Source organism: Xiphophorus couchianus, chromosome 16 (assembly GCF_001444195.1).
Source record: "Xiphophorus couchianus chromosome 16, X_couchianus-1.0, whole genome shotgun sequence".
Taxonomy (NCBI): Eukaryota; Metazoa; Chordata; class Actinopteri; order Cyprinodontiformes; family Poeciliidae; genus Xiphophorus; species Xiphophorus couchianus.
In genome coordinates this window covers 10,283,797-10,343,021 of record NC_040243.1, presented here as the reverse complement: position 1 = coordinate 10,343,021, position 59,225 = coordinate 10,283,797, and the positions used below count along the sequence as shown (strand labels likewise).

Below are 59,225 nucleotides of genomic sequence, written 5' to 3'. Positions count from 1 at the left end.
GACCCTTTAGATTACAGTGATGGTCTTGAGACCTTCCAACCTCAATTGGGGCTAATCAGCAAAACAGAAACCATCAAAATAACAGAGCAACAGGCAAAAAAGGTGTTCAGTAAAAATAAGAGGAGCATAATTGCTGTGAAGAAAATATCAGACAAAACTTTTTCTCTCACTGTCTGAAGTTAAATCAGACCAAATTTCTCCTGTTTTAGGTCAGTTGGAATTACCAAAATTATTTCTATTTGCTAAATGTCACAATGATGAGAGAAAGTGTATGTGAGATATATAAATTGATGTCTTCAAAATCAGAAAATTACATGCACAATCATTAGTATCACTTGAAACACTAAGGGAAAGCTAAAGTGATGATGCGATCATCATCTTTTGAAACTTTTGACAAGTTAACTGAAGCATGCCTGTCGATGTATTAAAAGGCCACACCTAACACTTCTTCATTGTTTTTACTACATTTTGTATACAAAACAGTAACGTGTTTCTCTAACAATAACCAGAAAACCTATTACCTATGTTAAAACTTTCATTTCAGAGACTTTCACTTCAGAGACAATTGGCTATCATTGATTCTAGAAAATAAATGATAGGCAAGAAAATGATGGCGCAGATGCAAAACCACAGTTATTTGATTCTGGAGTAGGAGGTTGGATATTTTCCCCTTCATGACAAAATACAACAATCTTGCAGCTCTGTTCTTTCTAAAAATATTTACTGAATTCTGCTAGATTTATTCTGTTGAGCTCTACTCCACAGCCATGAAAACAAATTAATATCATCTTGTTACTTAGAAGTCTATAACATGAAACACAATGTAATATTGTCACCTTTCTAATTTTGTTATGATGTAGGCAAAAAAAAGTCATTTTCGCGAAGAAATTACCATTATTTTAAGAAGGTGACAATATACAAATACAGCTGTGGATTAAAGAAAGAGCTAATTAAAACTGTACAGCAAAATTGGTACTGCATCTTGCATCACATGACAGCCAAATATAATTTTAAAGAAGCTGTAAGCACTAAACAAAAAGACTTTACTAGCCACACTATCATCCGATGTGAGAGTCCTGTGACAAGCTGGATGTCAAAAGTTCAAGACCAGCCACAGTTTGTCAACTGCTGTGGTAAAACCATCTTTAGCTGAATTATCACACACACACGCACAAAGTAATCCTTTATCACATGCTCAAACTGGAAAAAAGTGACAGTGTATGATGTGGTTATTTCTGTTAATCAGTAACCTTCAAAACTGCTGGAAAACAGTACAAACTTTGTGTCATTTCATGGACAGGAAAGAGTCACTCGAGGCCACAGGCTGAGTCCTGCAGATATGCATTCAGATACGGAGGATGTATGAATGGGAGATGACTCAAATCACATGAATCTTGTTGGTGGTACAGTTCCTGCTGACTGGTTTTATCTGACCGCATCGCATCTGATAAGATCAGTTGCAATTCGAAAAACAAATTTTCAATGTTTTTTTAGATGTGACATCAAATATCTGACTCAGTCTAGCACAATGTCTGCTCAAAGAAAGGTTTTTGATCATTTTCTTGAAATCCGAATGAATATCTGGAACTTCTAGTCCCACGTAACGATAATATTTTCACCAACCAACATTTTCATCATGGAGAAAAAGAGAACTTGAGCACAAACACTTCTTTTCAACATAGTTTTATAGATATCCCATGAGCTCAACTTGACCAGAAGGGCATTTCTGTAAATATTTGATAGAAAATGCAGGAAGTAATTTTAACCTTTCTTTTGAATGGTTCTTGTCCTTTCTGGTAAACCTTGCAGAAAAATCCTAATGTGACAGATGTTTAGAACTATTTTGTTTTACAAATTCAACCCACACAGTACACAGTCTTTTAGTCCTGAAAAGTTGTTTTCTGATGACTGAAGGGCAACAATATTTTGATAAGCCTTGATTTCAGCTAAGTCGTTCCAATGAAGGATTTAAAGGAAAGATGAAAACGTAGATCCATCCTGACTTGTATCAATGGTTCAGGTAGGGGGTGCTAGTATAATGGTGTGGGGAATATTTTTTGGGGTGATTTTTTTTTGCTCCTTTGTTCAAACTGAGCATTGTTTGAATGCCCAGGTATTGTCACTGACTATATCCGTTCCTTTACAATACATATTGTACCACTTTTCTGATGCTCGCTCAGCAGAACAATGCATTTTGTCACAAGTCTTAAGACATCACAAACCGTATATTAAAAATGATAATTTAGAGTGGCTGGTATTCAGCAGTGAGGAGGGAGGAGGTGGAAGAGCTGGCAGTGGTTTATAGGGTTTAAAACATCATTTTACAAAAGCTCCACTTATAAAGTACAACTTCAGGCATCAAAGCCTGAAGTTGATCTGTAAAAAAAAAAAAAAAAAAAGAAACATTTTCTACTTTGTGTGCATATTATTGCTGTTCATGCAGAGCATAGTAAAAACTATTTCACTACAAAGGCACACAATATTTTCTCCTTCACAGCAAGGCAGAAGCTAATGGTAGAGAAGTAGAAATTACCCATATATTAGGTTAGATTTTTTATATAATAAGACAAGCAGAATAAATAAATTATAATAAATAAATACCCTACATTTAAACATTTATACCCTAAGCTAATTTGGTAACATGTTGCATGAAAGCATTTCTCCGGTCCATCTGGTGCTGAGGGTGTTATGTTGTTTTTTACACTATCTTATGTCCAAAATAATCTAGATTTTGTTCACACTGAGAAAGTTATTTTCATACCACATTATCAGACTTACCCTTTCTACATGGTGCAACATCAGTGAACAAGCCACATTAGTTCTGTATGTGCAAATATATGGCAGCAAAGTGAATGTGCAATAATCTTTTAAAGATATTAACCTCAATAGGATTCAGTGTTTTAAGGTGAACCACAAAACATGGACAATGAGGCCTGTACTGTTGCTTAAAGAGGACTTCTAAGAAGACAATAATTGCTGTAGTGATATCCAAACCTCTGACACATACACAACTGCACCCCACCCATCCACAGACCAAATCTTTCTCCAAGCTCTCCTCAAAAAGTTGGCAACCCTGATGATGCTATCAGGTTAATATAGGCCAAAATCTCTGAGGAATGTTTCCGACACTTTGTTGAATCCATGTTATGAAGAATTAAGACAGTTCTGGAGGCAAATGGGGATAAAAGGGGCAGTCTTCTTCCTGTTGTGTACTTTCTCCTGCTAGGTGATCCAAGACCTGGTAATTTGAAACGGAACGTGGGGAACATCTCCTTTTAATTATCACAAACCTCTGACTGTGTCGGATAATTGATTCCAAATGGTTGGCTCAGGAAGCAGCGGCTGAAGCGTTAAAAGGAGGAGGCCACAGACGAAGAGAAGGAGGCCGAGCCGAGAGATACGACTCCTTCTTAGGCTCTGACCTTCAGCTGCCCCCACGCTTGTGAGTTTTACCACAGATTGAGACCAGATTGACTTTGTTAGCAAAAAAGATGTGTGGGTGACAGAGTCCAGCACACAGCCTATAGTGCGGCTATCTGATAGCTCTCTATGCTGTTTTAGTCTCCAATAGCTGACGAAACTGGTCAGAATCAAAACCTTGGTTATAGAAAACACTGAAAAGAGCTAGAAACACAATCATGTCTGTACTGTCCACCTCTCTGTACACTCGGGACTTCAAGAAGACAGAGAGATCTTACATTCTGACAGCTCAGCGCCAAAGCAAAAACAACAGAAACTAATCATTATGGCTCCAAACGCACCACATAATACATTCGCATGCATTGACTATGAGACCACCCCTGAGAGCTGACCTGGCCGTGCCCCCCCTCCCTCCATCGCTCAGTGCTGGCGTGCGTCCAGAACAAACTGAGCCTCTCCTTAGGGAACAGTGGAGACCCAAGGCTGTGCTGCTTCACAGGCGCCGAGGAGGAGGCGGGCTGCCAGTGGTCAGCCGGCGATGGTGCTTCTGGGAAGGGTGTCACACTAACCCCCCATCCTCTTACACCCGCCCGGGTCGGGCGAGGAGGTCGAGTAAGAATGACACTCCTACGACCAAGCAGTTGGAGGCACTGTCATGGATGAGCTCATTCTGGCTAGCATCCAGAAGAGAGGCGAGCCGGACCCCTGACGTGTGGGCTGTCTTCATGAGGTCACTCTTAAGCATCTAGAGAGAGGAACAGCAGCAGTAGGACAGCCTCTGCAGGCAAGCTCATAAACACAGTCATGAGGGTTCACTCAAGGCCGGAATGATGACAGGAAGAGGAGGTACATTGAGCCTGTCACTGGAGCAAAGCTAAATGTGCTCACTAGCAGATGTTGAATGATATTGCTGCCATGACGCTTGACAGAAAGGGGAAATAAATTTTCCTAGGCTAAATTTAATCTCTTCACATCCGTATCCGGGCTACTGTGAAAGGGCAACTTCAAATCTTATCTACCATTAGAAGCCCGATGACTCCAAATGATACTAAATGAGCAGCCTTGAGCTACTTATAGGGAAACTAAAAGTGCAAAGGACCCAGAAAGTATTATTTTAGTTCCTACAGCACAAAAATAAACACATATCCTGAAATAATCCCAGTTACAGTGTCCTGAATTACCAGCTTTACATATCATACCAAGTTTCATCCAGTCAGACTGAATGGAGAACATGAACAGAAATGTTGGTCTTGCCCCAGACTCTAATTTTAATTTAGGTCAGGACTTTGACTGGACCAATCTAACCTTTTCTGGAAGAGACATGTTAACAAAAATACAATTCACAATGTCCATTCAGAGTAATTTGTAATTGTTGGTTTTCAGATGTTCATTCTTTCATCCCTCCTAAATACTACATCGATTCGGGACAATGTTGCTATAGTTACATATGCGTTTTTCACTCAGACCAATGGGGTGCCTATGCCTACATGGTGTATTATATAAAATTTATGATGACGATAAATAATGTGTTTTGATTCTGAGAATGTTTTACATTTGAATTTCTAAACCACCCAGTATACTTCTTGGTGCATCTGTATTTACATTAGTGTTCCTGCTGAATAAGAGCATCCCCCATAGCATGATGCTGCCACAACCGTGTTTTAATAGTGTGTTCAGGGTGATGTGCTGTGTTAGTTTTGCATGTAGGCCCCAAAGTTTACATTTTGTTCCATCTGACCACATCACCTTCCTCTACATGTTGGTTTTGTCTTCTAGATGGCCTGTGGGAAATGTTAAGCATTTATGTATTTCATCTGACAATAGTTTGCAAGCCTCCACCCCATCCCAGAGTTATCATGGGATTTCTGACTGCTTCTTATTAATGCTGTCCTTGTCCACCCTGTCAGTGTAAATCTACTATACTATTTTTTCATTTAATTTTAAAGGTTGGATTGAGTTTATTGGTAATTTTGATTATGTTCGCTCAATATGAAATCTATAAAGGCTTTACGAACATCTGTATTTATACTGAGTTTACATTGGACACTTGTAGACTCTAAACATTGACTTCTAGATTATATGTGGGAAATCAACGTAAAAGAGATTGAATACACATCAACTTTACAGGCTTTTATTTGTAAGATAGTTGATTATTTACAATCATTCATCGTACTCAGTTGGTCTACCACAAAGTCCCAATAAAATACAGTCAGGCTTGTGGTCGCATCATGACGAAATGCAATGAAGTCCAAAAGGCAGAAATACATTTCCAAGGCACTATTTTATCAAAAGACACACAGCACAGATCTGGAGTCTGTGCATAAAAATACTGTAAATCATTGTGGAATTTGGGAGGTGCTAGCACTGATAAAAGCTGTCAGACTCCCCCAGAATAACCACAATAAGGACAGGCGGCTAATTGGATACTGCAAGCTCTCTAACAGGGCAATCAGTCTTCAGAAAACATGGAAAGAAAAATGTTTAACAGGATGATCCAATATTCTACTGAGGAGACGGAATAACAGAAAGTTTATTCTTACAAAAATAAATAGAAACGTCACGGTTGAACAATCCCTTCTGCCAAACAATTAGTACGGAGTTACAAATCACCCTACTTTATTCAATTCGGACAATTATTTAGGAGCATGTGCTAGTTGAGATAAAAACACTCCCCTCATTAACCTGTGGTCTATAAAAGCATATGGGCTCAGCAATTAACCCACATTCCCAAAACCTATGCAGCTGCCCTGCAGTCCAAAATGACTATAATCCCATACAACATGGTAATTTCCCCAGCAGTGAGCACATGCCTGGTGGAAAACGCTGGAAACAAATAAAGACTGTGGTTTCCTGCAGGGAGACCGCATCAGCTGTCATATTTATAATTACAGCTTCTCTACTATTTCTATCAGTCATGTAATTATTGTATATTTGCTATTTTTATCTGTCATATAATTATCATCTTCAGTCATTTCTAGTTAAACTTTTCTTTAGGTTTTCATGAGGCTGGAGATCGTTGGCATATAAGAATGTTGTGTTTTTTTATTCAGTTCATTTGGGCACTTCACTGGAAAATGATCGTTATACAGGACTTTAGAGAATACAAAAGGGAGCATCGGCTGAGCTACTACTGCCAAAAACTATGTTCTCCTTCTATAGATTATACACTTGGCCCTGTCTTTTAGTGTTTCACCCTGCTTCTCTCATAGACATAGCTGTGGCTGAGCTTTCACTGCATCTAGCTGTATCTGATCCCTTATGGCGCCACACCATACTCTTTTATCCTATAGACTGAACTGGCTCAGAGATTATCTGTGTAGCTCCGTTCTTCTCCTAATGAAGCCATGAAAGTATATAATGCTGCCACTTTTTACTTTTCTTCAAAATAGAAAGTACTCCAAGTTTGGTGCTTCTGTTCTTTGTTCTTTATTTATGTGCCATCTTCTCAAACCCCCAAGGATGGACATGACAGATGACTATCACGACCTGTTTCTGGAACTTTTGGGGGTTTCTTCCTGTGAATGAGGAGTTTCCGTTTCATGCAGGTATGAGAAACTGTGTGTGATTGTCCATTGTCACGAAATGCTCATCCAGGAGAATGAATGTTGCAAGTCAGTGACTCGATGCAATCTGCTGGGTTTGCTTACATAATAAACATTTTTTCGCCAATTTGAATAATAAACTGAACTCAACTGCATTGTTTAATAACCAAGAGCCACTGAAAAGGATGACTGTCCATGTCTTGGAATCTGTCCATATGATTGGATTTAATTGACTGGTTTTAAGGGCCTAAATAGATAAGCTGAAACAAAGTACTTTAATGTTAACATTTTTTTTCTTTCTTAGAAGTTATACTGAATCAACTGAAAAACTTCTCAGAAAATGCTCACGGTTCAGCTGGCATGCTCGAAGGAGCCTCGAATTCAAAAGCCAGTCTGTATGTAACTGCTGCTCCACAGTACGTTCACTCCATAAATTTAGGGCAATTAAGACCTTGAGCTCCACTAATGAAGCTGGCAAGCAAGCAGGAGGAAGGCTGTGGCTCTTATACCAGATGCCGAGGCCATACACAGGAAGTCTCAGTAAGGTTTAACACCTGGGAACAATACACTTAATGGTGAATTTTACAAAGGATGTACTGAAATAATATAGGAAAAAAACTTGAAACATATAATAAAGACCTGTATTCTGTTTTAATTGCTTTGCAATGAGTGTGATGATTGTTTTTTCATGCTTTATGAAAGGGACTGGGTTGATTTTATGGTATATAATTGGAAAATTGAAAGAAAACTCCATTGAATACACAAAAGGTTATCCAGAGGGCAATGGATGGTAGCATCCATTACTACCAGTCAATACTTGCCACATGGACTGTGAAAAAAGAAAGGGATTTTGGTAATCAGTACTTTCAGGCGATCATAGGGGAAATCACAAACATTTAGCTTTTTAAGGCAAAAACAATACAATTATCTTCAAACAGCAGAGTCTGATTTTATTTATGGTAAAATAACATGTAAGCACTCACAGCTTGCCCTACCCCCACCCCACCGTCAGGACAAGGAACATGACGCACAAAATGAAGATGAACTATAATCAAAATCATTTGCTCCACGAGTTCAGTAATCTGCTGTTTGGTAAAGAAAAGCTGTGATGATCCCAGAGACGTAATATGGTCTCATCTTATAATGCGACCACGCCTTTTAGCAGACTGGATATGCTCACCTAAAACAACACTTATGCAAATAAATGCAAACATCACGGCTGTATTTTAGATAACTTTGGCTTTAAGTCAGCTCCATTATTAACCCGGAAAAACTGCAATAATTAAACACTTAACCCCAAAGTTGAAGGAGGTCTCTCCTAACATCACACCAAAACCCAGTCAATGAGGGAGCGGCCCCCTCCCCGCTCCACTCCTCTAAAAAAGGCTACCATTGTGTGAGAGGAATCGCCATGGATACTGCCAGCGAACTGTAAGCCTTTCGGAATTATTAGCATTCCTCTGAACCCCGAGCACTGTAGCAAAGCCGCTCGCTTTCCCGTCAATCTGCCTTTAAGAGAAACACACCATTTCTTTCATCGGCAACTGCAGGAATTTTACATGTGGCTGGGAATTAATTAAAGTCGAATTATGGGGCTGTGGCAATATTGGGCTGACACAGACGGAGTTGAACAACGCCCGATGAGGCGGGTGAAGGGGAAATGTGGCCTTGTTCATGGGCAGGATGATGAAGCTTGGCCACATAGCAGCAGCTACAAGGCAACAAAGTGATGGAACAATGGAATGGAAATATAGTGACATGCAAACGCGTTCTTAACCTTGAATCTTGTGAATATGTTACAGATTATACAACCACAACATTGTTTTGTTGGTACTTTATGTGATGGGCCAAAATGAAGTGGCACACAATTAGGCACTGAAAGGGAAAGGTGTGGTGCGGATGTCTTCAACCCCCTTGACCCTGATGCCTCTAAACAAAATTATCTCAAACCAATTTCCACCACCTGCATACCATTTAAAGGGGCACTGTTGTATATTTTCAGACACACAATGCCATTTTATAGAACAATCATCTATGTTACGTCCAGTTGTTATCAAACATGACTAAAAGAAATTTGATTTAGGAATTTAACGCCTTGAAATTGGGCCTCTGTCTCTTTAAGAAGATTCTGTCTTCAGCACCATTAAGCTGGTCATAGATGATGGAAAACCTTTTACAGGCAGCAAAATACTGCAGACCTGGGTAGATGTCAACTTCCAGCAAGATAATAACCATATTCACAAAGACAGACCAACAATAGCAAGACTGGATCAAAGCCTAATAGAATGACCCAGTCAAAGTCCAGACCTAGTATTGCAATTCACTGTAGTAAGGTAAAAGTGATTAAACTTAGGTAAATTTTATAAGACATATAAAGTACTATATCACCTTACTTAAATTCATACAAATATAAACAGCTACATAATAAAGTCAAGTTTTGTAAACTGATCTCAAGCATCACATAAACACTCTAAGTATTAAAAAAAATCAACATTTATACTTTCATAAAGCCAATGTTTAGAAGTAATTTCCAATAATTATGTGGTAAAGCCCTCACTCATGTGCAGCATGCTAACATATGATATAAACATAACTGAAACAAACCCCGGCGTCCATGGGAAAGGATTAAACTGAGTTATGTGAACCATGCCGTAAAGTGTAATGCAATATACTGATTACTAGCTTAAGAAGCTTCTGCTGTGTATGACGAGCCAGCGAAACCACCTAACTCTAAAATAATGCAACAATTGCATCTTTGTTGAAGACTGTGTGGCACAATGTGGCCACTATCAGCCACTAATTAGACAAGTCCGTACCAATGGTGACACAACAGCCTCTGTTCTGCAGGCGAGCATGAAGACTCCACTATCAGGCCTCAGACTCCTCAACCGCTGGTACCTTTGCCAGCGCAGAAAAAGTAGGTCTGCCTTCCCTAAGGGGAAGCAGGGGCCTCAGTGACATTCCACGCTGTGTGCCAAAACATTTAAATGGTAACCATTTCCCTGGAGTGTTTGCAAAGTACAGTTTAAATTTCACATCCCTGTGTTGTTCCAGGTACAGCTTACATGTAAACAGCTCGTCCGAGTCCTAAATAGAACGTCGAACAATAGTATTATTGACAGAAAATAACAAAAAAAAAAACACTTGCTACAGGTAAGTTTAAGGTCATTTATTGTTTTACAGCTGCAGACACAGAGAAAAAGGTTGCTGTCGGCAATACGCCTCTAGCGATAACAACAAAACAGATCATTTTTCTTTCATTTTTTGCATTCATGTTAAATTATTTGAACAGGCTGCAATTTTTGCTATGCATTTCTCTGGCAGGCGGACAAATGTCCTGATACAGATTCAGAAGAAAACACAAACTGCTCAGTCCTTTTTTTTTGTTTTTTAAAGAGCTCCTGCTGAATTCAACACCAGTAATCATGAAACCTGGGCAGGGTCCTGCAAATGAAAAGAGAGTTGTCAGGGTCATCTTAAAACAAACACAAAACCTAAGTCCGCTCAAAATATTCAGAAGCAGATAAAGGTAATGATGTTAAATCGTTACCTTGGTTATTGGTCGTGGCCTGGGCACTCCTAGCCAATCACAAAGCTGATTCCTGCGCTCTCGCACTGTGGCAAGGTCGCTCTCCCTTAAATGGATAATAAAACCGTTGATATTTTAAATAGATTCAATTTAAAGTAAATTCTCTGGTAAAAAAGATGGTTTTACAACTAATTTGACAACTTGATTATAAAATAATACGAACCACTGAGTGTCGCTTAGTAAGTTTAAGACATCCTCGAGCACATCTGGATCAGCAACGTCATTGTAGGTGAGAAGCATCTCATACATCTCGCCGGATGTAGTCTTCCTTATCTGGAGTTAACAATTAACATCAATAAACAAAAAACAATAAAAATATACACACAAATAACAAAAATAATAATGTGAATAGTGGTTTAGAGTAATTGCATCAAAACAGAGACTATAAATGTCTAAAACATATTTTATTTCATTTCAACCAATTTCGCTATAATATTTGACTCCTAAAGAAAAAGTTCTCAGTCTCAATATATTTCTATTTTTTATTGAACTGAAAATGGACAGAATACATTATTAGAAGAATAAACAAGTTAAATGTAAATGTATCCAACGTTCTAATTTACAAGTTTTCATCTGTGGACCACAATCATCTACATAAAATTGGATTCATTTAGTAAAAATAAATTCGCCAGTCATTTAAAGTGTGCTGATATTAAGAGTATATGAATTAGGGATGATAACCCTTCTCTACAGTGAAAGTAGTCCTCTTTTAGGGGTAAGTGTGCAGTCCTGCTCTGTGAACTTACTATTGGGAATGCATGGCAGAGCAGCATCAGCAGCTGGGACAAAACTTTCTTCCTCACATCTCCCTCAAACTGGATCAGTCCACAGTATCTGGAAAACAACCAACAATAAGCCTTTCTTCTGCTTTGGTGGTGCAACTGTAATCTTATGTGCACAAGAGAACCTACACGTAAATACAGGCACGTATCTTGGCCACATTCCTGGACTTCCTGAGCTCTTTGCAAAGACCCAAAAGATCCACACAGACCTGGTGACTTATGAAGCAAAGAGACAGAAAACTCTGGTCATCCCTGAGGTATGAAGACACAGTTTTATAATAAAAAGTCACTTACTTTTCTTGTGTGGTCAAGATTTCAAAAACGTTGTTGGCAAGCATCTGACTGAGCATCATAAGTAGGGGAACAGATACTCTTAAAGAAAAAGGGGAAACAAATTTGAAATGTTATAGATATTAATGTCATGAAAAGAAGTGCTTTAAAGTTACACTACAGAGATGAATCTGGTTTAGTTTAATATACCTGTCATTCTGAAGATTATTCTTAAAGATCCTCAGCAATGTTTGCGTAAACTGCGTCAGAGCATCAATGTCCTTCTGAATCCCATTCAGGAAGGCAAACAGCGACTGGGAGGAGTGATGAGCCTGAACAAATGCAAAAGATTGCAGGAGTCTGAGCAGCAGGACAGAAGAGTCATCCATTGCAGTGAGGATGGTGGGGAAATAATGTCAAAGTCAAAATGGCGTGGATAAGAAAAAATGTTAAATCAGACCTGTAATAAATTTGTCATTCTGAGCTATATAAATTATCACTATATTTAGTGAGGAGTCTAGCCTTTTGCACTTGTAACATAAACCTTTAAATAATGTTATGTAGGCTTCGAAGAGATTTTGTGTTTGAAAGAACTACCAAAGTTAACAATGTTGAAACAATTTTTTTTCCTGTGATTAAACTATGCCAGGTTGATTCCTAAAAACCAAGAGTAAAGCTTGTTTCTCTCTGGCCTGTGAGCGTACGGCCCTGCAGTGTGAGAATCATAATCTTGGCCCATACATTGCAACAATCTTGGCTCTTTTTCCTAAATGCTGTACAAATACATCGGTGCCTCTCGTCTCTGAGGATGTTTCTGCAGAAGTAGAAAAACTCTAAGAGGAGGAGATAAAAACAAGAGCAGCGCTGGATGGTCTCCGAGGGAGCTTGCTTTAAAGCACCAATGGCAGATTGGTTTACCTTCATGGGCCTCGAGGTTGTTATTGCAGGCTTTAAATATACTTTCTTTATTCCATCCATAAACATTCAAAGTTAAAAATAAGCTCAAATTTTTGCAGCCTGGGCTGCTTCTGAATGTCTGGTTTTAACAGGTTAAATTGCAGTGGGAGAGGAATGAGGGCTTGATCAACCCCAGTTATGAGCCCAGGCTGGACCTCCAGAGAGATGTTACTCAAAAAAGGCTGCAGAGGAGTTTCACAGGCATGTTTTTAGGATAGACCGCAGAATAAAACCATGAGAAAAGTTTCTTTGTAAGCATAAAGAACGAACGTTGACACAATCAATATTTCAAGTCCAGTATTTATGCAAAGGTTGGCTGAGGAGCGACAACAACTGAGCTGTGAGATTCTAAGAACACACTGAAAAGCAGGTGTTACACAGAAGACAATGGTAGACAAACAGCGCCCCCTGTTGGTCCGACAACCTGAATAATAAACAGATTGTTGCTAAATGAAAAAAGCATGTGGTCGCATTTTGTGATGTGGAACTATGCAATCTAAATTCCTGCAATCAAACACAAAAGTTATTTGTCACACAGCATAAACTAATAAATATCTCAACCATTTTGTTTCCACGTTTTGAACTAAAACAAAACTGAAACATCAATTTATTTTTGTATGTTTACATATTTTGCTTGCTTTAATCACCTGCTTTGTTTATGCCCTTGACATAAAATATGCTCTGGCTCCTACTAAATTCACATTATGGGTTTGATAGGCACTTTAACAGACAAAACCTTGTGTCAAAATAAAGGCAAAGTGTCCCTCAGTGCTGCTACGGGTAACATAGAGCTCTGTGGCAACAATTGCGAAAGCCTCTGGAGTATCGGAATGAAACAAAATCTTTTTGTCCGCGTCATGTATTGCCAGTCTTTTTATCTTTCTGCTGTGATTTGACAATTTTCTGCTTCTTCCACTTACTGTGGACTCAGTAATCCCTCCCACTGACACAGAGAGCCCCAGCAGGGTGTGGTACTGATACTCAGGCAATCCAAGCAGCTGTGTGATGTACTTGAAAGCCTGGGATGGGGCATTCCAGTTTAGGCTGGTGATGGTCTCCCTAGAAGAAAAACCAAACAAAATTAAAGATCACCAAAAAGTGTCCTTAAATCAGGGTTGATGTATTTTTCCCCAAAGTAACCGAAGCCGCATAAAAAACCACATTCGTTAACTTGTTACAAGTTATAAAGCTGCTGTAATATACTTGAGCAGCTCACACAGGAAAGATGCTTAACAGCTCCTCCTTGTGGGGTATGTGAGGTACTACAGGCTCAGTGTTGTGAAGGAGGTGCAGGAAGATGTTTCCAGCATGAGCTCTGTAGTGGTCATTCTGCTCTGCAGCCTGTTGAGCCAGGCAGCACATCATAGACTTCACCCTGCAGACAAGCCAGAGAAGATATTAAAGACAAATCAAGCAGAAATTAAGTCTCACTGTCACATTCACTTAGTGCAGAAAAAGTCACTGCATGCTTATAAACAAGACTGCAAGGGCAAGGTGCACAAAAAAAGGAATGAAGCATTCTGAGGTTACTACTCACAGGTGTGGTGAGAGGATCTCTGGAGCACTGCTGGACACCATCAAGGTGATTTCCTGTAGGCTTGTCATGGCTGCCTTCCTCACCCTGGGATAGAGAGAGGAGAGTTAACTCAGTAAAACCCATGTGAGGATGTGGATTCACCTTCAGCTACAATTTACTATGATTTAATTGAGGTTTAAAAACAATGATGCAGAAAAACTAATGAACATCTTAAGATTTTTAAAATAAACATTTTTGATGAGTATTTTTAAACAGCTAAAGTAGGGCAGCAACCAACCATTATTTTTAGTAATCAGAAGATTATTTTGAAGACTAATCAGAAAAAAAGTGGCATAAAAGTGGATTTTTTATTTTAACCACATAAACTCTTTTTATACAATTTTAGAAATTCTTCAAAGGATGCAAAAAACTAATTATTGTTAATAAGGGAAAAAAAAAACATTTTAATGCGTGAAATGCAATAACGTAGCACTCCTTTAATGCACTCTTGATTATTTGTAACAAAGTATCCATTTGCATCTGCTACTTCTAACATCAATATATGAAAAGCTCAACCCTTTCTGGTTGGCCTAAAAAGAAATAAAGCTAATCTGTTGATCTATTAACAGGTTATTATTATTATTTTTATTTATTTCTTTTACAGAGTTTGAAGGCGATTAAGTCAAAACTGGAATTCTGAGTAGAACATATTTACAGACAATATTTACAAAGGTTTTCATTTGATCTTAAATGCAAAATGTATAAATATTCTTTGCACATTTTTGGCTTAATTAGTGCTCTGTATTTTTTCGGTAAATGCTCTTTATTAGAGTATGCATATTCCAGTTAACAATTAATCAGTTACTAAATCAGGTGATAAATATTTCAATAATTGATCAATTGATATATTATTTTGGCCCCAAGTAAAAGGCTAATTAAAATGGATTCAGATCAAAGCCACAGATGTGGAAGAAGGTGTACTTTTCCTTTCACTATCACTGTAGGAAGGTGCCTCTGTTTTTTAAGAAAATGGAAGGAACTGTTATGTTTTATTTGGCAAGAAGTCATTTAAGGCTTACTTGTGAGGCAAGTGGCTTTAGAGTCCCTAAGCAGACATGTGAGACATGAGATGCAAATACCAAAATACACTGGCCTCAAATTATGAAAGAGTGATATATTTGTACACACAGATAAAAACCTAACCCCACATATGACAGCAAACATTGCATTGGCAAAGCATTTTGTAATCAAAGCAACTTTTGGGAGGGTGGTGCAATAAAATTGTAATTTTAAAAAGAGCATTCTGTTTGAGAATGCTACAAAAAAGCAGGAAGAAAGAAAACAAAAGGAAGGAAAAAAAATACTAGACAGCATATCCCTTTATGCAAAGACAAGTGACAAGCCAGGTGACATTCCTGGCCATTCCTCAAGCATGGCCTGAAGCTACATGTGAGAGAAGTATTTTTGTTTTACTTGTGTATGAAGGGTCAGAAAAAAACACCAGAAGCCTCAGGCAGGAGAGCGAATCTCAGGATCCAGTACTCACCAGGCTCCTATGTCCCCTCTGCTGTCTGTTGTGTAGTCGTTGATGCTGCAGAGAAGAAAGCCGAACACCTTGACTACATTCTCCGAGCAGAGGACAGAGTCAGGGGATCCATGGGGACAAACACCTGTCTTGAGGAAGACCCTGACAAAAGACATGAAACAAGTTTACAAAGTGATGCAAAATGTAAAATAAAATCAACAAAGTAAGATTAATGCATCAAGCTAGAAACAAAATTGACTTTAGAGCAAATATGCTAAATACAATCTGATTAATAGAAGGATATGTCATTCTGGTCCTTCTGGTAGAGTCAGTCCATAGTTTACTTTGGCATTAGTGTTGATAGAGCTATGTGTTTCAGCAGAAAACATGAGGAACCAAGGCGAGACAGAAGGTACCTTCGTGTCATGAACCTGAACTATCAGGCAAAGTGTGAAAGACTCACTGAGCCACTGATCTGACTGAGTCTCTCCTTGCCTCAGTGAAATTCCCCTCCTTCTGGCTGACAGTGCACATCTGCTCGAGCCCTCCAAATATCTAAAACAGAAAAAGAAGAACACAGAATTAATATTTTCTATGCTGCTCTATGCTGCTGTAACTGCGAAATAATTTCCCTGCTGGGATGAATAAAGTAATTCTATTCTATTCTATTCTATTTTATAGCAATTTATCGAGGCAGTGAAATATTTCTTAAAATCCTGAATTCATATTCGTACTTTAAATACCCACCTGTTTCAGTTTGCTCTGGATCATAAATCTCGGCAGACAGCCGAGGGCGCGAGCAGATCCGCAACGGGTGAGCAACTGTGGACTCTTTAGTCCTTCAAGGTACTGGGATATGAGCGCATCTAAGCATGTGAACATAAACTGTTGTTATTAAACGGCTTTATAAACTTTATAGTGTTTCCATTTAGGGTCTAGAGGAAAATAACAAGAAATTCCACCTTGTATTTGTGTGTCAGCCTGGTTTTCTTGATCCTGGTAGAACTCCTCAGACAAGGCAGATAAGGCTGTTACTATGGAGACCTACAGACAGGAGGAGAGAAAACTCGTTGAGCTGTAGAAGGCCACACAAGTATAGTCTTTTATATATTTTATTATCACTGTACAAGATGTGTATTGTGGTTTTATTTTTTACTTTTTTAAAAGGATTCACTTCACTTTAGCCCCAAACAAATGTCCAAATCCATAGTTTTTCTTAATCTTATACAGTCCTCAGTCAATTTTTGACACATTTACAAATTGAAATCACATCAACAAAACTACAGATATTTTAATTAAGGTAAGGCTTTCGATATGAAACTTCTAAAATCATGGATAAATCATTATTAATTCATAAACCTTGTACATATTGATAAATGCGTCCACTTACAATAAAGTCCTCCTTTACTCCACTAGAAAAGAGATGAAGATTCTTTATGGTGTCGTCGATTAGCGACTGCCACGCAGCTGAAACATACCAGAAACTTTTAGCTTTGACTTTACAAAAAACTATTATAAAGCAAAATCTGTTGGTCCGTTTACTTACTGATTATGGGGTCGTTCTTAAAAGGCATTTTAGACAGGGACAACTTTTCTATGAGGCTGCAAACTGTAAAAAAAAAAAAAAAAGTAGCAGAAATACATATCCGGTTTAATCATAGTTTTCACAACATCTTCTTTCAGTGATTCAATTGTCACATGTGACTTCGACTTACTTGCTGGTCTCATTAGTGCTCCACCGAAGCCCCTATGGAAAGGAAAATAATTTTACATGAAAATATTTTGCTTTCTTACGACATTGCAAGCAAAAATGTTGAAAGGAGCATTTCTGCCTACCTGTATTGTTTTCTTTCATGAAGCTGAAAGTGCCAGCAAATCTCAGTTAGCTACATCACAGTTTGACCACAATTTACACAAACAGCAAGTATTACTAAGAACTCCCCGTTCGCTCACCAAATTGTGAATGTTCTTTAGTGCATCCACACATTCTGGAGAAATTAGATCCATCACAGTCCTATTAAAAAAAAAGAGAAAAACTCACTTTATTCTTTACGTTTTTAGCCTTTAAAGGCACTGAGATGTTTCTTATTTATCTTTAGGTTTATGTTTCATATATTTTAAGTCTACCTGTTGTTCTCAAGAGCCACTTTGTACAGCGCATATGTGATTTCTCCACATGCCAGAATGGCTCCATGACGACTGTGGAGATCAACACCCACTGCTGTGGTCAACAGTTGTGGCAAAACTGCATTAAAATGAAAGAGAGCACCGTCTTTACTCACAATTTTTAAGCAAAAGTTTACAATCTGTGTTTAGAAAGCTTTTCTTGTGGCCTATTCAACTGCTGATAAACAAGTAAGGTGACATTGTTTACCAGTTGTTGCCATATAATCAGGTGCTTGAGGCGTCAGGTTGTGGAGTGCTTTTGTGGTAAGCAGTCGGATCGCGCTGCAAAACAAAATAAAGAATGTTTCCTAAAGATATTAAAATGTAAAAGATCATCGCAATGATTTTAATAACAAATGGTGAAGGTTCTGACCCGTCCCAGTGGTTGATTTTCCTGGATATCAAATGTTCGACCATGGATTTGGTGTACTCTGGGAAACCAGCTATGAAGACACTTAATAAACAAAAACAACAGTTTTAAGATAAACAAAAAATGAAATCCATTTTTTTTACCTGTCTGCATAAAGTCTTATATTGAACTGATTTTCCATATATATATGGCTCTGTGTTCAGTCATGCCCTAAGGCTACCCTCTTTCTCTGTGGTGATGTTTTCTGTTTCATTTGTGACACAAACCTGATAAATTACGCAAAACAAGGTGAATAACAAATGTTCATATGTTTAAAGCTGTTAAATGTAATTGTGAAGGTCCATCCCGGTATATTGGAAAATCTTCAAAAGGTTAATTTTCTTCTTACATTCAATTGAAAAATAAAACTTGCATAGGTGTATACTCAAGCTTCATGTAAGCACACATTTATTTCTGTTAATTTGGACAATAATGTCTTACAGCTAATCCAGACTCACAAAAATTCTAAATATTTTGTTAGACCACTAAAGGAATGATTTTGATGCAGAAATGATATGGCCATGTTTGGGCCTACATGATCAAAAGGAAGAGAGCTGACTTGACAGCTGCTTATATGACGGTGACTGACACTTTCCACCAGCAGGATAAGCCACAACAGATCATTGTTAAGAGATCCCAGAATGCTGCATCCCAGCACATGACTGAAAAATTGAGTGGAAGGAAAATATGTGTGGTAGAAAAAGGAACTTGATAGGATTGTGAAGCTAAACTCGTTGAAGCGTTGGGAAATCTGCGGGCTGCTGCATGACTGTGTTTCGAGAAACACAGCATACAATTAAATCAGAACCAGAGACGCTGTAAGAAGCACCTTCCCTGAGCTCAAGAGGGAACAGACTGTTGCTCAATCCAAAGTAAACATGCAAAATTTTTAGTAGGCAGAGATTTATGGATATTTATTTGTCATTTTTAATATGTTACTATTGAAATTGTCCTGGAAAGTATAGTTTGAATTTACACCAGCTTTATGACAAAATCCTTAAGATTGGCAAAAATAAACACTTGAATATAGCAATTTGTGGGTAATGAGCATATAATGTAGTATTACTCTTTGAATTACTGAAATTAATTTTAAATGATGCTATTGTAATTTACTGATATGCAGTTGTACTGACAAGAAGTTGAAATTAAGAGAAATGTTTTGAAATGCCTCATGGCAACAAGATCTACGCTATGTCAGATGGAAATTGAATAGAGAATACTATCCTTTGCGCATTTGTGAGCATCATCATGTTATGAATATATTGGTGGGATGCTGTGTACTTGAGCAGCTTGCAATGAACACAAAAATAGCTTTAGATGAGCAGTTTAACACTGTTCTCACCTAATGTTCAGATAGCAGTTGTTGATCATTCCCACAGCAAAGTAGTCTGCTGCTGTCACAATGTCGATGCCATGAGGGAAGGTGCCCTGATGAAGAAAAGCATAGAATATTTTCACCTTAGGATGGACTGTTTTGCAACACAAACCAGCTACATTTAAGATATCTACATTCAGTGACAGAGTTCCTAATTCAAGTAATGACAAATCTAAAAAGTTCTTGCTTATGGGCTACTGGCACATTCAGTGTTTCAAGGTGCCCTGTAGCTACACTAGAAGGCCATTTTCTTTAAAAGCTCCTCGTAATGAGGCAAGTTTGAGCATGAACTGAGTATCTGCCTGCAAATAAGCGTCAAATAAGGCTAATACTGTCATAATGCTCCGGTCGTCAAAGCTTCAGTCACAAACCTGTCTGCCGACATTCTCCTGGAAGGCAGCCTGAGACAAAAAGAGACACAAAATAAAAGTTTTCTCATTCACGATCTTTGGAAAAGCAGCATGATGAAGTTTATTAGCGAACTTACAGATGCAGCTCTGCGGCAGTTGATATTGCGATCAAACACAGCAGTGATCAGCAAGGCGCTGTGGAGAAATTGTGTTTTATGTGATAATCCAGATTTAACACACACACTTTTGTAATCAGAGGCAGACCATAACCACAAAACAAACTCCGTTTCCTCAGTGCATCGGTTCAACACCAGCTATATCATTACCTATGACTCTTGAACAACATAAGAGGTTTTATCCCTTCACACTACATTACTTTTGAAAATCTCAGGGAGTATGTGTGAGAATGGGGGTATGGGGTTGCTTACATATACATGACAATGACACCCTGAGAAAAAAGAAAATGCAGTTGACCATGCTTACTTTCTTAGCATGTAGTTTGCCTTAAAAAACCGCTTCTACCCAGAGGGTTTGGAAAAACAACACAGTTCTATACAATATCTAAAGCTAAGGTATCGGTGAGAAGAACATACTGAAAATCCTACAGTTGCAACAGGTCTATTCATGCAAGTTGCAACTTTGCAGGAGAACACAACTGTTTGTATGTGCCCCAAAGTCACTAAGGGCCATTTTCACAAAAGCACATTTTCAGTACTTGTCATCGAGTTCTGATGAATAGAGCAGGAACCAGCTTGTCCCAGTATTTCTGCCAAACGGCGACCGAAACCTACAGCAGCAGGCGAAACCTGGCAATCTTGTGGCCCAGGGAAAGGGAGGGTGTAGTCCCGGGCGCTGATGATAATTTGCAAAGGGGTTAACTCTGACACTGCAGAGCTGGTCTGCACAGTCAGAGGCCGCAGGTCCATACTTGCAAGGCAAGAAAGCATGACATAAACCGTTACTGTTAGCAAAGACTGAGTGCAGCTCACTGGGTAATGAGCTACGTCTTTGCTCTGGTTAGAGATTAGATGTGCGAATCCTGAGATAATACTTTTTTACTTTTCTACAGTGGATCAGGAGCCTCTAATTGAATAAAAGACAGCTTTGTTAGCATCCATGGTTGAAGACAAGAAGAAATGTCTGAACAGCTTTTTAACGGTCTGTACAAAGATCTAAGAGAAGCAGGTTATTGGCCTTGAAGAAATGCACTCACATAAGCCTTATAAGGCCATATTGGCATTCCAAATGCTTATTTTCCATAGCAAATAGTACCCACTATTCTTTATTAGTAGTATATCCTTTGTACAGCTAAATTAACATTATTTTAAGTCATACTTTTAGTTTATTACAACTTTATACAGTATTTATAGACTCTTTCCTGAACACATTTACAGTAAAGCCAAACTTTCCTGCCCATCATCAAATGACAATGACTGATGGTCATTTTAGGTGACAAAATAAACATCAGTCATTTGATTGCATGATACAGTACATTGCATGATACATTTGATTGCATGATACAGTACATTGCAAATGAAAGCAGTTCTTCTACCCTCCAGCTTTATTTAATATGCATTTAGCAAAGTACCCAATGAACTGGAGCTGGATAAGTAGGGGTACCAACGTGTCACAGAAAAACTGGTTTGAGGCAGTAAATTACAGCTTACAGGCAAACTGTGCAGTTTCTATGCAAATCTGTCTGATAAAGTCTTTCACAACCAAAAAAAATTAGTATTTACTGATGGTGTTTTTCTTTCTAATAGAGGATTTTACAACTCTGCTGCACTTTTCAGCCTTTTTGCCTAAAAAACTTAAATACAGACAACTGCAAGAACAAACTGCAAAACATCCATGTCTGAGTTAATATGTAGAAACATAATCATAGAACATCATCCAACCTTTAAATTTTTACCAAACACTCTTTGCTCTCCCATCCTTCTAAGCTGGCTAGTTGGACACTATGTTTCAGACAAATTGAATGTTTAGTTTACTAGTTGGAGTGAATTTTCAAAATAATATGCTGCTTTTGCCAAAAAATCATTACCGTGACAATGGTTATTGCTGAATGGTGATACTGTTCTGCACAAGTTCTGACCCCCTGATGTTGTAGGAGAGGTACAAATTTGGTCATGTAAAATTTCCTACCATGGCAAGTCATTACAGCACCAGCCCACAGTATGTTTCTGACTGGCTGATCAAGACCTCACAATAAGGCTTCTCTAGAAAACTACCACTTCAAAGAAGTTCTACTAGCTGTTGTCTATTCAAGATCATGACACTTGATCAATTTCCAATGATAACTGTTGGGATGAATGTTTGCTTTGTAATGCATGCTATGCTAGCTTGACTATTTTTGAGTCAGTCGCTACATAACCCAACCTCTGATTTTTATCTTCCGCACATGTGTAAAACTTCAGCAACTTTTTTATAAGCGCATCACCTGCTTCCAAATCTAAATTAAAAAGATGCCAAAAAGAGAAGCTAGTCCACTGGTCCATCTTAAATGTGACCTCCCTGGTTTCCCAAGAAGCTGTTTGTTCCCAAAGAGACATGGCCGTTATTGGTAATAGTAGCAGTGTTCTCTAGAGAATCCACCATGGTTCCAAAAAGAGATGTGAACTAGGTTTGGACAAAAAAAACCAAAAAACAGAAATGCTTTCATTGTTCTATTACTGGCGGTTCTGGTGACAAAATGTTACCTTTGTCACACATGTTAACATGTGTGACAAAGAGTAACACATGTTATTGATAACCTTTAGGGATTTAATCGGTTTAAGGATGAAGATTTTGTCTTTTAAATAACTCTTCCTCGATTAAAAGTGTCTATTTCACAGGCTGAACTTTTACATTAGTTACATGAGGTTTAAGACCCATAGATTTAGGTTGTCAATACCGAGTGGATGAAAATTGTGTAGCATTAATTGTTACTTTTCATCTTTGTAAGTATAGAAGGTAACTCAAAGAAAAAGTTGAAATAATGTTTAAAATAAAAGTTGTTTTCTTGACAAATGATGATATAGATTTTGATATCATTGAGGCTGACAGATTCCAAGTCATTTAAAGTGTCTCTACTACAGTTAGAATTAGATTATCAACATAATAATCTAATGCTGAGAGATTCTTCATGTTCTTTATGCAGTGTTACCGCCCCATCAGCAGACAGGATTTGGCATAACTTATGTTTTAGCCTTGTAAAACTGTTTTTTTCATATTTAATCCTTAAAACTGAAGTTGTTTTAAATAGAAGAGCCATTAACCTTCACACGGTCATTGTTTTTTGGACCACCTTACAACCAAAAGACAAAATAAAAATTATTTCAGGTGATATTTATGTATTTTTGTCTCAGGAGGATTAATAGTAACATGTGTTACCTTGCAATCTGGGTGACAAATGGCTGGAGTTCCTTAGGGTCATAAGCTCTGGAAAAAGACCAGCAGACATAGCAGGCAGCGTCACGGACGTTGGAACCGACACTGCAGGCTCCCCTCTTCTCATCGTAGGTCAGTGCTTTCATTATAAGCGGCACGACTGAAATATACAACAACAAAGATGAATATCTCAAGATAGAAATCAGATAATAAAAGCTTCATAAAAAAAGGAGCACTTTATCCAACTTCACATCTTGTGTTCAAAACATTGAGTAATTATGAGAAATATTATTCAAATTTCTTAGAGAGGAACAACTAGCAAATTCAGTTTTTTTTAAGCTCATATTTTATGTAAACTAATCCTGCAACACCACACAGAAGAACCAAGCAGTAAATGCAAATCACTTGCAGGTCCTGAACTTCACTTTACAAAATTTATGTAGAGTCAGAGTGGAATAAAGTTTGTTTGGCCATTTTAACAAAAGCTAGATACGGATACAAAAAGAGTTTTATCTCCAATTCAACATTTAAATCATTGCTTGAGGCCTGACTAATATCAGGTGCATCACTGTTGCCTGAGGGCCTTGCTGTTTGGGCTGAAGCACCACCCACTAGAGAGGAAACACCTTACAAAGACAAACTCAGCACACAGCTAAGATCACACTTCCCATCACACTCATCCAACAAATGCGTTCTAAACTCTGAGCTGATAAAACAAGCTCTTTAAACCAGATACTGATATTTGCTGTGAATTGTGGATCTCCTCTTCGCAGGCTTCACATACGGGAACAGACGTTGCTGCTTCAATCAGAAAAGGTAATTTTTGTCCAATTTGTGTCTCATTTATTTAACATAAAAGTAGCAAAACATTATCTCTTTTAACAAACAACTGACGAAGTTTGATTATGTCACCACACAGTTTTAGTTAGGCTGTAGATAGCACTTATATGTACAAGGTGCGCACCTGTTACAAACAGATCCTATCTAACCTCTGTTAAGACTGCTGCTATTAGCGATACGTAACTGATGTATGCATGCCTTTGTGTTAGGCTTACATTGATAATGAACAAAGAACTGCAGAATTTAAAAATTGTCGCTTGTTTTTTTTAAATAACTCCTCTACTTCATGTTTCCTGGATGTTATCTTCAATTGAATATAAGAAATAATTGTGATTTGCTGCATATTCACAAGACGAATGGCTTAAAACGGTATTTTAAAGAGAATTCATGTTCCTTAGAAAGGGAGTGTCCTTGCATGCTACTTTAGCTGAAACTTGAGTGACAACTTCTTGCGACAGTGCACGACAAGCCGGTTTCTTAATGCACACCCAGCAGCCCTAAACTAACATCTCTAGGTGATGTTTTATTCAAGAGAGAACATGCCAATCTTACAGACAGCAACCATATCAAGACGTTTTTTTATATACTAAAAGAATTTCAGTTATTACATTACAGTGCTCTGACAATGAGCAAAGATGAATCTCACTGCAATCTTCATTGGCAGTGAGCTTATCAAGTGATGAATGCATCCCGCAGATGTAGTCATGGGAAGCAGGTTGGTAAGCAGGTTGATTCGTAGTTCCCACGCTGACAGCACACAGTTTTGGTGTAAGAGAAAGCAAGTCTCTGCATGCCATCCAGGTCTGCGAAACTTAAAAGAATGAACAGTCTGTCTGGTGATTTAGCAGCCCTCTAACTTTATAGGAAGATGATTAGAGAGTTATAGAAACGGAACTGATGCGTGAGCAGGCAGCGTTAGCTGACACGTGTCAGCTGATGTCAACAACCCAATCCCAAACCAAAACTGGACCGGGATATATGCAAAAATGTGGTAACAGATTTGCATAAAGCAGACAGTTTTTCAAATTTAAATATTTCTCTGCTTAGTAGCCATTCCACTGAAAAGGAACAAATGTAGCCTGAGGCTGTGGTGTTTCGTGCACCAGAAGATTTTTCTAGCCATGCAACTAAAAAAACGCATAGCTAAAACTTCAAATGACAAAAGGTCTTTCTCTGAACCAGTCTAACAACCAATCACTTGGGGGACAACTAACAAGGACTTCAGTGAAAACAAATAGATTTTAGGTTACATTCACTGATTCAACATTCTGTTTTAGATAACTCATCAAAATCTGCAGCGTTACGACTTCACCTAGAATATATTATATTATTCTTTCAGGATAGTCAGCGTCAGGATGGAAACGGATCAGGAGCGCAAGCCAAAAAGGCCTCACTACATCCCTCGGCCGCCAGGCAAACCTTTTAAGTACCAATGTTTCCAGTGTCCTTTCACCTGTAATGAAAAGTCTCATCTCTTCAATCATATGAAATACAATTTGTGTCAAAATTCAATCTCCTTGGTGTCTCAAAAAAATGGACTAGCACCCCGACAATCAAAGGTTGTGGCAAAGGCGGTCTCTGTCAAACCTAAGGATTGTACAAAAGTCCTTCCAGCAGTCCAAAGCCTTAGTTCTGAGAAACAAGGAGTGGAAGAGAAGAAAGACGAGAGCAGAGATGACACAGAAGAGTTAGATGTTGGGTGTGACAGTCCAGTGAGCAACGACAACCAGAGTGTGGCAAAACCAAATATACTCACCGACAGAGAACTCTCAGAGAGTGATGAGGCCAAGGCTCTGCCTCGCCCATCCGCATTCTCCCCTGTCACTCCCAACCGTGAAGGTGCCGAGGCCTTGGTAGCAACTGTGCAGCGAAGAGAGGATTCACCAGCCTCTAACATCAGCCATCCAAGCAGCCCGTGGGCCAGAACTCTTCCTTTCAAATCTTTCACCCCTCTCATGGTTCCCGAATACCCTCCCTACCTCATGCCTGAACGACCCCTGTATCCGCCATACTATCTATCCAGACACATCCCCGTAAATGATCCAAACGTCTCATCTTTCCAACCGGAGTTTATAGATACCCAAAGATCTCTGGTGCAACCACCCATTGCCCCACCTCAAGGAACCCCATTCCCCACTTATCCTTACAGATACTGCCACACTCTTCACCCAGGCCCTCCTCTGCCTTACACCATTTACAGACCCCATGAGCTTTCCATTCCAATTACCGGACACAGGTATTTTTCTTTGGATGGCTACGGTCAAGGCTTTGGCCAGAAGGACTATGACTTGTACATGTATTCACATTCCAGTCACAACAACTCTCACAGCTCCGCCCAAGGGGAGAGTCACCAAAGTGAAGACAAAACAACCAGGCTAAGTCCTAAAGAGGGCTGCTCAGCTTTAGGGTCACCTGACAGACCCAGCCAAGCAAACATTGTCCTGAGAGACTCGGAGTCTTCCCAGTACACAACCACCGGTGAGTCGGAGACCTCCCTCCAGCTTGGACACACATCTAAAGTTGTGGAACCGGTCACAAAAGATTCAAGACAAGAAGAATCGGCAGAAACCTTGCTTCAGTTAGGAAGACATCGCTTAGACGGAGGGTAAGAAAAAGTTCTGGTTGTTTACCCTTTTGCTTATCAAGTGATATGGTCCTGTTTGCAGTAATTGATCTCTAATATTTTTGAAATGTCCTTTTTAGGTTGAATGGAAGCGGTCTACATGTCTCCTTGTCTGATAAGAACCATCAAGAAGAATCAGACAATGTAGCTCCTCTAAACCTGTCAAAAAGAAACCAGAACCATGAGGAGAAATCTGAACAGAGGACGATGGGTTGTGATCCAGATAACGTGAACGGCACAGAGCTCCCTTTGAATCTCAGCCTCCGAGCTTCTCACAGCAGCCCAACCTACAGCTCTGCTCCAAGCCCTTCAGAGGACCTTCCACCTACAGTGGACGAAGACCTGGACGAAGAACCGTGTGACCAGAGGCAGACTGCAGCTCTGGCTCTCTGCCAGCTTGCCACTGCAAGCTCTGTAGCCTCTTCAGGTGATTTTCACAGTAAAGTCCAGACCTCTGAAGACTCAATGGACTCCACAACTCCCGACTCTCCAATAAATACCAAGTCGACTAAAAGAGCTAAAGAGAGTGGTTTGAAAAGACGTAGCAATAGCCAGAATGAGAGCAAATTTCAAAAACTGAGCAAGAAAACAAAAGCAACAGGCCCAACTCTGAGGAGGAGGACCCGCTGGTAACAACTGGACTCTGACTGCTGCAGAAAAGATACAATGAGATTATATCTCTAATCTGCAGACCAAAAAGATTGCTACAAGTCTGAAAAAAAAAGAAAACCAAAATGACTGGTTTAATCTACAGGCGTGCTGTTACAGGTATCAGGATACAGTCAGCATCTGGTGCTTACCTTTGATTTACAAGGGCAAAAAAGGGACACATTATTTAAACCCTGTCATCTTTATATAAACATCAGCAAAAAATACAAATGTAAAAATGTGTAATCAATGTAAATACCAGAAAGAAATGTAAAGAAAGAAATAAAAACATGATTTATTGACTTGTTTGTCCATTTATTGAAGTCTACTTGAGCGTACATACCATCAGTCAGTCTTGATGGAAGCAGCAGACCTCTCCTTCCTAGCTCTGCCAGTGCGAGGCAGCCTCCATGCCAGGCATTATCCGTTTCTTGAAAACTACAGAAAACAACCTTACAGTTAAAAACAAAGAACACGGTGGAATATAAAATTGAATGTAAACCTATCCCAGGACCTTTTACATGTTTGATAAATAAGAAAGCAGCAGCAAAATTAATACTAAAATAATTGGGAAAGTGTAATTCATGAATGGAGCCAATCTGCCTAAAGCATAAACCAACCTGAAGCAGTCCAAAACTGATCCAACCACATCATCTGCCAGCTCCTTCGGAAGCCTCCCAGTCACCCTCCCAATGCTGTAAAAGTTCAAATTAATTTTTACCACACACAATGACTTGTTTCTGCATAAAGAATTCCAAAGACAAGTAACAACAAGGAGGCCTTTTTAAATCAATCATTCAGATTATCTGAGTGTCGTATAAAAACACCATTACCCCTTTGCTGCAGACCAGCGCACAACTGTTTCCTTATCTTTCAGGCCAACAAGTAGGTGCTCTGGAAGAAGAAAAAGAGGCCACAAATGTTTCTTAAGCAGCAGTATTTCACTAAAAAACTGAATGCAGGTGATGACTTACCAATCACAGTTTCCACCTCTTCTGGAATGTCATAGTCCTCTTCCTGTTCCCGAGTCTCTGTCTCAGGAGTGACAGCAGCAGTGAGAGCAGCAGCGGTGTGAGACACAGAAAGGTTAGCAGCTAGTGAGCGACTGCCTCTCTCGTACCTGGAAATACACACATTCCTCTTTTAAAACACACAAGTTTTGCATCCTTTACTGGCAGAAGAAGACAAAAATGTTTCATTAGAATCTAGTTGGGGGGGCGGGAGGGGTACAAATGCCTAAACTGAAAATATGAATCAATTTATCTGACTGTCAAATCCTTCATTCGATTATTTTAGTTCCAAGAAAGTGAAATCCAAGGCAATCATACAATAAACCTGTGATAACTGGAGTAAAATAGCATAATATCTGACCTCCAAGCAGCCAAACGTGGCTTCAGGAATGTAAGGCCGAGTCTCTGAATTAGCTTAATGTGAATCTTTCGCAGCATGGCCTCGCTGCTCTCTGACAGACGTTTCTCCTCCAGATTACACAGAACTATAGGAGCTGGAAAATCAGAGTTAACAGAGAATTATCACAACATCAGAATTTTCTCACTATCCAAGCAAACTTTAGTGGGAAATGGAGCCTACCATACTGTAGAAAGTCATCTCGTTTTCCATGTTTAAAAAGTGTTGCCTATAAGACATTGAAATAAAAAAAAAAACATCAAATAAAATTAATAGTTTTCTCAAAGACCACATAATTATATTTTATTTAAATAACAATCCTTTACATTTTAGTCTTACGTCTGTATAAACTTGTAATTTGCTAATATCTTAGTCATTTAGAGCTCTTTGCAAAAGAGTTTCATTAGGACCTGTATGGATTCTGGTGACAGAGAACACGTAGCCAGTTTTGAAAGCCTCAAAGCAAAATTTCCTCATACAAAACACTTCTCAACATGTTGTGAAAATGTATGTTCCAATACATAAAATGTTTCCTTTATATGGGTCTAAAAAATTCTTATTACACACCGAAACTTTTTTAAAAATAATTTATCAATAATAAGATATCTTCAGTGAGGTCATGTGTGAGGCATTATGCTCAAAAACTGAATGTAGTCCCATTACCTCAGCATGACTATCATTTGCTGAGAAACCGTTTAGCCTAAAGCTGCAGATTAAACTCTCCTAAGTTACTTGAAGCAACATATCCCACACAGGCAGCAGGTGCATTACACACCTGCTACAACCACACTAACTATTGTGTAAAGCATACCAATCATGTCAGCTCTTGTAAATTACAGGTTGAATAAATCTGAGCACGTACACGCCGTCCTCAAATCCCCACCCTACACACGGACATGAACTCTGAATCACAGGTGCAGACTTTACCAAAGACTGCAGGACACCGTCCAGCTTCCTGATTTCTATCATTGAGTCGCCACTGCTCTGAGATATAGAGGTGAGGCTCCAGTCCAGAAAGCACCCGAGATGTTTCTGTTTCACGTCAGGGCGTGTCATAAACCTGTAGGGCAGCGTAGAATCCGACAGAAGAAATATTAGAGGTTTTATGAGGATAAACACAAGTCGACATGGCAAACATATTCCAAGAGCAACATTGCCCTCTAGTGATGATGAAGAAGGTTATTTTCATCACTTAATGATTATTAACATAAAATTTGATTTTTGAACAAATCAGATGCAACTGTGATGATTACAAGCATTAAAGAAAAACACAAATAGCTCAGCTACACTACTCAATTTTCAGGTTAGTGGAATACCAAGTTTTTCTCTTAAAAAATTAGCCAAGGAAATTTTTTTTAATTGTTTTTTTATGTAAAGGTAATTTTATTTATGTGGCACATTTTCAGCAACAAGGCAATACAAAGTGCTTGCTATGTAGCTGTAAGTAGCTTCAAACATGAAAACATGATAAGATTTCATATTTCAGCATACAATAAATTATGTCCTAATTTAGTATGGGCTAGTATGTGAGATATGAGGAAAGATACTATGGTTACACTATAATGCTACGTTGTTATAAAAACAAAACTTATTTTATTCTAAAACAAAAAAAATTATCACTGCAACTTCTACCTACTTAAATAAATAAGTTTTACCTTTTTACTACAGCTTAATTTGCATTTTTATAGCCATTTTAATTAAAAAATGTGTTCTTGTATTTTTTGGAAATTATTTTATGTATGTTTAAACATTTTTAAACAATTGTTGGCCTAAATGTAATTACAAACAATATTTAATATACTTTTCATATTCATTCAACTATATTAAAGGTGGTATGATAACAATGTCTTATTTACACTTATGTTGACTGTGCTATAATACTGGTTATTATAAGACAATAACAGTGACTTATACTGGAAGTTAATTGAAAACACAAGCCAGTTAAAACACCAGAGCTCCTACGGCATTTCAAAGTGCGATTTAAGTACAAAATGGTGGAAGACCTGGAAAAGAAACAGCCACATCTCATTAAAAAATAAGCTTAAACCACAGGAACAGAATGAGGTTTTCAGGCTGTCTATAGATCTATCTATGTACAGCACTTTGGTAACCATTTGTTCTCTGTAGTGTGCTATATAAATGAAGTGGATTGGATAAACTGTAGTGGTACTAGAACTCTAATTTCATTTAAATTCAACTTGAAAATAACAGTAAGAACAGGCAAAAAGCAAAAAAACAAACAAAAAAAAAACATTGCACCTACTTTGAAACAAGAACTGGAGCAGCATCTCTAGGACTGCCCATGGCAAGTAGATAAGTCTATAAAATCAAACAAGCACAAAAAAAACTTTAAAGAAGTATATGAAAAATTCTTTCGTAAAAAAGAAAGAATTTAAATAATTTTAAAAATATTTGTAAATGTCTTGTTTCGAACGCATTTAATTCGTATATTAACAATACATAATGATGTTGTTTTGCAAAGAAAAATTTACACACTGAAAACAACAATTTCCCTGACAGATTAATTAATAAAACTGTCAATAACAACAGACCTCAGCACAGGAAAAGCACAGACAATACCACAACAGTTATTGGACTGATTACATACAGTAACATAAAAAGTCTTAAGGTTATATACTTTTACCATGGGGCATAATTGGTACGGTTTCTTTTTTTCTGTTTGGATTATTACAAAGACATGGAGGAAAAAATAATACTAAATGGATCTCGAGTTGCTTTTTCCTGCAAAAACTTTGAAATACACACAAAAAAGTGAGGAGGCAATTTATATTAACAAATAAATGCCCAACCAATTCAAAACATTTATATTTTGGAATCTGCATTACTAAGAAAGATTTTTATTAAGCTTTTTCTTGTGCCCAGAGAACTTGTTGAACTGAAGTAAATGAAGTTGTTGTTTGTTGTCCACTTAAATGAAGTTTAAATGGACAACAAATCTAGCTAGCAAGGATTTATTAGCAGTTAGCTAGCAGTAGCCTCAACCGCCTCAAGTCTACCAGCTAATGAGATTGGTGCAGAATATAATGAAGATGTCTGCGTCCGACTCAAACTTTTGCCTGACAGAAAAGTCTGACGAGAAAAATAAATTACATAGAAAATACGAAAGTAAATAACCCTGCCGCGAGAAAATGTAAGACCTGTAATTAACGCATTTAAGGCCGAGTTATTACTTCTTTACCCAGTGCCATAAAGTAATTTTTGTTTAGAAATCGGTGTTTTTGTCTTTCTGAATTGTTTCTGAAGACTTTGTGCTGTTGGAGCTTCAACGATACTGCCTTGCTTCTTTCTCCTTCTAAAGCTCGAGGCTTTAGTTCAGCCTTCATAACGTGCGCTACGTTTAATGTCCGTCTGCTACAAAATATTCCAATTGAAAGAAAATGGGGAGTAACTAGTTGTGTTTCGTGTTATATTGTTCAATTTTAACCACACAGCACTGCTTCAAAATAACTGCTTAGAAACTTATGACCATAGATTTTACTTACATCGAATTCACGTCTACTTCCAAAACACCGCGGCTGCTAATGAGATTGGTGCGTTTGATTAAATGGACTGGGACATTCTACACAGGAGGTGTACAGACATAAAAAAAATCCCGCTCGCATTGAGACGAGACGAACAATAAATCGAAAGGAGCGGGGCGCGAGGAACGCGGCGGAGCAGTTGGAGAGCAGCGGTGTCGGTACGGTGTCTCAGAATAACCCTCGCTTTCATGGTCGAGAATCGACGGTGACTTCCACGAATAGTTTCTGCTACCAGCAATCAGAACCATCTACCTGCGCGCAAACTGGTGATAAGCCGCCTGAGGCTGCTGGATATCAGCTGGGAAACCCAAATCATACAGCCGTTAGCGGCCGGCAGGGAACCGTTAACTGCTAACGGTCTCACCTCCCTCTGCAGGAAAAAGGCCACTGAAAGACAGCTTATCGGCATTCAAAATAAGCTGTTACGGAGCTGAAAACTCGGTTAGTGCAATAAGAGGAGGCAAAGACGCTGACTTGAGCACAGAGGTGAATGTGGAAACTAGAAGTGCACCGATTGCAGTTTTCTGGCCGATTTCCGATCACCGATCTTTAAAAGGTTTGACCTGCCGATTCCGATTTTGGCCAATATCTTGAGGTGCGTTTGTCATGTCTAGAGCGAGACGGTTGGAGGAAGGGGAGCAGTGTTCTTCCTACTTTTTTGGTTTAGAAAAGTCTAAACTTCATAATACTTTAGACACACTTAAAGTCAATGACAAGATTGTATCAGACCATAAAACCCTTGGATCATTTTTGTTCCAATTTTTGCAACAACTTCTATTCCTCTAAGTACTGAAAAAGCTTCTTTACTGATTGACTCCATTAAACATTGCAAAGTTATATCTGAGGCTGAAAGCAAAATGTGTGATGCTAATCTTACTCGAGTAGAAGAGGCTATTTTAAGGCTTACAAACAACAAATCGCCTGGTAGTGATGGGCTTTATAAGAAATTTGTAAAAGATCTTAGTCCCTTTATTCTTAGCACTCTTTCAGAAAGTATTGATCGTGGAGAATTGCCTCTTACTTTAACACAAGGTCTGATTACTCTGATCCCGAAGGTTGGCGAAGACAAATTACTCATTGACAACTGGAGACCTATTTGTTTACTAAACAATGACTATAAAGTTTTTGCTGTTATTTTGGCCAGAAGAATTAAACAGGCCCTTGGTTCTATTAGTGATGAATCTCAATCAGGCTTCATGTCCCACAGACAGATCACAAACAACTTAAGGCTTGTGCTGGATCTACTACTATTCAGAACTAGTAAATGATAACAGCTTTATTTTGTTTTTAGACTTGTAAGGCTTTTGACACTTTAGAGCAAGGCTTTATGCATCAAGCCTTAGAAAATTTGGTTTCAGGCAATATTTTATAAAATCTATTCAGACTCTTTACAAGAAAGGTAACTGCTGTATTATACTGTAGCATGGCACTTGTCCCAGATTTCCAGTTTCCAGAGGTGTGAGACAGGGCGGCTCTGTTTCCCCTTACGTATTCCTAATCTCAGCCCAACTTCCTGCAACAATTATTCTTGAAAACAATATCCGTGGCATCTCAGTTGCTGATAGAGAAATTTGTATTAGTCAAGTTGCTGATGACAGTACACTGTTTCTGAGAGATGTTGACCAAATTCCTGTTGTTATTAACAGGAATAACAACTTTCTCTGATACTTTGGGCCTCAAACTTAATTTAAACAAATACGAATTGCTTCCCATATTGTCTTTTAGCAAATCTTTACAACATTCCCATTAAAACACAAGTTTCATATCTTGGTGTAATAATCATAAAAGATGCCAAAGAAAGATGCAAGCTTAACTTTGACCCTAAAATTGATAAAACCAAAAAGAAATGAAATCCCTGGCTTCAGAGAGATTTACCTTTAAGGGGAAGAATACTGTTTATCACAAACAAATGGTCGGTCTCTAATTTATAAACATTCTTTCTCCCCTCACATTCCTCATCTGGGTTAACCAGAATATTCTTTACAAAAATCAATCACTGTTTTTCCCTAACTGGTTTAATAACAATATTAATTTTGTAAAACAATTGCTAAACTCTGACAGGTAACTAAAGTCTTATTCTGAATATTTATCCACCTAATGTATGCCAGTTACTCCCAGGGAACGTGCTATTGTTATGGACGCTATTCCTAAAGAAATGATCATGCTTTTTAAGGGCCATCTTTACTGTGTGGAAGACAGAGCTGTAGACATACTGGACATTGTTCTGTTTTTGAATCTGCTGCGGGCAAAATTTGTTAATTTATCTTGTGTGAAATTCTCTTCCCCAGTCAAAATATGTCCCCCTGGTGTAGGGAGTGCACACTGCAGCAAGAGAGACGGATCTGACCATATTCAGGTGCTTCTCTCGATTTCTTGGTAAAACGACTCACACAATCAAGATTGTAACTTTCAGTTTGATCGAAAACTGCTGTTAAAAAAAACAACAAAACTCTCATATAAATAAATAAGCCTGGTCTTGTGTGGGATTATTCTGGCACGTTTTTTGTTTTTTTAATCGCAATGAGAATTAGTATTTTCTAACTTTTGTCATATTCTCTTTAGCCTCAGTGTTTATTTTCTTTAAACAGGTGAAAAAATTGGTTCATCCCAGGTAACTTTGGCAATTAAAGAGTAAGTGTTCCCAAATCTACAGGATATGTGCTACATGATGAGAGGAATAAACATAATTAAATATTTGCTAGTAAATTAATTTGCTCCCATGTAATAGAGGGGGAACAGGTTATTTAAACAGCTGAAATATTTGGTCGTCCCCCCCAGGTAACTTTGGCAAATAAAGAGCAAATGTTCAAATGTTCCCACTTGTGATTACTAGTTGTTTCTCCGTCATAGATGGTTTATGCCAAGCCAAAACACCTAAAAATCTCCCCCACGGTTGTGTGCCATCTTTTGCAGTGGTTGTCTGATAGGTGTTAGGACTGACCCATAATTACATATGAAACTTTTTGCAAGTTCTCACAAAACATAGAGATCCATTTTTTACTATTTTGTGTCCATATCCATAATTAGGCCATGCAGATTACTAATGCCACAATTAGTCAGAATTACACACAGGTTCAAATATGTAACTAATTGAATGGGTTTTTGGTACCTACCATTATTGTGTGTTTGAGACCATGTAACTGTGTTCATGTCTTACATCACTTACCTTTGCAACAGCTAAAATACGCTCCATGACGGGCTCTTTAATTCTAACACCCTCTGATTCTAGATGGCCATCCAGACGAGAAAGGTCAAACGGGATCAAGCAGGTCATGGACAGCCACAGCAACAACATGTAGCGCGTTTCCCAAGTCTGAAATGTGAAACAAATAGATCTTACTAAATTACTGTAGAAAGCATATAGTTTTCACACCACTGTAAGCAGCCACAAACAAAATTGCTACACAATAGCACTAAATCAGTAAATTTGGTTTCTACAGCACCTTTCGCAGATGTATAGATCACAAAGTGCTTCACATAGGCAAAACGAAACAACATCATACCTACTAAACTGTAGTCTTATTATGTGAACCTAAGACTAAATGGCTATGGGTATAATACTGTGACACTAATATAATTTAATATAATTTAAATCCACTATTGTCATTAGTCAGATTTTTAAATCTGACCAACAATTTATTGTTATACAGTCAGAATGGCAGAATGAATATCTATCTAACATTTTGACATTGTTTACCTTTAAATCTTTGGGATCCTGTCTGGATATCATCTCCAGAACTGGATGAACATCAGACACCTCATGAGGAAGAAGTTGCATGAAGACTTTATAGCCTCTCACCTAACGAGAAAAAGAAACAATTATAGAAATCAACTAATGGACTAAGTTATATGTTAGAGAAACTTATGAAAAATCTGTGAGTTACAGGCTAGGTCACTCACATAATAACATTTTAACTGACCTTACAAATGCCATAAAGGAACTGGAAGCTCAGATGAAACAATGAAGGGGGCGAATTTTCATTCCTTATGAAGCTCAGCAGCATATTCGTTACCCATTCTAATAACAGTACAAAAAAATTAAGTGAATAGACTTTTCATTTTGTCTGCAAAAAGAAGCATTTGTAGTAATGTCTGCAGTGTACCTAGATGAGGATCCAGCAGATGAGGCTGGTCCTGGTACCTGTCCATTATTACTGTTGGCATTAAAAAAAAACAAAAAACAGATTATTAAGCACTGAGGTTCAAATCCAACGTGATTTAAAAGCTTTATTGTGGTTTGCAGCACCTCTGAACTTCTGAACTGCAAACTCCCCTGCTCTGTCGTCTTCGTGGATCTCTGGAAGGCTACCGATGAGTGTTCTGGTTTCACTGCTCTCACTGAAGCCTCCCAAAACACACGTTTTAATAATAGCATCCGCCTCTTCCTCCCCTCCTTCTGGGCAACCGGTTTCTGCTTCCGATAAGTCCATACTGATGGTGTTTTTTTTAGTTACAGAAAGCCTCTGGAGCAGGGTATTTTTTTACTGCGTTTTACAATACTTAGCTAGCTAATATTAGCATCTCACCCTAGCAAAACAACTGGTAAAAACTAGGAGGCAACAGAATTAGTGAGAAAAACACGTTTAAGAATAAAATACTATATTTTGTGTTGGTACAGAGAGAGCGTAAAGTAATTCTACTTGCAAAAACGAGTGTAAAATCTTAACTGCTGGGATGCTGGCGCACAATAGAGCAATAGTGACGTTCCCCACCCCTGCACGTTGATGTGCCGATCGCAACCGAGTCGACCGGATTTGCAAACTCTTTGAAATGAACGACGGGAGCCGAGTTTTGCTGGCTTACAACGTTTTCCTGTGTGCTTATCTTTTACCCTTTCGCACTTTTTTGTATATTAAACCTATAGAAATATGCTCGAGTTTTCAGATTGTTTTTAATTATATATCCACTGTTAAAAAAGGAAAGTTTTCAATTTATCATATACGGTCGGTGTGCTTCCTAAAAACCTGTATACAGCTAAACGAACTGAGATATTTTTAGATGAATGATTACAAAGAGTCGGGTTTTTATTAGTTTTTTTTAGAACTATATATTTATTTACATATTATTTGCTTTTTGTTTATTTGTATTTTAGACACTGTGGTTTTCCTATTACAGTACAGTAGAAAATTACAAAAAAAGTCAAACCCATGTCATCTTAAAATCTGACAGATTTAAATTATTCAAGCCAAAACTTATTCCTGTGAACAATGCGGACAATCCTCATATGTGTGTTTGCACATATGCTAATTCAATTTCCAAACCCGACTCGTTTGTAAGAGGTAGTGGTCTTAGTGAATGAAAAGCCATTTTGGAAGAGTTGTTGCTGAACTGAATCAAATTATCCGAATCCTAAGCAAGAGTCGGAATTCCCCTCACCAGATGTGCTTCGAAACGCCACGCCTTGCTACGGCGAGTGATTGGATTCAAAAAAGACAAAGTGCAGCAGGGTCGAGTTCAGAGTTCAAAGGTTGGCTACTGCACGTCTTCCTGACACAACGCCAAGAAGAATGTTAAACCATTTTATTAACCCACAAAAGCCCGTACTTATTCCTGGCTTCTTTATGGTGATAAAGACATTTTATTTTGATTTTAATATGCGAAGTGAAACAATAATAACATAGAAAACAGTTCAGACAAATGCTTGGAATCATTGCATAATTTATTATTGGTTTACTAGCAAAAGGTGTGACAGCCAATGCATATCAGGATCATGGAGAAAGACTATGGAGACTGCAAGACTGTAAATGTCAAATCTTTAAAATACCAGGAACTGCAATCCTTGTTGAGTGTAATTTACTTTGGGACAACTGCATGTAATGAAATAATAGATATGAGAGGAAACACACCTCTCAAATCTTCACCCAAGCAGATTAATACTTTGTGTTTGTTCTTCTGCCAAGCCAAGTTTAATGACCTTGAAGAAACCTACACTTCATTTATTTAGCTATTGTTTTAAATCATGGCATCACACATAGTGTATAATACAGCAGAGTATTGCAACATATTTGTTTTAGCTATGCAAATGATTTTTCTCCATTTTCAATACAACATCTAAGAAAATCCAACATGCAGTTAGATATTTTAGAATCTTTTAGAATGTTTAGTAAATTTCACTCTTTGCCATATGTTTTTTAATCTAAAAAAATCTAGATATTACCTGACTTATGATAAGACTTAAAACCTTTTTTTAATTGGAACTGTGAGAGTTTTTATTTAAGCAAATTCTTCATAATCCTTATCGAAGAGCCTCTGTAGCCACCTCCAAAGTGATTCCAGTGATTCAGGTAATGGAAGAGTTGGTAGAGCTGGTTTCTTTGTGCAAACCCTGGTGTTTGAGGAATCTTATCATGGTAAGCAGAATAGAAAGAGTTGTTGAAGCCACCAAACATCCCACTAATAGCAAGCTCAAACTCTGAATGGCCATAGAAAGAAGCTGGGTCAAAGATGACTGGGCCATCTGCACATTCTGCCACGTTGCCCCCCCACAAGTCTCCATGCAGGAGGGCAGGGACGACCTCCACATTGGTGAAAAACTCAGGGATCTTCAGCTGTAATGAAGGGACAACGTATGCATTACATTAACAGATACCATACGGTGTTATAAGAATTTCAAGAAATGTTCTAATAGTCAGTGCACCTGCAGTTTTGCCCACAGCTCTCTGGCCTCTCGATCTCCGTGCGATTTCTCCACCATGTTCAGTTGGTACTCCAGCCTCTGCTGGGAGTAAAACTGCACCCAGTCGCTCTGCCACTCATTTTTCTAAAGACATGAAGGAAAACAAATAAGGATTCTGATGCCATTGTTTACCAATACATTATGTAGACATACATTTTTACCTGTGCTATATATCCACAGCAGGTATTTACACCAAAGCCAAATTTCTCAACAGGATCCATCTCGGTGTGTCTAGCTCCTTTACCTGCAAAGGGAGACATATAATTTTAAAAAACTAAGCGTAATTTGAAAGTAATAAAAAAGAACATTTGCAGCATTGAAAATGTGCATGTGAATGCAGTGTTGCCTGTTGTTTGCATGCACTGGAATAAAGTTCAAGTAAATTACCCACTGTTTGCTGCTCTTTATTTTGTTTTTCCAACAGTCTTTTGTTGTGAAGGTGCAGATCCGCCAGCTGCTCTCCCAGCTGTTTAGAGTACCTGCTCAGTGGATTTAACACAGATTACTTTTAGGAACATAAAGTTACTCCCCACAAACAGTAATGTATTTCACTGTCTAATTCTAGGAGAGACCAACATAAAGTAGTGCATAATTGTTAAGTCTAAAGAAAAGTACAAGAGCATGAGGCAAAAATAGCAAAGTAACGGTGGCTCCACAAAACATTGACCCAGATGGCTCAATACAAATTCACAGTACATTTCTGTTTGTAAAAAAAAGGGGAAAATAATAAATTAATTTTTTTCACACCATAATCATACATCGTATTCATCTATGAAAAAACATAAATACCAAAAATAACATTGAAGTTTAAAGTTGTAACCTGGCAGCATGTTTTAATGCCTCTTTCTTCTACAAAACACTGCAAATACAAGTAAGAAGCTCTCACTTGTTCAGACTTTTCATGTCCAGATGCTCCATCACAAATACGCTGCCTCCTGTGTCAAGCTCAATCACTTTCAGTGGTTTCGGGACTTTGACAGTTTCGGTCTTTAAAATTGTTTCCAGGCTCGACATCTCTCCATCAAACATCAACTTGGCCTGTAAAAAAAAATAGCAAACGTAGTCGCTGATCAGTGTCATTCGACAAGTTTCCTGTATTTTCCAGGTTCGCGGTGTGCATTATTGTCATTCGAAAAGTAACTGCAGAGCACAACAAATGCATTCAGAGTTGGAACGCATTTGTTTTCTTCACTAGCCTGAATTTGTCACAGATTGCAAACTCAAGATTAAAACCCAAATTAAACAACAGTTTATTAATCAGAATGACATATAAAAAAAACAACTAAATACCCCGCTTTTGTGATTGATCTTCACAAACACTCTGCCGTGATCAGTGTCGTAACTATGGCCCTCACTGATGCATCCCCCGCCTGCGTGTCCAGTTGACTTCAGCATATTTGTCCCCAGTTCTTTCTTTAATTTAGCTTCCATGGTGTTCTTCTATAGCTTGTCCTTGTAAAATCACAAACAAATGCCAATGCAGCAGGTCAGGAGACCAGAGTCCGTCTCTCTGACAGCTTCCGTCGTCTTAATCAACGAGCACTCTTTAGAGCATGAGAGAACCGTGGAGAGAATTGTTTTGTTTCCGTATTATTTTTACGGATTATGTTACGACCAATCAGAGGACGCCATGAGATGATTGATTTCCATCTCGACCTATTACGGTTAAGTACTATAATCACGTGAGCGTCACTATGGTTGCCAAATGAGGCGACTATGAAAACATGATACTACGGTCTTGACTTGCTACCTCCATGCAGAAAAACGCAAAATGACCAGCAAAGAAGTGTGTTTACTTCTCGGGGCAACTGGTGTTGGAAAGACTTTGTTACTTAAACGCCTACAAAATATCCTTTATGCTCGTCTGAATGTTTAAACTGAAGCAGGATTTACAACGGGCTAATAGCTAATGTAGCTATTGCAATTAGCCTGCTGTAAAATGGGTTTTAAACGTCTGTTGACAGACAGAACTTGTTAAGTTATTGAATATGTTTTATAGCTTGAGAAATAACTCTGAATATAAGACCTGGACATTTCTAACATTAAAAAATATTTGTCTTTACGGGTGAATTTAAGCCACAGCAGTTGCTCCTGTTTGGTTCTGTTTCCTTACATGTTTATGAACTGATCAGTTTACATGGTTCATGCGAAATGGGTACGCCTCCATCGACTCTTCCCACAGTAAGCATATTGTTTTATATTATATATGAACATGCTAGACTTCGTTTTCATGCGACACCATTCTTAACGGGCTCAAATAATAATCAATCTTAACAGTTTGGACCCCATACTAACAGGTTACAAGAAGTATATTTATATCTCTTCTAGTGTTTTTTTTGGCCATAAAGATATTGTTTATGTTTGGAGAAGGGATGAAGAGGCTTAAAACCCCAAAGAACATCCCATCTACAGTGAATTTTAATGTGTGTAGAACTTAGAAGGTTCTTGTCAAGGTGGAAGAAAAATACGCGAATGAAAGACAACCAAAAACTGTCAGCAGTATTTCTTGTGGGAAAATGGTCCTAAGCATCCAAAATAAACTTGGGATGTTAAAAGAAAAAAACTGTTTAAAATTCTTTTAATAGCACTGAGAGAGTCTTTTCACAACAGTGACATGTTAATGGGAGGGGATAATTTTGTCTGCAATTTTGTATCGAAATATTCAATTATATATAATATGCAGAAAGAAATAAGAAATGATGGCTGTAAGGTTCTATGATCCGTTTCTGTTTTGGTTGCCATACATAAACTCTTGGGTCAGCTCTGACTGCACATTATCACTACAATGTCAACACACTATTTGCTCTTCTGCAGGTAGGAACCAACCTAACAGACCTGACCTTGAAAAAGAAGAAGGTGACAGTGAGGGAAATTGGAGGCTGCATGGGGCCTATATGGCCCAGTTACTTCCAGGACTGCTTCTCTGTTATTGTATGGGCATGTATACATGTTGCATTATTTACTTTGTTAACGATTTAAGAAAAAATACTGTTTTCTTAGTTAGAATCTTTATTTCTTTTTTATATAGTTCATGGTGGATTCAGCCAACATTGTCCAGATATCCTCATCCTGTGTCCAGTTGCTGTCTGTGCTCTCTGCTGAGCCTCTGCGCAGTACCTCTGTGCTTATTCTCTTCAACAAGAGGTATAACATCCACATCAGTCCAGATGAGCAAGTTGTCACATGAAGTCAGTTCAAGATCCAATTTCCCAGCCTTGTGTCTTGGATAGAGTTATGATGTATTTGCTGATGTTTCGCTCCAATCTTTTCCAGGGACATGCCTTGTATCATGAGCCTCACAGAGATAAAGTCACTGTTCAGAATGGATGACATCATTGCATCGGCTCCTCAGCCTATCACAACACTGGAGGCCAGTGCCTGCTCTGGACAGGGTTTGCAAGAGGTGCTGGGCTGGCTGGAGTCTGTCACAGTCAAGTGAGGTGTGTTTGAGATTTTACTGAGACGTTCTGCTGAGAACTCGGAGAAGCCTTCTAGACACTTTACATCAAGATTCTCAACCTACAGCAACGACTCTGATTTCAGGTGATTTGATGCCGCATTTAATGCTGGACAAAGAAAAAGAAAATGGGCTGCAAACCTTGTAAGAAGTTAAATTTAAGATGAAAATTTGTCCTATTATTTGCTGGAAAAAGGACATGATTGTATGAAGTAATCATTGTGATGTTTGTTCAGTAACATCATTTAGGTTACATCTGCCAATTTTCTTTTAAACAAGTCGCTCCAACTAATTCATTCTTGCCTGATGAGCAGTAATATAACCGCAAGCTAAGGCTAAATATTATGAATCCAAATATGGATGTGAGTTTGACTTAAACTCTCTTAAGTTTTAATGGTTTGTGAATGAGGGAGAACAAGGAGTGTGACTTATCAATAAAAATACTCTACGCAAAGACAGTTTACTACTGGTTCTAGAGGTTCAAATTACAAATTATTAAAAGCTTATTGTGCAATTACAGATTGCATAAAATTAATGTTATCACATTTTGCATATAATTAGAATACTGTTATAAAACATCCCAACTAACGAGTGAGGAAACCATTATGCAGAAAGACACAAGAAGAAGTACAAATGTTTGCAGAAACAGTCAGAAGTAGGTCACAGTGGCTCTGAGATGATGTGCTGTGTAGAGGAAAGCAAAGTACAACTCTTCATGTTTATTTATAGGCCAGAAAATGAAGGCCACTATAAAAAACACAGAGCTAGATAAAGGTACGTGTATGGATGAAATGGATAATTTGTTAGGTGTGGATAAAAGTGCAGAGGAAGATTCATCACTAAAATTAGTTTCTGGCATAAATCTAAGTTCTTTCAGCAGAACAATGACTTGAATCGCACATAAAGCACAAAAAAGGGATTATTGAGGGGAGAAAGTGGACTGTTTTAAAACCTGGCCGTGAATTATTCCTCTGTTAAATCTAGCTAAGAGCTAGTGCAAACCCAAATTAATATAACAAATAAAACAAACTGCTCATGGTCAGGACTTGGTCAGTGAATCTTTTCCTTCCATTAAGTTTTCCTACTTTTCAGAAATTACCATTTGTTATGTTCACTCATGGTGGAATGCCACTGTTTGTTGCACATCTCCTGAATCAGCTATCCAGTCCATATATTACATTTCTGTAATTCTGTATTTAAAGTTATTTTTCTGTAGGTTTTCTTTAGCTGTAAGTAAACAGTGGAAATTACTAATGAGTATAACGAATTTATATAAGCTTCGTTGATATTCTAATTTATAAAGTTTTTTTTTCAGTGATATTAAAATTTAGTAAGATGTACCCATTTATGTGGCAACTTGTTTACATACCAGTATCAGTATTGGGGTACAGCATAAATGTTTATGTATTTTTTGCCAATATCTATACTATTTTTCCTTCATTGGTCTCTCGAGCGTTTTTATTTAATTAAACTGATGCTACTAATTCTGTACATTTGTATTTATTTTTTTAATATTGAGAGATTTACATGAGATTTAGATGTTACTTTAAGTTTTATCAGGATTTTACCCACTTGCATGTAAAAGCAAAACAAAGACTCAAACTGTTTTTTGCTTGTTTTTTACTTAGGGTGATTATTTTCTGTTTAAATGTACTTCTGATAACAGAGGAGATGAGGAAAAATAAGAGTAAATCATTCTGAATAAAAATAAATGGTTGCAGATTTGCTGCTGTATTTCATTAGTTAGTGTTTTAACAAGCAAATGGTTTTACATTCCTGTTGCCATCTTGCATATTGGGAATTCAAAACACAATAGGTAGTTTAATCCCACAATTATTTTCAAATGATATATTTATACATTGAATAAACCAATCATTTCTGGTCCAGAGAAGGTTCATCGGGTAAATGAGTTGATGCAGGAGCGTTTCAGGCACTGGGCAGGTGTTGCCTGTTGCAAGAGATCTGAGGCTCAGCACTAACCACAAAGCTCATGGACAACAAAGTAATATCAAAGTGTGCTTCTGCTTTGTTTGAAATTGTTACCCATTAAAAACAGTACAACAGCTTTCATTGGTTGTAGCGGAGCAGCAGAACTAGCTTGCAACAATATAAGCATTACTGTTGTATACAACGATATAAAAACCATTAATAATACGCTTTTCAGACGAGTCTTTAGGGCTGCGGTTTGGTTTGCAAAATGAGCGTTATTCCAAGAGCATTCCTCCTTTTTTTAGACCAGTTTGGAGGGTCCTTATAAGAATGGGTTTATGTTGATTTGTGAAGCTTGTGATTCTTCATTGCTGGCTGAGGAGAAGGGCAACAAAGGCTCAGGGAGCTTCACTGGCAGCTCCAGACCAGGCGGAGTGGGGTGGGTGAGTGACGAAGGTATGGCGGCACCCTGATGGCTCGTAGGCAGGGGCAGTGAGGCACTGTATGGCAGAGAGGTGCTCTGGGAAACCGGAGAGGCAAAGCTAGAGCTCATTTCATTCAGGCTGACTTTTGGCTGCTCGGCTTGGAATGGATTGACAGCTGAAGGAGCACTAAGACCTGAACCAAAAAAAAAAAAAAGTCATTAGTTTACTCTTTTTTTTGGTCTGGTTGAATGCCAAACAGCAAGTAAAAATGTACAGGGTGTGTACTATCTGCTTTCAGCTGTAGTTGTGCAAACATTTATAGTGCCAAAATACCTGCTAAAAATGGGTTTGTGGTCTTTGCAGGAGGATTTGTTGGAATGAGCACATTAAGGTCTACCAAGGAAGCAGCCGTGGGACCGAGGAATGACTCCGGTGTCCTGCATGCGCGAGGCTTAGTGTTGGCAAGGCTGTCTCTAAGACCAGACATATTGAAGAGGTCAGAATTGTCCTCATCTTGACCGTTAATACTCGCATGGCCACCATCCATTGCTTCGTCAAACAGATCCCCATCTAGCAGGAGAGATAAGCAGCAACGTAAGAATGTGGGATACACAAAACCCAGTAAAGACTGAGTGAAAGAAAAACTTTACCTGAAGGGCTTCCACTTCGAAGTGGAGGTTGCATGAATGCTCCCGTAGCGGCTGTTTTGTCAGACGGAGCTAAGAACGGATCAACTCCAGAGGACACTGTGGAGAAACCACAACTTGTGACGTTTTTACTTTACTTTTTTGAGACGTATGAGTGTGTCTGATAACCCACACTTACCAGAAGTCCAATCTTGGGCTTTGGGTTTGGAGATGTCTTGGAGCGCATCCCAAGGGTACGCTGGAGGTTCCCACGGTGGTGGGGGGCTTTGGGAAGGTGGTACCATCCAGGGGGAATCAGCTCTTGGAGTCTTGTCTTCTTTTGGCAGTAAAACATTTTTTCATCAGCAAAATGGAGGGCAAAATTCCCATCAACAGAGTCTAGCTACACATTGCCTCTAAAAAGGTATATTTGTGTAAGAAAAACACTGATTGTGCAAGGATATTTTGACACAATTGCAGAAATATTCATACTGTTCAAACTTTTCTCACTCTGTTATGTTTACAAACATAAATAGATATGTGGATTTTTTGTAATAAATCAACTCAAAGGTTTAAAGTGTAGTGCATAGTTCTAAAGTGAAAAGTAATGTATGGTTTTCAAAATGCTTTGCAACAAAAAATCTGGAAAGTGTGGACTCAGCTCCCTCTAGGGCAGCAACTAAATTATTTTAGTAATGGATTTGATTAATCAAATTTTTAAAAATGGCCCATTTGTGCAGAATTTTGTTGTAACCACTTAAGCCTTTTTTATACAATATAAAAAATACATTAGAGCATGTAAATAATTCAATTCCTTTTTAAAGTAACAAAATAAATATTTTACTGCCAAAAATGCAACAGCAACCCTTTAGTGCATGTGATTGATCGTTTGTACATTAATTCATAAATTTTTTGCACTTACCCATTAATGATTGGATAGCAAAAGTTGTTTAGTAGGAGTTTTTTTAATCTTTTTTTCTTTTTTACAGAATTTGAACCTGGTATGCTTATTTTTTAAAATCTTAAATATAAATATATTTATTGTACAGTTTTGGCTTAGTTACTACTCTGAGTACATTGTTCTTAAATAGCCTTTTTTTTGAGTTTGTGTACTCCAGTTAATGATTAATCAATTACTACGTTAGTAGACAGCTATTTCCCTCAGTACTTTCTAGAACCACTTCTGATTTCAGTCACAGCTGCAGCTCCTTAAGGTGCGTCTCTACATTCTAATAACATCTAATAATTAAATGTTTTGGCCGTTCTTTGATGCAGAATAGATTGTTACGTGTACTCAAGGCTCACCTAGAGAGTCCCAGGGGTCTATGGCCCTGGCTCCAGTTGCTGCCTGGTGTGAAGTGTTATTCCAGCGAATGTCACTAGGCGGTGCATCTGTAGGTACCGCGAAAATATCAACCAGGTCCATGAAGGCCGTCTGGAGACACAAACAAGAAAAATAAACAGGTGATAAACCTATTATTTCAGGTTATTTTACATGTTTGTACATTTTTAATCAGTGGCATAATTTTAAGTTTTACTTTAATAAATAACTTTTTTTTAGTAGATTCTGTGTACATACTCTTACATCTAAAATGATCACCCTCTACTTTCTTTAAGGCAATAAAATGTCAAAACTAATTCATACCCCTCCTTTTCCCTCCATTTCACGTTTGCTCTCCTCCAAGGCTTTCTGGAGATCAGAATCATCTCCTCGGCGAGTGCGCTGCTCCTAAAAACAGATACAGACACATGGATGCCTTTCAGCAGGACGGCTTTGGGCAAAATACACATATTGTCACATTATGCTATATTTATGACTCTGCGCTGTCCCGGGGCAGCCTATGCACACAGTTGGCACAAAGTAGAGAGTTCTCTGGTTAAAGTGCTGAGAATGCAGCGCATCACTGTCACAATGCAGATCCATTGTGTTGCAGTGTGTTATAGACACATAAATACTGAATAAAAATAGACAAATGACCTGTGGAAATGCAACCAAAAACATATCATTTGAAAACCTAAAGGGTTAAACATGAAGTGAAAGTTGACCTAAAGTTAAACAGTAATGACTACCTGCTGGTGTTCCTTCTTGCTCAGGCTCAAGGCTAACTGGAGCTCGGCATCCTCGTCCATTTCCATAGCAGGAGGGGGTGCCCGCTTCACTGGCTGAAGGAGGAAGTAAGCATGTTTTAAATTACAATCAGAGCAAAAACAAAGCTTGGACATCCTCTTTATTAACTGCATGCAATTTTACTGAGTAAGCATTCAAATAAAGGTGAAGGGTTCAATCCTTTCAGCACCAGGCCAGAGTATCTGATGTGTTGACCTCAACCAAATGGAATTAAAAGCAGAAATCTAGTGGTTAGTGTGTAAAGAAGGATGAGGTTAGATGTGGTTATTCTTTGGAGAAAGATGACCTTGTCTAGTTTAAAAAGTGACGAAATGATGGATTTTATGAGTCAGGTGGTTAATCTTTGGAGAAAGATGACCTCGTCTAGTTTAAAAAGTGACGAAATGATGGATATTATGAGTCAGATCTATAGGGGAAAACAAGGGGGAGAGTGCATGACGCTGGTTTTTGCAGAACAACAGGTGAAGTGCTGTAAGACAAAGGCAGGCTCATCCCCGGTCCAGGTTTACTTTTACCTTCTGCGCTTCCTCTTTGCTGAGTTTCATTGCGATCTGGAGCTGAGTCTGCTCATCAATTCCCACTGTGGGAGGTGGCTAGAGTCGAGCAGGAATGATTAGGAGGAAGATTGATCAAAAGGAGACATTCCAGGCATTTTATCACTGAGTTCATGGGGAAATCATTTGAACAATGCGATATCCATCCATCCATCCATCCATTGTCTGTTCACCCTTGTCCCTAATGGGGTCGGGAGGGTTGCTGGTGCCCATCTCCAGCTACGTTCCGGGCGAGAGGCGGGGTACACCCTGGACAGGTCGCCAGTCTGTCGCAGGGCAACACAGAGACATACAGGACAAACAACCATGCACACACACACTCACACCTAGGGAGAATTTAGAGAAACCAATTGACCTGACAGTCATGTTTTTGGACTATGGGAGGAAGCCGGAGTACCCGGAGAGAACCCACGCATGCACAGGGAGAACATGCAAACTCCATGCAGAAAGACCCCGGCCGGGAATCGAACCCAGGACCTTCTTGCTGCAAGGCAACAGTGCTACCTACTGCGCCACTGTGCAGCCCTACAATGCGATATATATATATTTTTTTAAACACATAAAGGAAATATATGCTAATCAATTTCTCATTAGAGCTCACCTTGTTTGACTTGGTCTAAACTTTTTTAGCATATAAATATCTCAAACGCTGCCCTTGCTATGCAGGATAATGCAGAATGTGGGTCCTCTGGAGTGGATCGATGCACATTTCCTGTTTGGCTCCTCACTTGCTCACTCTCAGATTACTCATTCTTTGGCATCACTCACACTGATTGGTCAAAGTGCCATTACTGATAAACGCACATTTCCTAGAGATGAAAATTGCATCATTTTCATCTCTAGGAAATGGTGGCACGACGACAGGCAGGAGAAGTGAGTGAGCAGGAGCTGTTTAATGTTTTACGAGGGTGAAGCAATTTTAGAAGGCAGTGCAGCTAAGAAATCTCTCTCTGTTCGACACGTGTCCTGGAAAAGAAGGAGTTTTGTATTCTGCTGGTGTGTGTGTGTGCGTGTGCATGTGTGTGTTATGTCCGTTCGAGGTACCTTTTCACTTTCTTCTCGGCTCATAGCCAGAGCCAGCTGCAGCTGCAGCTCCTCTTCTCCACTAGAAGCTGGAATGGCTTGTTCGACGTCTGGGTCAAGTCGAGATGAAGGGGAGGCTGCAAGGGAGGCTAGAATGAGAGACAGAGCAGAGTGAGTTTTATCAAAGATTTGGGAACACTTGTTTGGAAGTAGAAAGATTTACCGAAGGAAAAAGAAAGGGAAACAAAACCACACAGGCTGATTTTTAAGGTCAGGAAAGAGCCAGAACTGTTGTTGCATGTTAATTTTCCATTGGCTCTTGTTTAGGGCCTTTGCTGGCATGGCTCGCCACAGCCTGCCCAGTTCTGCCTGGGCCGAAAACAATGGCGCTGCTGTGTGGAGAGTGAGGTTGCTGGTGGGGGGAGAGAAATGGATGCATTGAATTTGGAGTCGGGCCCACCTTATTGCCCCAAAACTTCTGAGAGGGTCTCAGGATGCATGTGTAGATTTGGTGAACTCACTGAGGAAAGTTTGGCACTATACCAGTTTGGGTGCCAGGCTGTAGGTCACTGGGCTAAAATAAGGAAGTAGGCCAAATGCTGGCAAACTGAGATCTCTGAAACCAATCATTTCCAGATTACTGCTGCTCAATCTGATCTGAATTACTAACTGAAAATTAATATCTGCTAACATCCTAACCCTTACATCATCCGTCACCATTTTGACCTCTGGAGATCGGCACCACCTCCCACCCCCAGCCCCACTAGGATTACCCAGATGTAGAAAACAATTGTGAATGGATAAATGAATTTCTATCTGGGGGGAAAATCCATGCTAACTATGGTATTGACAGGATGAAACAAACCAATCCTGTAGCATCAAAACCCAAAGCTTAAAGCCCAGATAAGTACAGGCAAGGAATATCGAAGCCTCGCTGGACAAAAGGAAAATTGATTAGTAAACACTGAGATACTTTCTGAGGACACATCTGTGTTCATTTCATCAAACAAGCTGAGGAAATCACTGGAGGAAAGTGGTGTTTTATGAAAACAAAGGTCTGCTGCAACAACCTTTATAAAAACTGTAGAGACAACATGAGCACTAAAGTATAATTATATACCACAGAAAAACATGTTTACAAGGGGTTGTGGTTTTCACATCATATGGTTTGAGTTGTTTGCAGTCACTGATAAATCAGTGACATCAAAGCTTTCTACAAATCAAGCAAAGAGAAACTTTCAGTACAAGGAAAAAATCTGAAGTAAAAAGTGTTTGCAGTGAGATTTAGTATGTCTATAAAACCAAACAGCAATTAAATCAACATTGAAAGGTCACTTGGCTTAGATATTGATTACTGTCACTAAAAACACACTGAAATAGTCGATTATGTTTGATGCTGATTCATCATCATTTTTACAGCCAAAACTGACTCTGATTCAGTGTTTATCCCACTGTTCTCTGTCTAATAAGGTCAGAGATTTTCAATTTTCATTTAAAAGGCAGGGTACATCTATTTTTTGTCAAATAAACCTTTAGTTTTACCACATTTCAACAAAACATAATGAATTAACTCTAAACTTTCTTAAAAACTTCTTTGCTTAGATCTAATTTTAGTAATACTGTGTATGTATAAAAATGCAAATCCCAATCTTTGCATTGCATTTTATTGTGTAGTTTACTTTCACCTATCTTTTTTTTATTTGTTACTGGGGGCAAAAGGAAGAAATGTTTTTAAAACTGCTGAGTTGCAACTGAGAAGATTAGATAAAAAAGAATTATGAAGGACAAACATAAAACTAGTGGCATTACAATAATAATTTAATGAACTACTAAGCTTCAGCTGAAGTGTCTGTTTTAGCTTCACGCTAACACAAAGTACATTATCCTAAGCTTTCAACATTTAATTACTGACCATGTAAATTTAGTGTCATGAGCAAGGTTTTGTCTGTGTATGAGATAAGTACTTTAGTGAGTTAAGCATTACAATGCCTTCCAAAAGTATTCAGGAACTTTACAGAAGTTGCCTTGTTATAACTTCAATATTCAGAATGTTTTTATTGATTTTTTTTTTTTTTTATTGATGGACCAACACAAAATAGTACAATTGATCAAAAAGGTCAAATCAATTAAAAATTAATTACAAAAAAATAACTAAGCATTTATTTGAATTCAGCCCCCTCAACTCTGATATCACTAAATAAAATCCAGTGCAATAAACTGCCTTTAGAAGTCACCTAAATAGAGAATCTATCCACAGGGCATCTATTAATTATGAACTTCACAAGTCTGCCCTTTATGGAGGAGTGGCAAGAAAAAAAAATCAATGTCCAGTTTGCAGTTTTCCACAAACAATGTCGTGGACACAGCAAGATTGTGGACGGTGTTCTGATTGGATGAGACTAAAACTGAACTTTCTGACCTACATACAGCTAACTCTGCAACTCTCCCGATGCATACCAGTTGTGTGGTGAAACAAGGTGGTGGAGATCCCTCTTCAGCAGGGAAAGAAGCATTTTATTGGACTTGATTGGAAGAAGAGTCAAATCCTGGGAAAAAAAAACCTGCTAGCGGCTGCAAGGAGACTTGAGACTGGGGCAAAGGTCACCTTCCAGCAGGGTAATAATACTTAACTTAGAGCCATAGCTACAGTATGATACTTTAGAGCATAGCCTTACTGTCTCTTAAAAGTTCAGGGAGCTATTATTTAAGCAATTCAGTCTCTCGATGAGCAAAGCTGGTAGAGACACAAACCGAAAGATCTACAGGTGTCTCTCTAAAGCAGGGGTGGGCAACTCCAGGCCTCGAGGGCCGGTCTCCTGCAACTTTTAGATGCATCTCTACTTCCACACACCTGAGTCAAATAATGAGGTCATTAGCAGGACTCTGGAGAACTTGACTGCACTCGTTGAGGTGATTCAGCTGTTGGATTCAAGTGTGTTGGACCAGGGAGACATCTAAGAGTTGCAGGACACCGGCCCTCGAGGACCAGGATTGCCCACCCCTGCTCTAAAGTGTTGAGTCAGGGTAGCTTTTTCATAGTTTTTTTTTTTATTTTTTTTTTACATTTTCTTTTTTTTAAAATGCATAATATTCACTCCACTGCACATATTGGCAGAAATTAAAGTTTGTGTTCAATGAGAATGAACACTTTCAGTAGGCACTGTACGCCACCAACCAGGATTACGGCAGTACTGTCATCACAGTTGAGGTTTCATATTTACGGATACCAGCTGGGCCCCTTTCTTTTGTAAGTCCAGTTTAGCTGACATGACGGTTAAGGAGAATGAAAGGAATGCAGACATCCAGCTGTGATGGGAGAGTCTGACTGACATTTTACCATAACAAGAAGACCAAGTGCTTCATTAATATGTCCTGAGAAGATAGTATCAGAGTAGAATCAGTTGGATGTCAGTAAAGATTCACAAGTAAGAAGTCGGCAGAAAACCATACGTAGTGTTAAAAATAAATAACCCAATCACAGTATCTATCTGGTGATGTTTTGACTCGTCATTTGTACATTCCTTAACAATGACGGGTCACATGCCACATTCAGATGTCATTCAGGTCCGTTTTTACCAACTTATGACATCTTGAGGTAAATATACACGTGTTTTGTAAAAATTGGGGCAACTCACAGTTATACGATGGTGATCTGCATCTGTTGAAGTCGTCCTGGCTCTGGCGTACTGTGTGTCCAGCGCTGCCTCTCCCTACCCGTGACTTAGTCTTCTGTGCCTGGCTCCTCTCACTCTTCAGCTTCCCGTCATCCTTCAACAGAGCCGCCAGTTGCTTAGCCTTCTCTCGGACATGGATACCCTGGTCATGTCCGTCTCGGTCTATGTACTGGAAGTCTTTAAGCGTCTGAATGGTGTATATGTTATCCCGGCATGATTTGACCACACGCTCAGAGCTCGCTTTGACCAGGTAGTCTAGTAGCGTGAGCGCTTTGTAAACGTGGCGCCAGTTTTTGCCGTGATCATTCAGCCTCTTCAGAATCATTCCCATGACTTCGGTGAAGGCCACCACGTTGTAGGTCAAGTCTGCAATTTCAGCCATGAGGGTGGAAGAGGGTCCCCATGGGTCGTTGGAGGTGGCCTCTCGGACCTTGATCTCGGCCTCCGTGTAGTTGTTGACCATGTTTTTCATCTGCCGGCGAAGCGATGAACTCTGCATGATGGCTGCAGTGGCTCACGTGCGGCAAAGGGGAGAACAAACAGCAGGACAAGCCCACTGCCTTGGGCGAGGTGAATGTTCAGTTCAGCAGATAACTGCAGGAATGTCGACACAACCTGGCAACTTCAGTGGCGTCCACAACCGTGGTCCTGCTGGAAAAAAAACACCGCAATAATTTGATCCTGTACACTGATACCATGCTAATCACAATGGATTCACACACTTGTTACTCGTTTTTGTCATTATCAGCTAAAAGCAGCTAAAGTGTCACTTTTAAATGGCGATCGAAAGAGTTCAGTGTTTCCTACAACGTTAACCACACACTCTTCTTTCCATTTAAACTCAAAAATAATAACCTCCTTGCAGAGACAACCACATAATGTGCTGATATAATAACCTGTATTTTACCTCTGAGTCTTATCAGAAAGGAGAGAAACTTGTTGTTCTGGGTTGATTACATCAGATAGCAGCAGATATATGTTTCCAGCTTCTGAAGTCTCAAAAACTTTTAACAAGAGACTAAATCTTAAAGGAGCCAAATTAACCACTTTATCTTGAAGTGTGACTATTTTGTCTAAATTTATCAGTTTATATAAACAGATGGCACAGCTTGTTCTGGTAGAACTGTTTTGTAGCTGTTAGAAGAGTCATTTTGGTGACTATTGTCTTATTGTCTATTGACAATAAATAAGATTATATTGTAGAAAGAGTGAAACAGTGGCCTCATGTTAAATCCTAAAACGCAAGTCACCAAACTGCAACAGACAACATGCCTTAAATCCGGCTCAAAACGAGTCTGTCCTGTGGAGATGCTGGTCCTCAAAGCAAATAAGGTTGACAAATTGGGTTTAAATATATCTAGCAAAAAAAAAGCAGTTTTCATAGTAAAATTAATCAGCTAAAGAGGCAGGTAAACTCTCCTTCAGGCCTAATTTAACATCTAATCTGGGTGCGTCTGTATAAATTAAAAGTATTTGTGACAGAGCTGGCAACCTGATTCAGACGTTCACCTTTTAAAACCCAGTGAAACCAACGACTCTATGAGAAATAAACAATTTTTGAAAAAGTTTCCTCTAAAATCATGAGGTACTCTGAATTCTCGCTCGAAGCCATGGGTTTTCTCATCAACCTAATCGTTCAGCAGCCAAATTAAATCATTCCCAAAGCAGAGCAATGAGCTCTCAGCGCAAACGTGAAGAGACATTTAAACCCGGCACTAAATCTGACTTATTTGTCCTTTTCTGTCCCAAACCAGGACGGCTGATTGGTGCCGTTGTTGCGTCAAGTGGGACGATCGCGTAGGTGAAAGTATGTGACGGTGACTCAGCGATGTTTCCGAGTTTAAAAGTTAAACCATCGACGGAACCTTAGCAAACAAAATCAGCCGTGAAGACTTGGCTAATTCCTCCCATCTCCCCCTTCTTACCTTCATGTCATTTCGCGTCAGCAGGGTCCCAGGATTTAGGTGGAAAGAGAGAGGTCCCCGCCTCTCGACATATCCCGTAGCTGCCTCTCGGACAGGGAACAACTAGTGTGGGTGTTTGAAAGCGCAGAGGAAAATCCCGCACACTCGGAAATAATCTAAAACTGAGCGCGATGGTTTGTTTTCAAACTAAACTTGCGCGTTCATTTCTCAAATCCAGGCTTTGGGGCTGCACAAGACACACACACATACACACAAACACACACGCAAAGTGAAAAAAAAAAATGGATGGAGAGCAGGGCAGGGAGGGAACGAGGGAGGGAGGAGTGCTCGGTGCATGCAGAGTCAGACTTAACCCTTTAATGACCGGCAGGACAAGAACCTGATCCGAATGGAGCAGGTGTTCGTGCTGAGGAATACCAAACAGGGTAAAACTTGGAAAACTGGTTGAAAACTAAAAAATTTGGCCAGAGGGAACCAAAAAAAAAAAAAAAAATGTGGCAAAAAAAAAAACAAAAAAATATGGCTTTTGCAGCTGAATGACTTTGTTTTGCCATATAATCTTGGGGAAGACAGCTGATTTGACAGTTTCCCAAAAGACAGTCATTGACAATCTTCACAAGAACGATAGGCCACAAAAAAGCCACTAAAGGTGCAGTATGAAACTTTTATTAAACAAACAAACAAAAAAAACTATATATATATATATATATATATATAACAGTAGGTGTTATATATATATAACACCAGCATATATATATATATATATAACAGTAGGATGTTTCTCCACCATTAGCACATTTAGCAGCGAATACATCCACTTGATTGACAGTACTAAGGCACTCCTCCTGACTCTGATTGGCATTTCTTCAGATGACAATGATATATATATCTATGGCCATCTGCCGTAACTGATGGCCATGCTAACAAGCCTGAGCATTCATGACAAGCTGTGCTAGCAGAGAGCAAGGGGGGAAAGGAAGGGAAGGTTGATCAGTACCACATGAGATTGTGATTGGCAGCGCTAAGACCCGCCTCCTGGCTTTGATTGGTTGTTTCTAGATAGCACTGAGAGCAGGCAGTGTAGCTCGATTTTTTCACAGATTATCTGTATCATATACCATACATGGTATATATGAACAATTTCAACAAATATGTAAAAAAAAAATTAAATAAAGTTACATATTGTAGCTTTAGTGAAGCTGCTTATTCACAAAGTGAAAAATAAAAACGTCTTCAAGCCACAGGAATAATAATTTAGGGGAAACATATCTGCTGGTGGTGGCCCACTGTGTTTTATCAAGTCTTCATGTTTCTCTCTATCAAAAATTAAACATCATCAGATTACTCTGTGTGTAATAAATGAAATGATATAGGCATAAATAAATTAAGTTGTTGTACTTTAAATTGTGTTGTTTTCTCTTTTTGTATATCTATAAAGGAATCTTCATGTAATATTTGTATTAGATGGGCACTCCACACCATTAGGGGTGCCACAGTAAACACAACAGACTCAAACCAAATAATTATATAAAACGTCTGTACATGGAGCCAGTGGCGGGATCTCTAAATATTTCATAATACATAATCTGGTTTTCTACGGATAAGATCTTTCACGTGGATGTAAAACGATGCAGCAGTTGAACCCTAACGAGAGTTTGCTTATTTCCTGGAGAGGTTATAAATAGACAAAATGTGACAGAATTTCTCAGCACACCTCCCAGAAAGCCCCCTGAAAAAACCCCCACACATTTCCTTTCCAGCAGCCTCATCTTTTCCTTTCTGCTCTTTATTTATTCATCGGCTCTAATGGGATATTGTGAAGCCACATTTTCATGCATTAATAATTTATCAAAAAAATCTTTTTTCCTTTAAGGTGTACGCATTTGTTTGGAATCTCAAAAATTATGAATCTGAAATTTGAATTATTTACAGGAACTATTAGGAGGATCAGTTTGTTATCTTGAGTGAGAAATGACCTAAGTGAGAGAGAATAAAACTGCGGGAGAGATGAGTGGGTCCTGCTGCTGACTGAGCAGGATGTACAGGAAATACCAGTTCCACCTTGAAACAACAAAGACATTCTTTGAGACGACAAAAAAAGGCCAAGGTGCACAGAGATTAGGTACAAGCAAATCAATGAAATAAACTCCCAGGACCTACATGTGACATTTCAACTGTCACAACTTCACCAGTTTTAGTCTGGTGGGTCCTGTTTACAAATCTCGGTTTGTCTGTTTCTGTGTGAGTCACACCAATCACTGTGCACGCTTCCTCTGGCCTTCCTCCCTGTCTATCTTGGCACCCTCTGCCTTTATTTCTCCTCAAAACAGATGCTTGGACATTCTTTGTTTCCCAACAAAAACGTGACGAGGTCAGAGCCAGGAGGACATGCAGGCGAGGTTCGGGAAACAGGAGGGGAGGAGGAGCAAAAGGAGGAAGAGAGAAAAACGGGTTGTAGTGACGTCACATGCAAAAGAGGAAATACGACTTCTTGTTCGCAGGCGTGTGTGGGGTCTGTTTGCTTAGCTTTCCTGGGCATGAAGCTCTTTGTAGGTTCATAAGTAACTTATTGATGTTGAAGTCAATAAGTGTGTGTGTGTGCGCGCGCGCGCGTGTGTGTGTGTGTGTGTGTGTGTGTGTGTGTGTGTGTGTGTGTGTGTGTGTGTGTGTGTGTGTGAATGGGTGAATGACTGTAGTGTGAAGCGCTTTGGGGTCTTCTGGACTTGATAAGGTGTTATACAAGTACAAACCATTTACCAAACATTTCATACTTTGGAGATCAGCAGAATTTTGCTCAATTGCTTTGGTTCATTTCTCTGATCACAATTCAAATTCTCACAAGCTGTTCGTTCAACGTGCACAACATTAAGTCATTTGTGCTTCATAGTTTCTCATATGGCAGCAAATCGCAAATGCTTTGCATCAATTGCTTTCATTTTAATGACACTGACACGTCCAATGACATGAGTACCTGCTTTTAAGGAATGAACAATGTATTTTTCAGGTTCATAACTAAGTTTTGAAACTTGTAATGTTTTCAGAAATACACTTGCTGTCGTGCAAATGTGATGTCAGAAATGCATCAAAAGGCGACTAAAAAAACCTGTAAAATCAACTGCTTATTATTGCCCTCTAGTGGTGGTAGTTCAACGTGTTTTCTGTTAAACTTCACAACAAACTCATTTCTAAGAGCTCACTGATGTTATTCTGGCAAATATTTCCACTCATATCATTTTCAATGTTGGCCAAAAATAAACCTACAGAGTTCAAAGGTGAGGAGAACAAAAATCTGCAGGAAAACCTGACCTGTCATTCCCCACCTAAAAACTTTGAAACAAACAGAAAACTGAATGAATAGATAGTTCAGACTAAAAGAGATCATTTATGGGAAAATCTGAATATCTTTGCTACTTTTTGCAAGGACTGAACCTACTTTAGTTAAAATAACCTCTTCAGTAAATGGCTGGGAATTTGGAATATTATGTTGGAAATGAATCAGTTATGCAGCCTAACAAAAAATGACTATGGTCATAAGACTGGAAGTAAGTGTAATTAGTAGTTATGAAATATAAAGGTTACAGAAAGATCAGTGAAAAACACTGTCTAATGGTAAACAGAAATAACCTGAGACATATATTATAGAACATTAAAGAATAGACAGCACCCGCCTGAACTGAAAGGAGTGCGTTCATCAAGGAAGCACAAAAAAAGCCATTTTTACTCTGAAGAGCGTGTAAGGATACACAGCTCACGTGGGAAAATGAGTTGACTGTAAAACATACCACAAATCCAGGGTGGAGAGAGGATGAGAAGAAGGGCGGAGCTAAATGCAGGATCACTCTGGAAGAAAACCTGTTAGAGGCAGCTAAACTTGTGACTTGGGACAGAGGTTCACCCTACCCTGAGTAAGCAACCTGTTACATACAACAGGAGATTTGATTTAAAACATATTGACTGGGCAAGTGGCCCAGTCAAACTTTAGACCTTAATCATATTGAATATGCGACTAAAGGAATAAAAAATGCTCTTCAAAGATACCACTTAACATGAGCTGTGAAGCAACGAACAAATAGAAACATTTCAGCTGTTTAGATCAGCACAGCTGGTCGAGACACTGCAAAATGACAAAATTTTACTTAATACTTTTATCTGGTTTCCAGTGCAAATATCTTAGTACAAATAAGACAAAACTAACTTACAAGTAACTTTTCAGCTAGATATAGTAGCTTGTTTTAAGTAAATTATTCTTGAATTGACAACATCAATTTCCCAATTTGGGATACGAATAAATCTGAAATCTGACTATTTTTTTTTTTAACTTGTTTTGAGAAAGCCATGTGTCATTTTGTTTCTGCTTCACATGGAAACAAACGGATGGACAGTGCATGTATGTGTCTATCTATCTATCTATCTATCTATCTATCTATCTATCTATCTATCTATCTATCTATCTATCTATCTATCTATCTATCTATCTA

The 59,225-nt window shown here is 38.7% G+C and overlaps 5 protein-coding genes across 11 annotated transcripts; 2 read left to right on the top strand and 3 right to left on the bottom strand.

Moving 5' to 3' along the window:
* Positions 1 to 10,116: 10,116 nt before the first annotated feature.
* On the bottom strand, positions 10,117 to 37,062 carry tbcd (tubulin folding cofactor D). Of its 2 annotated transcripts, XM_028041339.1 has the most exons (39): positions 36,577 to 37,062; positions 36,434 to 36,484; positions 36,251 to 36,348; positions 36,028 to 36,129; positions 35,497 to 35,643; positions 31,052 to 31,107; positions 29,716 to 29,848; positions 28,972 to 29,017; positions 28,753 to 28,885; positions 28,356 to 28,501; positions 28,215 to 28,275; positions 28,002 to 28,076; positions 27,725 to 27,819; positions 23,274 to 23,430; positions 20,039 to 20,096; positions 19,923 to 19,952; positions 19,519 to 19,604; positions 18,141 to 18,221; positions 17,976 to 18,049; positions 17,729 to 17,846; positions 17,555 to 17,615; positions 17,438 to 17,460; positions 17,317 to 17,348; positions 17,148 to 17,210; positions 16,992 to 17,068; positions 16,564 to 16,645; positions 16,349 to 16,467; positions 16,065 to 16,156; positions 15,623 to 15,763; positions 14,098 to 14,181; positions 13,777 to 13,935; positions 13,481 to 13,619; positions 11,814 to 11,935; positions 11,628 to 11,705; positions 11,463 to 11,549; positions 11,298 to 11,385; positions 10,715 to 10,824; positions 10,513 to 10,597; positions 10,117 to 10,406 (listed from the first exon to the last, which is right to left on the bottom strand). In XM_028041339.1, exons 1-39 carry the CDS (start codon positions 36,758 to 36,760, stop codon positions 10,386 to 10,388), a joined length of 3,594 nt encoding a protein of 1,197 aa, XP_027897140.1. In that variant the 5' UTR covers positions 36,761 to 37,062; the 3' UTR covers positions 10,117 to 10,385. The 2 variants fall into 2 exon arrangements, with proteins under 2 accessions (XP_027897140.1, XP_027897141.1); XM_028041340.1 differs by lacking the exons at positions 35,497 to 35,643; positions 36,028 to 36,129; positions 36,251 to 36,348; positions 36,434 to 36,484; positions 36,577 to 37,062 and adding an exon at positions 32,695 to 32,754.
* znf750 (zinc finger protein 750) lies at positions 23,900 to 27,683 on the top strand. The gene is made up of 3 exons (XM_028041345.1): positions 23,900 to 24,086; positions 25,450 to 26,715; positions 26,814 to 27,683. The coding sequence occupies exons 2-3, from the start codon at positions 25,466 to 25,468 to the stop codon at positions 27,364 to 27,366; spliced, it is 1,803 nt and encodes a 600-aa protein (XP_027897146.1). The 5' UTR covers positions 23,900 to 24,086; positions 25,450 to 25,465; the 3' UTR covers positions 27,367 to 27,683.
* A 908-nt stretch (positions 37,063 to 37,970) lies between the features above and the next one.
* On the bottom strand, positions 37,971 to 40,597 carry fn3krp (fructosamine 3 kinase related protein). Its single transcript, XM_028041346.1, has 6 exons — positions 40,297 to 40,597; positions 39,893 to 40,044; positions 39,394 to 39,485; positions 39,168 to 39,250; positions 38,968 to 39,090; positions 37,971 to 38,878 (listed from the first exon to the last, which is right to left on the bottom strand). Exons 1-6 carry the CDS (start codon positions 40,435 to 40,437, stop codon positions 38,540 to 38,542), a joined length of 930 nt encoding a protein of 309 aa, XP_027897147.1. The 5' UTR covers positions 40,438 to 40,597; the 3' UTR covers positions 37,971 to 38,539.
* Positions 40,598 to 40,696: 99 nt separating this feature from the next.
* On the top strand, positions 40,697 to 45,313 carry arl16 (ADP-ribosylation factor-like 16). 3 transcript variants are annotated; one of them, XR_003598574.1, is made up of 6 exons: positions 40,697 to 40,853; positions 41,132 to 41,187; positions 41,821 to 41,937; positions 42,035 to 42,150; positions 42,280 to 42,549; positions 45,181 to 45,313. XR_003598574.1 is itself a non-coding variant. In XM_028041348.1 (5 exons), the coding sequence occupies exons 1-5, from the start codon at positions 40,778 to 40,780 to the stop codon at positions 42,443 to 42,445; spliced, it is 531 nt and encodes a 176-aa protein (XP_027897149.1). In that variant the 5' UTR covers positions 40,713 to 40,777; the 3' UTR covers positions 42,446 to 43,954. The 3 variants fall into 3 exon arrangements, 2 of the variants coding, with proteins under 2 accessions (XP_027897149.1, XP_027897150.1); XM_028041348.1 differs by lacking the exon at positions 45,181 to 45,313 and having other exon boundaries at positions 40,713 to 40,853; positions 42,280 to 43,954; XM_028041349.1 differs by lacking the exon at positions 45,181 to 45,313 and having other exon boundaries at positions 40,723 to 41,187; positions 42,280 to 43,954.
* epn3a (epsin 3a) lies at positions 44,067 to 55,037 on the bottom strand. 4 transcript variants are annotated; one of them, XM_028041341.1, is made up of 11 exons: positions 54,748 to 55,036; positions 52,784 to 53,473; positions 49,170 to 49,297; positions 48,087 to 48,164; positions 47,514 to 47,606; positions 47,089 to 47,172; positions 46,749 to 46,878; positions 45,643 to 45,780; positions 45,468 to 45,563; positions 45,151 to 45,387; positions 44,067 to 45,010 (listed from the first exon to the last, which is right to left on the bottom strand). In XM_028041341.1, the coding sequence occupies exons 2-11, from the start codon at positions 53,319 to 53,321 to the stop codon at positions 44,715 to 44,717; spliced, it is 1,818 nt and encodes a 605-aa protein (XP_027897142.1). In that variant the 5' UTR covers positions 53,322 to 53,473; positions 54,748 to 55,036; the 3' UTR covers positions 44,067 to 44,714. The 4 variants fall into 4 exon arrangements, with proteins under 4 accessions (XP_027897142.1, XP_027897144.1, XP_027897145.1 ...); XM_028041343.1 differs by having other exon boundaries at positions 45,643 to 45,777; XM_028041342.1 differs by having other exon boundaries at positions 44,715 to 45,010; positions 52,784 to 53,470; positions 54,748 to 55,037.
* Between the last annotated feature and the right edge of the window lie 4,188 nt (positions 55,038 to 59,225).

What these genes read in the sequence shown, in the direction of transcription:
- znf750 (XM_028041345.1), top strand. Translation starts at nt 25,466, where the DNA reads ATGGAAACGGATCAGGAGCGCAAGCCAAAAAGGCCTCACTACATCCCT. An exon ending in AGACATCGCTTAGACGGAGG is followed by an intron (nt 26,716 to 26,813) that starts GTAAGAAAAAGT and finishes TGTCCTTTTTAG; the next exon opens with GTTGAATGGAAGCGGTCTAC.
- tbcd (XM_028041339.1), bottom strand. Translation starts at nt 36,760, where the DNA reads ATGGACTTATCGGAAGCAGAAACCGGTTGCCCAGAAGGAGGGGAGGAA. An exon ending in GCTCCAGTTCTTGTTTCAAA is followed by an intron (nt 29,849 to 31,051) that starts GTAGGTGCAATG and finishes GCTGCCCTACAG; the next exon opens with GTTTATGACACGCCCTGACG. An exon ending in AGAGGGGACATAGGAGCCTG is followed by an intron (nt 14,182 to 15,622) that starts GTGAGTACTGGA and finishes TCTCTATCCCAG; the next exon opens with GGTGAGGAAGGCAGCCATGA.
- fn3krp (XM_028041346.1), bottom strand. Translation starts at nt 40,437, where the DNA reads ATGGAAGCTAAATTAAAGAAAGAACTGGGGACAAATATGCTGAAGTCA. An exon ending in TAAAGAGCAGCAAACAGTGG is followed by an intron (nt 39,251 to 39,393) that starts GTAATTTACTTG and finishes CTCCCTTTGCAG; the next exon opens with GTAAAGGAGCTAGACACACC. An exon ending in AGCTGTGGGCAAAACTGCAG is followed by an intron (nt 38,879 to 38,967) that starts GTGCACTGACTA and finishes CCTTCATTACAG; the next exon opens with CTGAAGATCCCTGAGTTTTT.
- arl16 (XM_028041348.1), top strand. Translation starts at nt 40,778, where the DNA reads ATGACCAGCAAAGAAGTGTGTTTACTTCTCGGGGCAACTGGTGTTGGA. An exon ending in GTTACTTAAACGCCTACAAA is followed by an intron (nt 40,854 to 41,131) that starts ATATCCTTTATG and finishes ATGTTTATGAAC; the next exon opens with TGATCAGTTTACATGGTTCA. An exon ending in AGGACTGCTTCTCTGTTATT is followed by an intron (nt 41,938 to 42,034) that starts GTATGGGCATGT and finishes TTTTTTATATAG; the next exon opens with TTCATGGTGGATTCAGCCAA.
- epn3a (XM_028041342.1), bottom strand. Translation starts at nt 53,321, where the DNA reads ATGCAGAGTTCATCGCTTCGCCGGCAGATGAAAAACATGGTCAACAAC. An exon ending in GCCGAGAAGAAAGTGAAAAG is followed by an intron (nt 48,165 to 49,169) that starts GTACCTCGAACG and finishes GCTCGACTCTAG; the next exon opens with CCACCTCCCACAGTGGGAAT. An exon ending in GCAAAGAGGAAGCGCAGAAG is followed by an intron (nt 47,607 to 48,086) that starts GTAAAAGTAAAC and finishes TTCCTCCTTCAG; the next exon opens with CCAGTGAAGCGGGCACCCCC.